The sequence below is a fragment of the Ctenocephalides felis genome, unplaced genomic scaffold, assembly GCF_003426905.1.
Source record: "Ctenocephalides felis isolate EL2017-DRISC unplaced genomic scaffold, ASM342690v1 CF-g0.4_SCAFFOLD_01886, whole genome shotgun sequence".
In the NCBI taxonomy this organism is placed as follows: Eukaryota; Metazoa; Arthropoda; class Insecta; order Siphonaptera; family Pulicidae; genus Ctenocephalides; species Ctenocephalides felis.
The window spans coordinates 129,696,107-129,768,195 of NW_020538040.1; the positions used below are offsets into that span (position 1 = coordinate 129,696,107).

Sequence of the window (72,089 nt, forward strand, 5' to 3'; positions counted from 1 at the left end):
TGAACACTTTGATAATCAGTTTAGTTCATTTAGTTTTAATGTAACCTTAAATTAAAGTATGAATTTTAACATTTTCTTTGTTTTTTTAGTCTCGCTATTTCTACAGCAATGTTTTTTAATTTAACTAATAAATTTGTTTTATGAGAATTAATTTTAAATCATTTGTTTTATTAACTAAATGTGTATCTATATTAACAATCTGTATGAAAACAATCTTATTCTATACTTTTTCAACTACAAATTATACAAATTACGTATGCATTCAGGAATTAAATTGTTCCATCAACCATATACTTTCTTGGCTAAGAATTTAATCTATACTTATAAAATTATAAGTGCAACAGCCTCAAATTTATTTAATAATATTATTTCATAATTAATTGTTTTACATATTCTTATGTGATTAACTTCTGAAAATACTCAGTTTCTCTGCAAGGCCGTCTATATTTATCTCTAAATCGTTTTTTGAAAAAGCTTTGCCAAACATTTTGACATCTATTAATTAATCATTTAATATTTTCAATGTTTTATTCGTGCTATAAGTAATATTATTTCAACATTTGCTTAACTAATTCGCATGTTTTTTCTGTTAAATTTATATTAAAAAACTAACAATTGAAATTGACATCACATTTTTATCCAAATTTAATCAACTTGTATTTATAGAAACTTCATTGCATATTTCTATGATTCTATACATTAGATGAATTGCTTGATTTAATTATAGAAAATTTTCTTTGCTAATTGTAAGTGAAACTTTCAAAGTAGTTTCATGTCTGGGTAATTGTGCTTAAATAATTTTTGTTAAATTTTCTGCCTTATTGTCTAAAAATCCATACTCATATGCAAAAGTAATAACTAAATAAAGTCTTGAATATAGATATTATCTCTGCATCATAAATATTTTTGAATTTCGCTTTTTAAAGGTGCAAATTATTTATAAACCTTTGAAGTATTTTATAATAATTTAAAATTTTTGTCAATTGATTTTTCTAATATTTTATACTAGAATTTTATAGTTCCTAATTTACTTATATTAACATTTTTATGTACCTATATAAAATCTGCTCGTTTTGCCAAAAATAGTCAAAAACTCAAAAACATGTTAGAGAAAATATATATAGTTTGATTGCTTTACATGAATTTTAACTTAAATATTCAATAAATTGTTCCTTTTTTGCTATATTGTAAAAGTAGCGATTTATTTCATTCATCTCCTAATCCTCATTGAGTTTCGAATTCATCTATTTGTTCTTTAACTTTTGATAGTCAGGATATCTAATATATTACTAAATTTTTTTAACGAATAGAGATACTTTTTTGACGTTATACATTCTCAACTATTTTTTATAAATACATTTTTAATTGTTTAAACCTGATTTAATTCTATTTGTAGTTGACCTTTATATTCGTTTTTTTATTTTCAACCAGTTGTATATAGAGATATTCTGGACATAAGAAATTTCTGCTGTTTTTACAATTCTTGCGGTTATAATAATGCATTTTGTGAAAAAGAAATATTTTTATTAAATTATTAATTTCTGGCACTACGGTTACTACAGCAATGCTGTAGTTTTACGATTATACATTGATGAATTTGTTTTTATATATCCATATTATAACAATACTTGTATCAAATTACTTTAATTCTAATGAAATTTTCTTGAATTTTCAAACGTTCACATTTATTAAACAAACAATAAAAATTGTTGCATTTTAATTCTTTACATCACATAAAATATCATGGATGCACGTGGTTCCTTCCACATTTCTCAAATAACCAAATACAAAATACTATTAACATCGAAAATTATATAGTGCAACAGCGTCAAAAACTTTTACTTATTAAACTTAGTATTTATAAATAAATAAAATATTTTATGTTAAACAAATAGAATTTTGGAGCCCTTTTTTCAATCACAATGTTTATTGCTCTGATACTTTTAATACCTGATATAGAGTACTTTTGATTTTAATCTAACTTTATGCAAATTGATATAATATATATATACATGTACAAATTGTTCATGTCTGAATATTTATCTGTTTAATATTTATGGACAATTATTTCACCAATAAGAACATTTTCTATATTTTTTCTGAACTCTGGGGTTTGCACTTTTATTCTATTTTATTATTGTATTTTGTTGATTTATCTTGCAATTCAAATTGTTTTCAACTACAAAATACTTTTTAGTGATTATATTCTAACTGTGTCAGCCTTATACTTTTTGGCTAGCGCTTTACTTTATACTTGTAATATTATAAGTGCACTTATAAATTCATTTTCATCTGTTGAAATATATCTTTTTTATTTGAAACTTGTTGTTGAAATTGTTGAGGAATTTTACGTATCTTTGCAAGTATTTCCGCAAGAGCGTCCTAATATTTTTATATTTTTATTTTATTATTATTAAATTTGATGTAATAATTTTATCTTATTTGATTACTTACATAATTAGTTCAAATTCGACTGGACTTTTGAAAATACTCAATTTCTTTGCAAGGCCCTCTAAATTTATGTAAAAATCGTATTAAGATACTTCTTTATCAAACATTTTAACATCTGTAAAGTAATCATATAAGATTTTTTTGGCTTTTTTATCACTTTTACTGAGTTACTCTAAAAAAGTCTTTTTAATGGAGTAGACAATCTTCTGAAAAATATACCTGAATGTCAAATTGGAATTTCTGTTAATATGATACAATTATTCCCTGATATAACTTATTTTTTATAAATTACATTGGATGCTTTTAGCAAATGCGGCTTTTGAATTTGGCCTATATTACAATTTTATCCAAATATAATCAATTTATATTTTTAGAAACTTTATTGCATAATTGGCTTGATTTATTTAAAAAAATTATCTTTTCTTGCTAAGTCAAACTTCCAGTGTTGTTCTAGCTCCAGCTGTTGGTAAATAATTAAATAATAATAATTTTTGTTAAATTTTGTGCTTGTTTTAGTATTATTGTCAATCCATAAATTTCTGCAAAAGTAGTAATCTAATCGCTAAAGGGAATTTTGAATATTCTCTCTGCATTATAAATATTATTGAATTTCTGCAAATTATCTATAAACCTTTGAAGTATTTTATAATCGTTTAAATTTTTGTCAACTGATTTTACTAATATTTTATACTACAATTTCATAGTTTCGAATTTACTCCTAAGATTGTGCATCATACAATTAATGGATAAAGGCGTTACTTTTTCTAAAATTTCTTAAACAATTAAGTTAGATTTTTGAATTGTTTTCTCTTTTGTTTTATTTATAAATATTTTCATAGATGTTTCTAATAAAAAATTAAGAGAATATCATTAAATTTATTTTAATTTGATTGTTTATTGATTAATTACATTTAACTTTATATTCATTTTGAGGACTAATTATTTTTATAATTAATTCAAATTTTACTTGATTATGTGTATTCATGTATTCCACTTCAATAATTATTGTGGGAGTTGTAATGATTATGATAATATATTAAATTAGAAACTCCCAACATAAAAAATATATCAAATTTATTGACTATAAAAATATTTCGATATCAAAAATATACATGACAAGTACAATTGTTTTTTTTACAAATCAAAACCAGCCTGCTTGATATCGCCACACACTCCCTGCCCAGTGTTGATCTCACAGTTTAAAAAAAAAATACAGGGAAACACGTTATAAAAATGTGGTGGGAAAGCAGATTATAGCAGACCAGTGTTGTAATACTGGTCAATTACAAATTTCCATGTTTCGTCAGCAGATCCACCGTATGTGGTGATTTGACCTGCCATCAACTCCATATTCTGCATAATGTTCTCGATCTAATGGGTATGGTTTCCATTTCTGCAAGCGTTGCATTCGTATCTGATGAGTTCCGATCAGAGAAAGAAGTTGGCTCTTTATCCAAATCAGGATCATTGGTTTCTTTGACATAAGAGTCCAGAATTGTGGAATCCCATAAATTATGTCAAATTTTGTTTTGATTCGTCGTTGTCACCGATAATGGGAGGTAGCATTATAAGACGATTTGTTGAGTTAACAGAGAAAGAGAGGTTGAATTGCATTCCAATGAAAAGTTCAGGCTCCAAATTATTTTTTCTGTCAGCAATAAACACTGAGGTCTGGGTATACCAAATGAGTAACCTCGGAAGTCTGATCCAGATAGTAAGTGCGTTAACTATGATGGATTGGACTGGACATACCTTATAGGTCGTCACTGAAGACCAGTGATTATGGTGCTGCGTCAAAATCAATTTTTCTTAAATCTTCGAAAAATAAAACTCCTTTATCTTCATCTCCATCGTCGTGAGTCACCAATGTGGGAGTTGTAATGATTATGATAATATATTAAATTAGAAACTCCCAACATAAAAAATATATCAAATTTATTGACTATAAAAATATTTCGATATCAAAAATATACATGACAAGTACAATTGTTTTTTTTACAAATCAAAACCAGCCTGCTTGATATCGCCACATTATGTTCATATTGTTGTGAACATAAAAAGCTTTCATCCTATTTGATTTTTTTTAAGTGATAAAAATACATATTAAGAATGTGGCACTTTCCATTTCAGTCTCATTGTTTTTTTAGACGTCATTTACATGTCTGCTCGTTTTTGCCAGTAATTTGATTGTTTTTTATCAATTTTGACTTAAATATTCAACAAATTGTTTCATTTCATAAATTAATTCTCATTGAGTTTTGCACTTATCTATTTATGTATTTTCTTTTAAAATTCTGGGCATCTAATATATTTCGAACACTTTTTATTAACGAATAGAGACACTTTTTGGCGAATATTTTGAATGCATATATTCTCAACTACGAGTATGTTTTATAAATACTTGCATATAGAAATAATCTGAACATAAAAAATTCTGCTGTTTTTACACATCTTGATCAACTTTTAACTTTATGTAAAATCGATATAATTCATATATACATGCACAAATTATTAGTGTCTGTTCACTTGTTTAATTTTTGATGGACAATTATTTCACCAATAACAACATTTTCTATTGGAACATTTTTCTATAAATATTTATATAGTGAGAACTATAAAATGAAAATTTTCAATTTCAATGCATATCTGTAATAAAATTTTCTTTTCTCGATTTTGTGACTCTAAATTTAAATTTGATCAAATATTAAGTGTTGATGAATTTGCACACTTATTTAATAGTATTAAATTGACTGTTTGTTTATCTATATTTTTAATTAATTTTATATTGTGACGAACTCAGAACGAATCTATGAAACCTATATTCTGTACATATTTCTAAATATAATTTTGAAAATTTTAAACCGATTACTTACTAAATTTGGCAGTCATTATTAAATATTGAACTCAATTATACTTAGAAAGTGGCCGCAAGGTTTAATAAATTACCGATCAATATATCTATGTAAGAAAATTCTCATTAAACCCAAGGTTCAGATTGGTTATAAGAAATAAATAAATAAATAAATTTTGTCGAATGGATCAACTTCTTGAATTCTTTCCATTATAAATCGAAACTTTTTGTTTTGAAACAGAATTACGTTTCGTGCCTATTTGTAACGATAAATATTAAATTTTATGATTTTACTCTACTAAAATACTTCAGGTAGTTGCATACATTAAATTTTCTAGTTTTTGTAAAACCCTGTAATTTGCTAATGAAATTAGCCAATAGCTTTCCCATATTGGCAATTGCAGAGTACCTGAAAGATAAATGATGCAAATTTATATTTTTCGATAAGGTGCAAATTATCATCAATACTGAATGGAACAAACTATTTTTATTTATATTTTTACTAATTATACTTCCATTTTATAAATAAATAATATATTCCATGTGAAACATAATGTTAAACAATATTATTGAATCTAGTACATATTTTAATTTAACCTTAGATTGGAGAATAAATTTCAATACTTTTGTTATACTTTTGTGATAATTAATTAACTAATAAATTCGTTTTATAATACCTAATTTTTATTCAATACAAATATTTATGCTTTATCAACAATCTATACGAAAATAATATGTATATAACAATATATGCTTTTCTACTATATAAAGTTATTTTCAAATTCAAAATACTTTATAATAATTAGTATTTGCATGTATTTATTCATAAATCAAATAATTAACTGTTGTATAAGCCTAATAATTTTTTGCTACGACTTTACTCTATACTTATAAAATTATAAATGCAACAGTCTCGAATTCATTTAATAATCTTATTATTTTATAATTAAGTGTCATACATATTCTTATGTGATAACTTACATGATTATTGCAAATCCGACTTAATTTTTAACAAATCTCAATTTCTTTGCTAGGCCCTCTAAATTTATATAAAAATCGTATTAGGACACTTCTTTATCAAACTTTTTGACATCTGTATACCAATCATACAATATTTTTTCGGCTTTTCATGATTTTCAATGTTACATTCATACTGTAATTTATAGTATCTCAGTACTTTAATACTTCATCTAATATTTTTTTACCTAACTAATTCGTAGTTATTTAAAAAAAGTCATTTTAATAGTGTAATCTATCTTCTGAAGTTATTTATACAATATATGTATTATTCCTCATTATAACTTATTTTTTATAATCAAATGCATTTAGCAAATGTTTTATGTATACATATAAATCCATTTATGGTTAAAATTGTAAATTTCAATTTTGACAAATTCATTAACCCTTAAGTTTAACTTTTTTTGTTGAATTTATAATGAACAAGTAACAATTGATTAATGTGCCTTTTGAAATAGGTCTATATTACATTTTTATTCAAATATAATCAATTTGTATTTATAGAAACTTTGTTGCATATTTCTCTGATCATTAGATGAAATGCTTGATTTATTTGAAAAAAGTCAAATATCCAAAGACGCTTCAGCTCTTGGTAAATAATTAAATGTTAAATTTTTTTGTTAAATTTTGTGCCTCGTGTCGGTATTTTTGTTAATCCATAAAAGGAATCTTAAAGATTCTGCATATATTCTCTCTGCACTATAAATATTATTGAATTTCTATTCAATAAATATTATTGAATTTTAATGACTTATTATATCCAAATTTTACTAGATTATATATTCAATTCATCTACTTTAGTAATATGCTCATATTGTGAACTTTGTGAAAATGAAAATCCTATTTGAGTTTTTCATTAACTAAATTTATTTAAATATATATTTTGAATGTGGCACTTTCCGTTTCAGTATCAGTCTCTGTTTAAATATCATTTCCATGTCTGCTCGTTTTTGCCAAAAATTTGATTATTCGTTTATGAATTTCGACGTAAATATTCAACAAATTGTTTTTTTTTTTTGCTATATTGTAATAGTAGGGATTTATTTTATTCATCTCTTAAATTATTCCTTATCGAGTTTTGCACTTATCTATTTGTTTGTGTATTACTTTTTGATATTCTAGACACCTAATAAATTTCGAACTTTTTATAAATACATTTTATAAACTTTCGTTTTTTAATATTTTACATTAATATATTTGGTTTTATATATCCATATTGTTATAATCAGAACAATAATATTGTACGAATAATGCCAGTATAATATATTTGTTTTAAACTACTTTAATTCTAATGAAATTTTCTGAAATTTTTGAACGTTTACATTTATTGAATAAACAATAAAAATTGTTGCATTTTAATTCTTTACAATTCTGCTCAAATAACCAAATACAAAATGCTGTAAACTTCGAAAATTATATAGTGCAACAGTGTTTAAATCTTTTACTTATTTTACTTATTTTTATAAATGAATTACATATTTCGTGTGAAACATTTAGAATTTTGGAGTGTTTTTTTTTAAACCACATTTTTCAATGCTCTGGTACTTGATTTTAATACTTTGTTAATCCTGAGCAACTTTAAATTTTATATAAAATCGAGAAAATTTAATTGTTCATGTCTGAATATTTATCTATTTAATCATTCTGAAATTCAAAAAACAAATCAATTTTCATGTATTCCCTCAAATTTGACATGAATATTTTAATGATATAGCGTTTTTCGATACGTATAAAATTTTCACAAATTACATTACCTGATTGCATATTATAATATTTTTGGGGCTTTTGTATTTTACTTCATTTTCTTTATTTTGATTATCAGTAACAAAAATTCAAATAAATTGTACAAATATTTGTAAGTAGTTTGAATATATTTTAGCTGTTTTTGTGACATTTTTATCATTTCATAACTTTGTAAAATTATTTTGAAAACTGTTTTGCGTAAAACAAAATTTCAAAAGTTGAAGTTGGATTCAGATACTGCTTGAAAAAATGTTTATAAATTCATTTTAGTTTTGGATTTGTTGTTGTATAATTCATAATAATTAAAGAATCTATATTTCTTGATGTGATCTAATATTAAATTGTGACAATTTTTTCTTTATATATATTTTTACTGACAACTGAATTTTTATTTATTGTAATTTCAATATAATTCTGACCTGAAGTGGTTTATCGTACATATTATCAAATGATAAAATAAATAACTTATAAATATGAATTTTCCAACAAATTTTAATATATGCCAAAATCTGTATATGGAACTCCATCAGTCATATTTGCAAATTAAGAAATTTTTTGTTATTTTTTATTTCAATTTCACTTGTATTACTACATATTAGAGTCGCTGTTTAATAATATGTACAAATATCAACGTTTTTGTGAAACATTAGGAAACTCGCCTAACATTTAATTTAAATTTTAAATTTAGAATTTTTTTTATTTGCTATATTCGCTATTATTAGAAATACAAATAAAATGTATAATTAAACCTACCTTCATAACCCGTATTTTGATATCTAATTCAATATATGTAAATAGTCAATGCTATGAAATAAAATTTTTAAATTTCAATGCATATCCGTAGGATCCTTTTCCCTTACCGATTTTGTGACTCTAAATTTAAATTTGATCAAATATTAAGTGATGGTGAATTTGCACACTTATTTAATAGCATTAAATTAACTGCTTGTTTATCTATAATTTTAATTAATTATATTGTGACGAACTCAGGGCGCATCTATGAAACCTAGATTTCGTACATATTTTTATATATAACTTTGAAAATTTTAAATCGATTATTATTGAAATGTATTTACTTACTATGGCCTTACTTACTAAATTTGGCAGTATGCCCCGTCTGACAACTCTGACGATTTCTTCATAATTTATGTCTTGTACATCAGATGGTAAAATAAATATGACAGTTGGCCACCAATATTTGTACCAGTGGTTGTAGAAATTTGTAAATCGACTCCTACTAATTTAAGCTGATCACCTGAAATATTGATATTCATATATATTGTCAATAATTGATATACATATATATATATATATATATTTATATATATATATATATATAATATATTTATATATATATGTACTATATATATACTATATATATATATATATATATATATATATACTATATATATATATATATATATACTATATATATATATATATATATATATATTATATATATATATATATATATATATATATATAATACCCAATGTATATTCAACTAATGAATAAGAAATGATATATCTTTAATTTTAAGTTTTTATATAAGTTTAATTTTTTCATATGTCGAGATAATGCTTTTTATATCTAAATTCAATTCATTTTTATTAATTCGAATTGATCAATTTACTTAACAGTTTCTTCTGAGTTATTGTTTGGATGTGAATCAATAATTTTTTTTATATGAATAGATATGATTATCATATCAGCAGATAAATTACTGATTTATTCGTGAGAACCTTCTAAGTTAATAATTTAACGAATTTTATTTGGACAGTGTGTTCTTTTGTATGTAGTTGTATTCTGATTTGCTTTTGATTTACCTTGCAATTATCTCAAAATTTAAGAAGTAAAAATTTCTTTCATTCACTAAAATCTGATAAGATTTTATGCAAATTATATTTTGCCAAATTTTTTATATGCGTATGAATAACTAAATGTAAAGTCAATTCAAACAAAATGTGAAAACCTAAACAACAAAATTGTTTGTTCAATTTAATATTTATATATATCACTTTTAAACTTCAGATATTCGTTAGTAAAAGTTTCTTTAAAAAAAAATGTTTGAATCTTTTGTGATATTATAACTATTCACATAAATTTATTGAAACTAATAATGGAATAGTTAATTTTATGATTTTAATATTAATAATTATTGTTGTATTATGCGATTATCAGTATTTGAATAAATTTTAATTTTGTTTAATATTTTATTATATATTATTAAATACCAATTTTAATAAACTTGAGCTATTTAGAATTTTGGTCCGACTATAGAATAAAGTATAAGTCGATAGTGCCATATTGCGATTTTGTATTTTTTTCGGCATTAATCGTATAAATCTGTGGTTCTGAAATTATGTATTTTTATACAAGCAAATATATCTTTTATGAAAGATGAAGAATTCTGAAGCAAAATTTTTTAATATAATTAATGAAAGTTTTAATAAACCTGAAGTTTTTATTACTTTTTTTTACAAAATATTGAACTCAATAATTCTTCAAATTACATAAATGAGATTATTTTTTATTCATAACTCTTATTCTAAAATTTTTACCTTACGAAATATTATAAATTATATTCAGTTTCTTTTCATATATAATTAGTGACTATTTTAAACCATATTATATTTGAATCTAATATATTTTATTTTGATTGATTTCATAAGTAATCTTCTCAATTTTTGCACTCAGTGCAAATCTGATGTGTCCACAATTTCTGCATAACACAAATCTTGATTTATTACAAAAACATATGCAATTCGGTTTATTATTTATCTTGGATAAATTATTGATATAATCACGAAAATTATCTTCACCAATTTAGTCGACTGGATCAACTTCCTAAATTCTTTTAATTATAAATCAAAAGATTTTGCTTTAAAACAGAATTGCGTTTACGTCGTGCCTATTTATAACGATAATAATAAATGTTATGATTTTACTCTATTAAAACACTTTAGATGGTTGCATAGGTCTCAAGTTTTTGTTCAAGTCTGTAAGCATATTACAGTATATCTTTGTATCTTTAGTATTGTCGCGAATGTCTCTCATCCATATTGGCATCGATTATGTCCATAATGTTCAACACTTCTTTGGATAAAATCCAATTATTTTCGTTTTTTAGAATGTATGCTATTTTTATAAATGCTATGTGTAGAAACTTGCTATTTTTTAATCAAAGTAGCCAATAGCAATGACAATCTTAATACGATTCAACAATATTTTTAATTCTTGACAATATTCATATTAGAATAGGTGCTTTTGTTTGTTTTATTATTTGCACCAAATAACCAATTACATAGCTCTCGAAAACTGTTACTTAATATACATCCATTTTATAAATGAATAATATATTTTATGTGAAATGTTTAATAATATTATTGAATGCTTTGTAAAGTTCGAAAACAGAATTGCTTCTGGTGCATACTTTGAACACATTGATAATCGAGATCTACTTTTAATTTTAATCTAACCTTAGATTGTAGTATGCATTTTAACATTTTCTTTGTTTTTTTAGTCTCACTATTTCTACAGCAATGTTTTTTAATTTAACTAATAAATTTGTTTTATGAGAATTAATTTTAAATCATTCCTTTTATTAACTAAATGTGTATCTATATTAACAATCTGTATGAAAACAATCTTATTCTATACTTTTTCAACTACAAATTATACAAATTACGTATGCATTCAGGAATTAAATTGTTCCATCAACCATATACTTTCTTGGCTACGAATTTAATCTATACTTATAAAATTATAAGTGCAACAGCCTCAAATTTATTTAATAATATTATTTCATAATTAATTGTTTTACATATTCTTATGTGATTAACTTCTGAAAATACTCAGTTTCTCTGCAAGGCCGTCTATATTTATCTCTAAATCGTTTTTTGAAAAATCTTTGCCAAACATTTTGACATCTATTAATTAATCATTTAATATTTTCAATGTTTTATTCGTGCTATAATTAATATTATTTCAATATTTGCTTAACTAATTCGCATGTTTTTTCTGTTAAATTTATATTAAAAAACTAACAATTGAAATTGACATCACATTTTTATCCAAATTTAATCAACTTGTATTTATAGAAACTTCATTGCATATTTCTATGATTCTATACATTAGATGAATTGCTTGATTTAATTATAGAAAATTTTCTTTGCTAATTGTAAGTGAAACTTTCAAAGTAGTTTCATGTCTGGGTAATTGTGCTTAAATAATTTTTGTTAAATTTTCTGCCTTATTGTCTAAAAATCCATACTCATATGCAAAAGTAATAACTAAATAAAGTCTTGAATATAGATATTATCTCTGCATCATAAATATTTTTGAATTTCGCTTTATAAAGGTGCAAATTATTTATAAACCTTTGAAGTATTTTATATTAATTTAAAATTTTTGTCAACTGATTTTTCTAATATTTTATACTACAGTTTTATAGTTCCTAATTTTTATGTACCTATATATAAATCTGCTCGTTTTGCCAAAAATCGACAAAAACTCAAAAACATGTTAGAGAAAATATATATAGTTTGATAGTTTTACAAGAATTTTAACTTAAATATTCAACAAATTGTTCCTTTTTTGCTATATTGTAAAAGTAGCGATTTATTTCATTCATCTCCTAATCCTCATTGAATTTCGAATTCATCTATTTGTTCTTTAACTTTTGATATTCTGGATATCTAATATATTACCAAATTTTTTTTAACGAATAGAGATACTTTTTTGATGTTATACATTCTCAACTATTTTTTATAAATACATTTTTAATTGTTTAAACTTGATTTAATTCTTTTTGTAGTTGACCTTTATATTCGGTTTTTTATTTTCAACCAGTTGTATATAAAGATATTCTGGACATAAGAAATTTCTGCTGTTTTTACAATTCTTGCGGTTATAATAATGCATTTTGTGAAAAAGAAATATTTTTATTAAATTATTAATTTCTGGCACTACGGTTACTACAGCAATGCTGTAGTTTTACGATTATACATTGATGAATTTGTTTTTATATATCCATATTATAACAATACTTGTATCAAATTACTTTAATTCTAATGAAATTTTCTTGAATTTTCAAACGTTCACATTTATTAAACAAACAATAAAAATTGTTGCATTTTAATTCTTTACATCACATAAAATATCATGGATGCACGTGGTTCCTTCCACATTTCTCAAATAACCAAATACAAAATACTATTAACATCGAAAATTATATAGTGCAACAGCGTCAAAAACTTTTACTTATTAAACTTAGTATTTATAAATAAATAAAATATTTTATGTGAAACAAATAGAATTTTGGAGTCCTTTTTTCAATCACAATATTTATTGCTCTGATACTTTTAATACCTGATATAGAGTACTTTTGATTTTAATCTAACTTTATGCAAAATTGATATAATTTATATATTCATGTACAAATTGTTCATGTCTGAATATTTATCTATTTAATTTTTATGGACAATTATTTCACCAATAAGAACATTTTCTATATTTTTTCTGAACTCTGGGGTTTGCACTTTTATTCTATTTTATTATTGTATTTTGTTGATTTATCTTGCAATTCAAATTGTTTTCAACTACAAAATACTTTTTAGTGATTATATTCTAACTGTGTCAGCCTTATACTTTTTGGCTAGCGCTTTACTTTATACTTGTAATATTATAAGTGCACTTATAAATTCATTTTCATCTGTTGAAATATATCTTTTTTATTTGAAACTTGTTGTTGAAATTGTTGAGGAATTTTACGTATCTTTGCAAGTATTTCCGCAAGAGCGTCCTAATATTTTTATATTTTTATTTTATTATTATTAAATTTGATGTTATAATTTTATCTTATTTGATTACTTACATAATTAGTTCAAATTCGACTGGACTTTTGAAAATACTCAATTTCTTTGCAAGGCCCTCTAAATTTATGTAAAAATCGTATTAAGATACTTCTTTATCAAACATTTTAACATCTGTAAAGTAATCATATAAGATTTTTTTGGCTTTTTTATCACTTTTACTAAGTTACTCTAAAAAAGTCTTTTTAATGGAGTAGACAATCTTCTGAAAAATATACCTGAATGTCAAATTGGAATTTCTGTTAATATTGATACAATTATTCCCTGATATAACTTATTTTTTATAAATTACATTGGATGCTTTTAGCAAATGCGGCTTTTGAATTTGGCCTATATTACATTTTTATCCAAATATAATCAATTTGTATTTTTAGAAACTTTATTGCATAATTGGCTTGATTTATTTAAAAAAATTATCTTTGCTTGCTAAGTCAAACTTCCAGTGTTGTTCTAGCTCCAGCTGTTGGTAAATAATTAAATAATAATAATTTTTGTTAAATTTTGTGCTTGTTTTAGTATTATTGTCAATCCATAAATTTCTGCAAAGGTAGTAATCTAATCGCTAAAGGGAATCTTGAATATTCTGCAGATATTCTCTCTGCATTATAAATATTATTGAATTTCTGCAAATTATCTATAAACCTTTGAAGTATTTTATAATCGTTTAAATTTTTGTCAACTGATTTTATTAATATTTTATACTACAACTTCATAGTTTCGTATTTACTCCTAAGATTGTGCATCATACAATTAATGGATAAAGGCGTTACTTTTTCTAAAATTTCTTAAACAATTAAGTTAGAATTTTGAATTGTTTTCTCTTTTGTTTTATTTATAAATATTTTCATAGATGTTTCTAATAAAAAATTAAGAGAATATCATTAAATTTATTTTAATTTGATTGTTTATTGATTAATTACATTTAACTTATTATATTCATTTTGAGGATTAATTATTTTTATAATTAATTCAAATTTTATTTGATTATGTGTATTCATGTATTCTACTTCAATAATTATGTTCATATTGTTAACTTTGTGAACATAAAAAGCTTTCATCCTATTTGATTTTTTTTAAGTGATAAAAATACATATTAAGAATGTGGCACTTTCCATTTCAGTCTCATTGTTTTTTTAGACGTCATTTACATGTCTGCTCGTTTTTGCCAGTAATTTGATTGTTTTTTATCAATTTTGACTTAAATATTCAACAAATTGTTTCATTTCATAAATTAATTCTCATTGAGTTTTGCACTTATCTATTTATGTATTTTCTTTTAAAATTCTGGGCATCTAATATATTTCGAACACTTTTTATTAACGAATAGAGACACTTGTTGGCGAATATTTTGAATGCATATATTCTCAACTACGAGTATGTTTTATAAATACTTGCATATAGAAATAATCTGAACATAAAAAATTCTCGTTTTTACACATCTTGATCAACTTTTAACTTTATGTAAAATCGATATAATTCATATATACATGCACAAATTATTAGTGTCTGTTCACTTGTTTAATTTTTGATGGACAATTATTTCACCAATAACAACATTTTCTATTGGAACATTTTTCTATAAATATTTATATAGTGAGAACTATAAAATGAAAATTTTCAATTTCAATGCATATCTGTAATAAAATTTTCTTTTCTCGATTTTGTGACTCTAAATTTAAATTTGATCAAATATTAAGTGTTGATGAATTTGCACACTTATTTAATAGTATTAAATTGACTGTGTGTTTATCTATATTTTTAATTAATTTTATATTGTGACAAACTCAGAACGAATCTATGAAATCTATATTCTGTACATATTTCTAAATATAATTTTGAAAATTTTAAACCGATTACTTACTAAATTTGGCAGTCATTATTAAATATTGAACTCAATTATACTTAGAAAGTGGCCGCAAGGTTTAATAAATTAACGATCAATATATTTATGTAAGAAAATTCTCATTAAACCCAAGGTTCAGATTGATCATAAGAAATAAATAAATAAATAAATTTTGTCGAATGGATCAACTTCTTGAATTCCTTCCATTATAAATCGAAACTTTTTGTTCTGAAACAGAATTACGTTTCGTGCCTATTTATAACGATAAATATTTTTTTTTTATTATTTTATTGGCTTTATAAACTGGTACATTAGCCATATACTAAATTACATTATATCTACACTATCTCTTACATATATATCATTGTTTTATGTATATTGCATTTTATTATTGTACTCTACTAAAATACCTCAGATAGCTGCATACATCAAATTTTCTAGTTTTTGTAGAACTTTGTGATTTGCTAATGAAATTAGCCAATAGCTTTCCCATATTGGCAATTGCAGAGTACCTGAAAGATAAATGATGCAAATTTATATTGTTCAATAAGGTGCAAATTATCATCAATAGATATACTGAATGGAACAAACTATTTTTATTTATATTTTTACTAATTATACTTTCATTTTCTAAATAAATAATATATTCTATGTTAAACATAATGTTAAACAATATTATTGAATCTAGTATGATAATAATGATCTACTTTTTAATTATTAACTATTTTAATTATTTTAATTTAACCTTAGATTGAAGAATGAATTTCAATACTTTTGTTATACTTTTGTGATAATTAATTAACTAATAAATTCGTTTTGTAATACCTAAAATTTATTCAATACAAATATTTGTGTTTAATTAACAATTTATATGAAAATAATACTATATAAACTTTTTTTCAAATTCAAAATACTTTATAGTATCTCAGTACTTTAATACTTTATCTAATATTTTTTTACCTAACTAATTCGTAGTTATTTCAAAAAAGTCATTTTAATAGTGCAATCTATCTTCTGAAGATATTTATACAATATACGTATTATTCCTCATTATAACTTATTTTTTATAATCAAATGCATTTAGCAAATGTTTTATGTATACATATAAATCCATTTATGGTTAAAATTGTAAATTTCAATTTTGATGAATTCATTAACCTTTAAGTTTAACATTATTTTTGTTGAATTTATAATGAACAAGTAACAATTGATTAATATATTTTTTAAAATAGGTCTATATTACATTTATATTTAAATATACTCAATTTGTATTTATAGAAACTTTATTGCATATTTCTTTGATCATTAGATGAATTGCTTGATTTATTTGAAAAAAGTCAAATATCCAAAGTCGCTTCAGCTCTTAGTAAATAATTAAATATTAAAATTTTTTGTTAAATTTTGTGCCTCGTGTTTGTATTTTTGTTAATCCATAAATGAAATCTCAAAGATTCTGCATATATTCTCTCTCCATAAATATTATTGAATTTCTGCATTTAATGACTTATTATATATATAATTAATCCAAATTTTACTAGATTATATATTCAATTCATCTACTTTAGTAACATGTTCATTATATCAACTTTGTGAAAATGAAAATCCTATTTGAGTTTTTCATTGATTAAATTTAATTAAATAAATATTATGAATATGGCACTTTCCGTTTCAGTATCAGTCTCTGTTTAAATATCATTTCTATGTCTGCTCGTTTTTGCTAAAAATTTGATTGTTCGTTTATGAATTTCGACGTAAATATTCAACAAATTGTTCCTTTTTTGCTATATTGTAAAAGTAGCGATTTATTTTATTCATCTCTTAAATTATTTCTCATCGAGTTTTGCACTTATCTATTTGTTTGTGTATTACTTTTTGATGTTATAGGCAATTAATAAATTTCGAACTTTTTATAAATTCATTTTTAATTGTATAAACTCTCGTTTTTTAATATTTTCAACTACTTGAATATAGTGATAATATGAACATAAAAAAATTTTGCTCTTTTTGCACTTCTTGCGGTTGTAATAATGCATTTTGTAAACAAAACATCTTTTTAATAAATTTTAATTTTTTGGTACTACAGTCTCTATAGCAACGCTGTAGTTTTACGATTTTGAAATTGTTGCATTTTAATTCTTCACAGTTCTTCTCAATTAACCAAATACAAAATACTATAAACTTCGAAAATTATATAGTGCAACAGTGTCAAAATCTTTTACTTATTTTACTTATTTTTATAAATGAATTATATATTTCGTGTGAAAAATTTAGAATTTTGGAGTGTTTTTTTAACTGTAACTTTAATGGTAAAATTGATCAAATATTACGTGTTGATGAATTTGGAAACTTACTTATTGATAGTATTAAATTGTTAAACTATATGCTTGTTAACTTCCCGTAGGGTAAGTTATCGTAATGGGCCGAAAATCGGAATTGAAATTTTTTACATTTCTCGACGTTTTGAAGGTTTCTGAACGTTTTGGCATACCTCAGAAAAAATGGATGTGTGTGTGTATGTATGTGTGGATACAAATTTCCAGTCACGTTTTAGGGCGCACGGATCAACCGATTTGAATGGTTCAAAAAACATCCGATTCCTATTGATAGGGAAAAGAGCTGATTAGTTTTTGGCAAAGGCAGGTCCAGCCGTTTCGGAGATACGGAGCAAAGAGTGCAGAAAATAGAAATCGTATTTTTGAGAGAACGGAGTATCCGATTTGAATGATCTAAAAAACATTCAATTATTAATGATTGGGAGAAGTGTTTATTAGTTTTTGGCAAAAGCGGGCCCAGCCATTTTGAAGATACGGAGCTAAATATGTAAAAAATGGCAGTTTTTGATAGAACTAAGCGTCCGATTTAAATGATTCAAAGAACTTTCTGCTTGTCTTAACAAAATAATCGATTTTGGAAAAAAAATTGTCCCAATTTTTTTTTTTAGTTTTTTGTATATCGAAAATATTTATTTTTGATTCTGACTATAGTTCTACTATACTTTACAGATAATTTCAACTCTGCAATTCAGTTTATATAATATTTATAAATATTATACAATGTTACAATATTTATAATAATCTATTTGAAAACATTCAGTAATCCTCGAACATTTCGTTACAGTACGGGAAGTTCCAGCAATTTGCCTTAAGGCACGATGCCACCCACCCCACTAGTTTATCATTAATTTTATATAATATAACTTTGAAAATTATCATCTGTTTTTTTATTGAAATGTATTTACTTACCGTGGCCTTACTTTTGGCAGTCTGCCTCTTCTGACGATTTGATGATTTTTGTCGATTTTCTCATGATGGTAAAATAATCACTCCTACTAAAACAAGCTGATCACCTGAAGATGATATTTATATATTTTCATTTATTTAATTCACTTGGAAATGAGGCCTTTTTCTGCAATTGTTGGATGCTGCTGTCTTTTATGCGTTTTATTCATTCTACACACATTGCTTGAAATAACAAGAATACTATCAATATATTATAAATATTTTAATTTGATTTAATTATAATACTAGTTAACAATCAGCAGTTGATAATAAATCCTTTTCTATTTGTAATTTTGTAATTTTGTAATAAATTCTTGATTTTTACATCTGGGCCACCTTTTACGCTAAAAAACTGTCATGAAATAATGCCTGCAAAGAAGGTTAATAAAAATTATATGATCATGCAACATTTTTTTTATGTTTTTCCATTAGGTTATTTTTCAATAAATTAATGTTAGACATCTTTTTCCATATCCAAAATATATCATGTAACATTTTGTACCAGAATTGACTATCGCTGAAAAATATTCCTGAAATTTTATTTATGTCTATATACTATATGATGCTTTAGGCATTTTACATTATATTATATATAAATAATTTCATTCAACGTACTATATGTTATCGATTGTTTTGTCTTGGAACTGAGATGGATTAATTTTTAATACCAATGCTATAAAACTAAATTGAATTATTAACTAGTTAATTTTTTTATATAAATTTATTCATACACACATCTATAAATAACTATATCATCTTTTGTCGCATATGTTGCAAATATAATAGTCCTGTGATAATATTTTATTCTATTTCTATTTTGCCAATTTTTTTATATATATCGTTTCAAAATCGTTTGTTCACTTCAAATATAATATATTTAATCATTTCAATATTAAACATAAAATACTCGATTTAGTGATATAAAATAATAAAAAGTTCTTAAAGCTGATTGAAACCATTTTCATACCAGTAAAAGTCTTTTGAGTTTGATAGTTTGTCTGAATCATTTGATTTATTTTAAACATTTAAATATATTTGTTGAAACTAATAAAGGTCATTGAAATCAATGATTTTATTAGTAACACTTTTTGTTCTATTGTGCAAATATTACCATCTAAATAAGTTTATGAAAATATATTGCATAATATATTTTTCAAAACTTACATATTTATCCCTGCTAGTATTTTGATATTAATATTTAATTGCATTTTATTTAATATGTCATTCGAGATGCTATATTAAACATAAATATTTTAAGAATTCATTTAATTACATATTATTAATTAAATGTTTTATTAAACTTGACCTATAATTATCAGTCTTTCATATAATTATCAAATTGTACTGCCCTGTTGTGATTTTTAATTATTTTTGGCATTAATCAAATTAAATACAAGTAATAATATTTTTTTCAATGAATGATAAAGAATTTTTCGGGCCATAATTTTCAACATATTTAATGAAAGCTTTAGGAAATTTGATAATAGAATTGCCTTTTTTTATGGAATATGGTACCCAATTTTACTTTGCAGTTATATATTTCAACAAAATTGTCTCATGAAATATGAGAAAAATATATTCAAATTCTTTTTATATTTCAATTAATGATGTCATTTTCAAAATGAACATCAACAACAATTACTAAAAAAAAGTTCCTAAAGATATGAGAGTTTCAATATTTTGTTTTTTTCAACAATGAATACTAAATCTTATGATTTTACTCTACTATAAAGCAGTTTAGATAGTTGCGTACTTCAAATACATTTGTACAACTTTATTATTTTGCTATTTTTTAATGCTATGTGTAGAATTTTATAATTTTCCAATGAAATTAACCAAAAGCTTTCCCATATTGGCAATTGGGCAATCTTCAAATATAAATGATGTAAATTAATAATAATATAGTTTGTGATGAGGTGCAAATCATTCTCAATTGACATACTGAATCTAGCAAACTGTTTTTATATATATTTAATGGGAATGCCATTTTGTTAAACAAAAAAAATTTCAATTTCATCATTCAATTAATAATATGATTTGTCTTATTGAACAGCACTGCTGTAAATGATTTTTGTGACTAATTTATGAACAATTAAAATACAAATTTGTTAATAACTAGATATATTTTGAGTAAAACATAATGTTAAACAATATTACTGAATCGGGTGCATACTTTGAATACTTTGATAATCATGATCTACTTTCAATTTTAATCTAACCTTAGTTTGTTGTGTACAGAAAGATGGAATCTCCTACCCATTAACCAATATAGTTCACGTAACTTTTCCTCAAGCTGTTGCCTTTTCTTTTTCATGTGAATTTTCCAATTCAGTTAGCGGTCCAGATGCATGCCCAGATACTTTACGTGTTCGACCTGAGGGACTTCTATTTCATTCACAGTTACAGATGGACATGTCTCGTGTTTGAGTGTAAAAATGATGTGGGATGATATCTGGCTATTGATCTCTACCCTCCACAGTTTGTACCATTTTTCTAATGATGTTAAGTGACGTTGAAGTTGCTCTGAAGCAGTTGTGGGATGTTCATGTTTTGAAAGAATGCAAATATCGTCAACAAATGAGGCTATGTTTGTGTCAAGTGAGGTGGGAATGTCAGCTGTAAAAATTAAAAACAAAATTGGACCGAGAACACTGCCTTGAGCAACGCTTGATTTTATTATTTTAATGGGTGAGTTCATGTTCAGAATGTTTATGCAGAAACTTCGGTTTGATAAGTATGATTTTATTAATAGAAATAGGTCATTGGGTAAAGTATTTTTTTATCTTATTAAGAAGTCCTGTATGACAAACTTTGTCAAATGCTTGTGTGGTGTCTAAGAACAAAGCTGGAACGGAACCTATCTGTAATGATTTACTGCAAGCAACCATCATTTTTTTAGAATTTCCTCAAAGTAATATTACAATTGCATTAGTCTACTGCCCGTCTAAACACAAGATACTAAAACGAGACTTTGAAACATTTTTCAACGGTCTTGGAAATAAATACATAGTAGCAGGGGACTATAATGCCAAGCATACTCACTGGGGTTTAAGACTATGCAATCCCGGAGGGGACGAAAACTCTACAACTTAATTAACTCCAACAACTCAACACCAATATCGACAGGAGAACCTACCTACTGGCCAAGCGGCATGCATAAAAAAACAGATTTACTAGATTTCTTTATTTGCAAAGGTATTCCAGAAAGAAACTTGAAAGCCTACTCAAGCTCGGACTTGCCTTCAGATCACTCTCCGGTAATTGTATCTTTTAGCAATACTGAACCAATCTGTAACCTCAACCTTCACCTTACAAACAAGTATACCAATTGAAGCAAATTTGGAGATATTCTGGACATTAATTTGGAATGCAACTTACCACTAAAATATGAAAGAGATATTGATTTTGCAGTGAACTTTATTAATGACTCACTCTATATCGCTGCACAAAACTCCACTCCATCAATCGAAAGCAACTTTTCTTTTAATTGTCCAACTTCCATCAAACGGCAAATCGCGATAAAAAGAAGACTAAGGAAAATCTGGCAAACCACACGATCACCGGTAGATAAATCCAATCTTAACAGAGCCTGCAAAGAGTTGAAACTCATGCTCCGGAACTTTAGCAACCAAGTTTTTAAAGAGAAATTAAAACACTTAACTTCTACCAAAGAAACTAAGTACTCACTTTGGAAAGCCGCAAAGAAATTTAAACAACCAGTCGCTCAAACGGCACCAATTAAAAAAGCCAACAACTCCTGGGCTATAAGTCATGAACAATAATAATACAATTCCTTGTCATCAGTTTGGTTTTAGAAAGATGCATTGAACGATTGAACAAGCCCATAGATTGGTGCATAAGATTAACAAAACTCTACAAGAAAAGAAATATTTTTAAAAACTCAATTGCATATTTTTATGATCATTAGAGGGATTGGCTAGATTTATTTGTAGAAAATTATATAATAGAGAAATAATAATAATTTTGATTGTACAACATATTTGTTTCAAATTACTTTAATTTTAATGGAATTTTCTTGAATTTTTGAACGTTCACATTTATTAAATAAACAATAAAAATTATTGTATTTTAATTTTTCACATCACATAAAATATCGTGAATGCACGTGGTTCGTTCCACGTTTCTCAAATAACCAAATACAAAATACTATAAACTTCGAAAATTATGTAGTGCAACAGCCTCAAAACCTTTTACTTATTACACTTACTATTTATAAATAAATAAAATGTTTTATGTGAAACATATAGAATTTTGGAGTTCTTTTTTCAGTCACAATATTTAATGGTACTCAATTCTAATACCTGATATAGGGCACTTTTGATTTTAATCTAACTCTATGCAAAATTGATATAATTTATATATACATGTACATGTCTGATTATTTCACCAATAAGAACATTTTCTATATATTTTTTTGGACTCTGGTTTGCACTTTAATGCTAGTATTTTTCATACATCTTGAAATTCAGATTGCCAATCAATTTTCATGTATTCCCTCAAATTTGACTTGAAAATTTTAATGATATAACGTTTTTCGATACGTATAAAATTTTCAAAATTTACGTTACCTGATTGCATATTGTAATAGACCATTTTTGGTGCTTTTGTATTTTTACATATATGTTTTTTATTTTACCAGTCGCAAAAAATCAAATGAATTGTTGTACAACTAAGTAATTTGAATATATTTATGCTGTTTTTGTGATATTTTTATCATTTCATAACTTTGTAAAATTATTTTGAAAACTGTTTTACGCAAAACAAAATTTCAAAAGTTGAAGTTGGATTCAGACCTTGGTTGAAAAAATATTTATAAAAGTTCATTTTAGTTTTAGATTTGTTGTATAATTCATAATAGTTAAAGAATGTATATTTCTTGATTTGATCTAATATTCAATTGTGACAATTGTTTCTTTATATATATTTTTACTGTTGACTATATATATATATATATATTTTCAAATTGTATTAAGAAGATTTTTGATTATTATTATCTCAATTTCACTTGAACTATCCCATATTTGAGTCGCTGTTTTTTACTATGTACAAATGTCAACGTTTTTGTGAAATATTAGGAAGCTCACCTAACATTCAATTTAAATTTTAAATTTAGAAATCTTATTTTATTTGCTATATTCACTATTACTAAAAATACAAATAATATGTATAATTAATCCTACCTTTATAATCCGTATTTATTTAAATATCGAATTTGATATACATATTTAATATTTATATAGTGAAATCTATGAAATGAAATTTTTCAATTTTTTCCTTACCGATTTTGTAAGGCTAATGGTAAATTTGATCAAATATTAAGTGTTGATGAATTTGCACACTTATTTAATAATATCAAATTAACTGCTTGTTTATCTATAATCTTAATTAATTTTATATTGTGACGAACTCAGGGCGCATCTATGAAACCTAAATTTCGTACATATTTCTATATATAATTTTGAAAATTCTAAACCGATTATTATTGAAATGTATTTACTTCTACTATGGCTTTACTTACTAAATTTAGCAGTCTGCTCCTTCTGACAACTCTGTTGATTTCTGCATAATTTATGTCTTGTACATCAGATGGTAAAATAAATATGACAGTTGGCCACCAATATTTGTACCAGTGGTTGTAGGAATTAGAAAATCGGCTCCCACTAATTTAAGCTGATCACCTGAAAATTGATATTTATATATTCTCAACAATTAAACATATTTTTGTATTTGTTAGATCCTGCTGCCATTTATGCATTTCATTCAAATTTCCACAAATATTTAGCCCTTGTATAGTTTTTCAGTATATTTACTTGACTTTTACAGTACGAAATAATGCATTTTTATTACCATTAGTATGATTGTTAAAAATATTGTAATTCAATTCATATTGATTAGTTTAATTCAAATTGATCAATTTACTTAACAGTTTCTTCTGAGTTATTGTCTGGATGTAAATCTTTTTTATATGATTAGATATGATTTTCTGATCAGCAGATAAATTACTGATAATTAATTAATTGATATCAAATTGTACTAAATTCAGAACTTTTGAATTAATTATTTAACAAATTTTAATTGTACTGATTTGCTGTTGATTTACTCTGCAATTATTTCACAATTTAAGAAGTAAAAATTTCTTGCATTCACTAAAATCTGATAATATTTTATACAATTTATATTTTGCCAAGTTTTTGTATTGCGTATTAATAACTAAATGTAAAATCATTTCAAACAAAATTTGAAAACGTAAAGAACAAAATCGTTTGTATACTTTAAATATATTTAAAGTGACATGAAATAATAGAAAGTTTTTAAAGCTGCTTGAGAAGATTTTCTTACTAGTAAAGTTTTTCTTGAAAAAAAAAATTGTTTGAATCATTTCTATTATTATAACTATTCGCATATATTTACTGAAACTAATAACCATAAATTAAATTTATGATTTTAATATTAATAATTTTTGCTGTATTTTGCGAATATCAGTTTTCGAATAAATTGTATTTTTGCTTAATATGATATTATATATTATTAAAAATATCTCAATTTGGAATTTTAGTCTGACTATAAAGTAAAGTATAAGTCGATATAATTATCAAATTGTAGTGCCATATTTTGATTTTGAATTTTTTACGGCATTAATCGAAGTACAAATCTGTTGTTTTGAAATTATGTATTTTTATAAGCAAATGGTATATCTTTTATAAAAGATGAAAAATTTTGCAGCAATATTTATCAATATAATCAATGAATGTTTTATTAAACCTGAAATTTCGATTACATTTTTTAACAAAATATTAAACTCAATTATACTTCGAAGTCATAAATGAGAATATTTTTTATACATAACTCCTATTCTAAAATATTTACATCATAAAATATTATAAATTATATTCAGATTATTTCTATATACAAAGTAGTGTATATTTTAATCCAACATTATATTTTATTATTATTGATTTCATAAGTATTTTTCTTAATATTCCAACATATTAATGAACATAAATTAATTGACTTTATATCTTAAGCAGATTTGATGTGTCTACAATTTCTACTTATAAAACAAATCTTGATTTATTATAATAACATATGCAATTCAGTTTTTTATTTATCTTGGCTGAATTATTAGTATAATCACAACCGCGTCCAATTGGATGGATTTCTCTAGTACAAGTCACAAAATTATCCTCACCAATTTCGTCGAATGGATCAACTTCTTGAATTCTTTCCATTATACATTGAAACAGAAATATGTTTACGTCGTGTATATTTAAAACGATAAATACTAAATACTAAATCTTACGATTTTATTTTATTAAAACACTTTAGATAGTTGCATACATACACAATAGAGTCGTTTTTGTTGTTTTGTATAATATAGTACATCTTTGTATTGTGTTCTTTGGATAAAATCCAATTATCTTAGATTTGCACAATTTTGCTATTTTTATAAATGCTATGTGTAGAATTTTGTAATTTGTTAATGAAATTAGCCAATAGCTTTCCCATATTGGCAGTGGCGGATCCAGCTTCGGCGTCAGGGAGGGGTCATAATTAAAAAGTTTTTATAGTCCTCAATGAGTATGTAATAAATTTTATATATATATATATATATATATATATATATATATATATAAGATAGAGCGGAGCTTAGAGATTTGCTGATAAAAAGGTTCACCACCGATATCTCAAAAACAAGTAAAGTTAAGGATTTCATAACAACAATATTTGAAAGTAGAGGGGAAAATGTACAACCAGCCATCACCAAGAGCATTTTTACAAGAGATAAATTAATTAGATAAATTAAATAAATATTTATTCCAACACTGCTGGTGAATATTTTGAACACAATATCAATTCAAAGTTATATACAGAGCTATCGCTTTAAAAAATGTATCTATAAAATAGCAATTATTTCGTTAAATCCCTTTAAAATTAAAAATAGTGAATTGAGTCGTCCGATTTTACCCCGCCTATAAAACACATTTTTACAGTAATGAATTAGCTAGAAGTTGTACTAAAACATAGTCAGATGGTTTTTTGTTTGATGTGTCTTATTGGTTGTTATGTTTTTCACTTAGTTTACACAATATAATTGCACAAAGTTAAATTGGACCCGCCTTACCTTATATATGTGTATTTTTTTTAAAAATAATCTGCGTCTTTGACTTGAGTCAAAATTTGACCTTTCCTCGACGTTTTCTCGTCTGAACCGATGTTAAAATTTAAAAACTATAAACTGGATAAGCGCTTGGGTTGATTAGTATTTTTAAACAATTGGTTGATCCGTTTCTTTACTATTGGCAGAAAAGTGCAAAAATTATCGTCCATGTTTTTGTCAAAAATGCTTAACCGTTTTTGCTTGAACTATTCGATTGATATCATTTGGAAATAAATGGTTTCTGGCGAAAATTTAAGTGAAACATTGCATGGCGATAGAGTTTCTGCTCTAAATAAACGTACTAAACTATATTAAGGCCTGCAACAAGTGGTTTACTTATGATAAATAAAGTTTGGATTATTTGGCCGCGCTTTTAAAAAATGTATTCGGCTTTGTATTTCGTATATGTTCGTGTCAATGTGTAATATTCAAACCATTTTTTTTAAATAACTACTATATTTGAAAAAAAAATAGTTTGCATTAGTTTCTCACTTCAAAATGGTTTACAGCGATTAGATATAATTTTCTAAATCAGTCATTATTAACTTCCCGTAGGGTAGGTATAGTAACTTTTCTTTTTCTTTTCGTTTTTCTTTTAATTTTTAACAGCGATCAGTACTTATGAGTTCTATGAGCTGTTGTGATCAATTATCTTACAATTATTATAGATGGCAACCCAAACAGTTGTCCCATCTCTATGTGCTGAATTTTTTTATTATTACAATTGTTGTAATAGTGATGACTTCCAAGTGGCATGTTGCCACTACAGCTATGCCCACGAAAGGCCATTTTTACTTGAAATCATATTTGAAATCTATGATTTCAAGTGAAAATTTGGTATCAAGCGTGCAGAAAATATAAAATGAATTTTTTTTATAAATTGAAAAATGAAGGTTTCTGAGCACTTTCGCATACCTCAGAAAACATGGATGTGTGTGTGTGTTTTCGGGCGCAAAGGCAGGTCCAGCCGTTACGGAGCAAAGAGTGCAGAAAATAAAAATCGAGTTTTTGAGAGAACGGAGTATCCGATTTAAATGATCTTAAAAACATTGAGTTTGTTTCAGCAATTTTGAAGATACTGAAATAAATGTGCAAAAACTGGCAGTTTTTGGGAGAACTGCGCGATCGATTTAAATGATTCAAAGAACTTTTTGCTTGTTTTGACAAAATAATTGCTTTTCAAAAAAAAAAGTTGTTTCAAATCTTTATTTCAAAATTTAATTTTTTTTTGTATATCGAAAATAATTCAGATTTTAATTTTATGTCTGACTAAAGTTTAAAACTTATATACTTCAAATAAATAGTTTTAACTTCGCAATTCAGTTTATATAATTCTTATAAATATTAGACATTGTTACGATATTTAAAATAATCTATTTGAAAACATTTAATATTCGTTACGGTACGGGAAGTTCCAGCAATTTGCCTTAAGGCACGATGCCATACACCACTAGTTTATATATTGATTAAGTCGTCTATTTACAGATGTTAGAATTACTGAAAGTTCATGCGTAAGGGCCACTCACAATAAGTTTTATTTTTTGATTTTTGAATGAAATTTTTTCCTAAACTGTAATAAAACTAATATTTGCAATACGATTAGAAAATTCTTAAATTTTAGGGTTTTTGACTCCGCCATTCGTCTACAATCAGTTAAATATTCAAGTTATAAAATGTGTTTGGTAACAAAATACATAAATAAAATCATTATGAAGTAATTTTGTTGTTGAATTAGTGTTCTATCTAAGTCCTAAAACAGGCTCATGACCCCCGTGACCCCCCCTCCCTGGATCCGCCACTGCATATTGGTAATTGTTGAGTACCTGAAAGATAAATGATGCAAATTTTCTAAATAAATAATATATTCTATGTGAAACATAATGTTAAACAATATTATTGAATATAGTACCTACTTTGAATACTTTGATAATAATGATCTACTTTTTAATTATTAACTATTTTAATTATTTTAATTTAACCTTAGTTTGAAGAATGAATTTCAATGCTTTTGTTATATTTTTGTGATAATTAATTAACTAATAAATTCGTTTTATAATACCTAATTTTTATTCAATACAAATATTTGTGTTTTATCAACAATCTATATGAAAATAATATGTAAATAATAATATATGCTTTTTTACTATAAAAACTTTTCTCAAATTCAAAATACTTTCTGATATTTTGACTTTATTGTTATTTAATACTGATATTTTTATGATAATTAATTAACTAATAAATTCGTTTTATAATACCTAATTTTTGTTCAATACAAATATTTGTGTTTTATCAACAATCTATATGAAAATAATATGTAAATAATAATATATGCTTTTCTACTATAAAAACTTTTTTTCAAATTCAAAATACTTTATAGTAATTAGTATTTGAATGTATTTATTCATAAATCAAATAATTAATTGTTGCCTAAGCCTAGTAATTTCATTGCTACGACTTTACTCTATACTTATAAAATTATAAGTGTAACAGTCTCGAATTCAATTAATAATCTAATTATTTTATAATTAGGTGTCATATATATTTTTATGTGATAACTTACATGATTATCACAAATCCAACTTAATTTTTAACAAATCTCAATTTCTTTGCAATCCCCTCTACATTTATGTAGAAATCTTTTTTGGATTGATCATATAATGTTTTTTCTGCTTTTTTATCATTTTTAATAATATAGTCATACTGTAATTTATATTACCTTAATATCTTGATACATTACTTAATATTTTTACCTTGCGTCCCGGATTTTTATAGATGTAATACTTGTCCTTGTTTCGGATTGTCTAGAATTTTTTATAAGGTTTAATAAAATATTTATTTACCTAACTAATTCGTAGTTATTTTATATATAATAATCAGAATTTTATAAAATTTTGATTTGTTATAATGAATACATATAAATCTATTTATGGTTTAAATCTCTCAAGTTTAACTTTTTTTTGTTGAATTCATAATGAACAAGTAACAATTGATTAATACGTTTTTTGAAATAGGTCTATATTAAAGTTTTATCCAAATATAATCAAAGTGTATTTATAGAAACTTTATTGCATATTTCTTTGATCATTAGATGAATTGCTTGATTTATATGAAAAAAGTCAAATATCCAAAGTCGCTTCAGCTTTTGGTAAATAATTAAATATTAAATTTTGTGCCTCGTGTTGGTATCTTTGTTAATCCATAAATGGAATCTTAAAGGTTCTGCATATATTCTCTCTGCATTATAAATATTATTGAATTTCTGCAAATTATCTATAAATCTTTGAAATAAATTACATTTAACGTCTTGTATTTATTTTAATGACTTATTATTTTTATAATTAATCCAAATTTCACCAGATCATGTATTCAATTTATCTACTTTAATAATATGTTCAAATTGTGAACTTTGTGAAAATGAAAATCCTATTTGATTTTTTCATTAAAGGATAAAAATATATATTAAGAATGTGGCACTTTCCGGTTTAGTATCAATTTTTTTTAAATATCATTTCCATGTCTGCTCGTTTTTGCCAAAAATTTGATTGTTTGTTGATGAATTTCGACTTAAATATTCAACAAATTGTTCCTTTTTTGCTAGATTGAATAAGTAGCGATTTATTTTATTTATCTCTTAATTTATTTCTCATCGAGTTTTGCACTTATCTATTTGTTTGTGTATTACTTTTTAATATTCTTGGCACCTAATAAATTTCGAATTTTTTATAAATACAGTTTTAATTGTATAAACTTTCGTTTTTAAATATTTTCAACTACTTGCATATAGAGATAATCTGAACATAAAAAAATTCTACTGTTTTTGCACTTTTTGCGGTTGTAATAATGCATTTTGTGAACAAAAATTTTTTTTAATAGATTATTAATTTTTGGTACTACAGTTTCTACAGCATTGCTGTATTGCTGCAATTTTACATTATATTTGTTTTAATATATCCATATTATCATAACAATATTATAGTACGAATAATGCCAGTATGATATATTTGTTTCAAATTACATTAATTCTAATGAAATTTTCTTGAATTCTTGAACGTTTTCATTTATTAAATAAACAATAAAAATTGTTGCATTTTAATTCTTCACGTCACATAAACATGGTTTCTTTTTCGTTTCCCAAATAACCAAATACAAAATACTATAAACTTCTGAAATTATATGGTGCCACAGTGTCGAAATACTGTTACATATTATACTTACTATTTATAAATGAATTGTATATTTTATGTGAAACATATATAATTCGGGAGTCCTTTTTATAAATAACAGCATTGAATGTTAAAATCCGAAACCAGAATTGCCTCTGGTACATAATTCTAATACTTTGTTAATCCTGATCAACTTTAAATTTTATGTAAAATCGATAAAATTTACATATACATGCACAAATTGTCCCTGTTTGAATATTTATCTATATAATCTTTGATTGACAATTATTTTACAAATAAAAACATTTTCTATATTTTTTCTGAACTTCGGTTTGCACTTCTATTCTAGTATTTTGTTGATTCATATTACAATTCAATAAGCAAATCAATTTTTTTCTCTCAAATTTGACTTGAAAATTTTAATGATATAACGTTTTTCGATACGTTTAAAATTTTAAAAAATTACGTTTCCTATTGTATATACAATAGATATAAATTATAATAACTAATTTGAATATATTTGTGCTGTTTTTAAAATATTTTTAAATGCTTTGTCATATATGTATTTTATGTATCATTTAATTATTTTTATAAAATAAAATTATTTGAAAACTATTTTGCGCAAAACAAAGTTTTAACATTTGAAAATAGGATTAAAGTCCTAGTTGAAAAAATGTATAATATGAAGATTTAGAAATGTATATTTTTGAACGAGGCTATTTGAAAGCCGTTACTGTAGATTTAATATAATATTTAATTGTGACAATTGTTTCTTCAAATATATTTTCTTTTAGATATTTGCCGATTATTTGAATGTGAAATAAAGTTGTTTTATATATACTACCAAATGAAACTACACTTTCTAATCTAAATTTTTCAACAATTTTTCTTTTATTTATATCAATAATATCTTAACATATTTTATTTCCATATATATCTCTATCAGTTATATTTATAAATTGTATTGAAATTTGAGTTTTCGCACATTTGGTAAAAAATCATTTTTAGAAGATTTATGATTAATGATTTTGATTAAACATTAGGAAGCTCTATATTGCCGCTATATTTACTCTTACAAGAAATACAAATAATTTGTTCAACTAATCCTACTTTCACTTTATCTCATATTTAAATTTAATATACATATTTAAATCGTTATTAATAATATTAAATTGTTAAACTATATGCTTGTTCATCATTAATTTTATATAATATAACTTTGAAAGTTATCACCTGTTTTTTATTGAAATATATTTACTTTTGGCAGTCTGCCCCTTCTGCCGAATTCATCATGATTTTTGTCGATTTCCTCATGATGGTAAAATAATCACTCCTACTAAAACAAGCTGATCACCTGAAGATGATATTTATATATTTTCATTTATTTAATTCACTTGGAAATGAGGCCTTCTTCTGCAATTATTGGATGCTGCTGTCTTTTATGCGTTTTATTCATTCTACACACATTGCTTGAAATAACAAGAATACTGTCAATATATTATAAATATTTTAATTTGATTTAATTATAATACTAGTTAACAATCAGCAGTTGATAATAAATCCTTTTCTATTTGTAATTTTGGGCCATAAATTAAAATAAATATTGGAAGATCATTGTGCCTCTAGCTACTCTAATAAATACTTGATTTTTACTTCTGGGCCACATTTTACGCTAAAAAACTGCCATGAAATAATGCGTGCAAAGAATATTATTAAAAATTATATGATTATGTAACATTTTTCTCATCTTTTTCTACTGGGGTATTTTTCAATAAATTAATGTTGAACATCTAGATGTCCGGATATGGAAGAAGCTTCTTCCATATCCGAAATATATCATGTAACATTTCGCCCCAGAATTGACTATCACAGAAAAATATGCCTGAAATTTTATTTATATCTATAGGAGAAAGTCCCCGAGTGCCGGACACCTAAGGTTATTTATAAATAAATCAAAAAATATTTTACGAAATGTTTATTAAATTATGATAACAAAGTTATAAATCAAACTTAATTAACAAAAGCGCAATCTTTGCAAAACAATAATTAACACTATCAATCAAACTTTGGTATCAAAAAATATGATTTTAGACAGTGGCACCTAGTACCGGACATTTCAAAATAACCTGCATTGATCACATATATAGCCATCTCCACACTCTGAAATGTCTGCACTTATTTTTTATAATAAAATGCTTTTAACAAATGTTTTATCAATACAAATAAATCTATTTATGGTTGAAATTTTAAATTCCAATTTTGACAAATTCATTAACTGTTAAATTTAACATATTTTTTTTTGTTGAATCCATAATGAACATGTAACAATTGAATAATATGCCCTTTGAATTTAGCTTAAATCACATTTTTATCCAAACTTAATCAATTTATATTTTTAAAAAAATTATTGCATATTTTTATGATCATTAGATGAATTGTCTTTATTTATTTGTAGAAAATTATATAATAGAAAAATAATTATAATTTTTATTGTACAATATATTTGTTTCAAATTACTAATGAAATCTTGAACGTTTACATTTATTAAATAAACAATAAAAATTGCAGCATTTTAATTCTTCACATCAGATAAAATATCATTGATTCACATGGTTCCTTCTTCGTTTCTCAAATACCCAAATGCAAAATACTATAAACTTCGAAAAAAAGATAGTGCAACAGCGTCGAAAACTTTTACTTATTAAACTTAGTATTTATAAACAAATAAAATATTTTATGTGAAACATATAGAATGTTGAAGTCCTTTTTTCAATCACAATATTTATTGCTCTGGTACCTTAATAATACCTGATATAGAGTACTTTTGATTTTAATATTACTTTATGCAAATTGATATAATTTATATATACATGTACAAATTGTTTATGTCTGAATATTTATCTATTTAATTTTTATGGACTATTATTTCACCTATAAGAACATTTTCTATATTTTTTCTAAACTCTGGGGTTTGCACTTTTATTCTATTTTATTATTGTATTTTGTTGATTTATTTTGCAATTCAAAAAGCAAATCAATTTTCATGTATTCCTTCAAATTTGACTTGAAAATTTTAATGATATAACGTTTTTCAGCATGTATAAAATTTTCAAAAATTACGTTACATCATTGCATATTATAATAGACCAGATTTTTATTAACTATAACTTGCATTTTAATTATTTGTTTTGTACTTCTCAATAGTTTTTGAAATATTGCCAACTACTTGCATATAGAAAAAATCTGAATGTAAAAACTTTTCTCTCTGCATCTTTTTTAGCATATCGGTTGCCATAATGCATTTCGTTTTGCAACAAAATATCTTTTTATTAAAATAATACTTTGATTTGGCTGGTTTTTGGTCTCACTATCTTATTTTACAGCAATACTTTTCACGATTCTGCATTTGTAATAATTAATTAACTAATAAATTTGTTTTATGAGACTTGATTTTAATTTTAGTTTTATTAAACACATATATTTATGTATTTATTTTAACAATCTATATGAAAATAATATGTGGTTAATGCTCTTATATATACTTATACTTATACTCCCTTTTTCAACTACAAAATACTTTTTAGTGATTATATTCTAACTGTATCAGCCTTATACTTTTTGGCTACGGATATACTTGATACTTATAATTTATCAAATATTTACACATCTGTAATCTAATTGTATAATTTTTTTCGGCTTTTTTTTATCATTTTACTTAGTTATTCTAGAAAAGTCATTTTAATGGAGTAGACTATCTTCTGAAAAAATACCGAAATGTCAAATTGGAAGTATTCTGTAATATCGATACAATTATTCCCTATTATCATTTCCATGTCAGCTTGTTTTTGCCAGAAATTTGAGTATTTTTTTATGAATTTCGATTTGGAATATTCAACAAATAGTTCCTTTTTTGCTACATTGTAAAAGTAACGATTTATTTTATTCATCTCTTAAATTAATTCTCAATGAGTTTTGAATTTATCTATTTGTTCATTAACTTTTGACATTCTGAACTATATCTAATATATTTCGAACTATTTTTCAACGAATAGAGACACCTTTTAGGTGTTCTTTGCCACTTTTATAAATACATTTTTGATAAACATTCCTTGCAATATTTTTACTACTTGCATAGAGTTACTGTTTTTCCACTTCTTGCGGTTATAATTATGCATTTTGTGAAAAAAATCTTTTTAATTATTAATTTTTGGTACTACAGTTTCTACAGCAATGCAGTTTTACGATTAATATATCCATATTATCATTTTTATAACAATAATATTGTACAACATATTTGTTTCAAACTACTTTAATTTTAATGAAATTTTCTTGAATTTTTGAACGTTCACATTTATTGAATAAACAATAAAAATTGTTGCATTTTAATTCTTTGCAATTATTCTCATATAACCAAATACAAAATACTATAAACTTTTAAAATTATATAGTTCAACAGCGTCAAAAACATTTACTTATTATATTTACTATTTATAAATAAATATTTTATTGAAAACATATAAAATGTTGAAGTCCTTTTTTTAATCACAATATTTATTGCTCTGGTACTTCTAATATCAAGTATAGGATACTTTTGATTTTAATCTAACCTTATGCAAAATTGATATAATTTTCATATATACATGTATATGGAAAAATTGTTCATGTCTGAATATTCATTTATTTAATTTTTGATGGACACTTATTTTATGAGTAAGAACATTTTCTATATTTTTTCTGAACTTTGGTTTGCAATTCTATTCTAGTATTTTGTTGATTCATTTTACAACTCAAGAGGCAAATCAATTTTTATGTATTCCCTAAAAATTGATTTGAAAATTTTAATGATATATAAATAATTATATAATTCTTTTATTATATCAATATAAACTAACTTATGAATATAAATTTTTCAACAAATTTTTATATATTCCAAAATCTGTATATGAAACTTTATCAGTTATACTTGCAAAATGTATTTAGAAGATTTTCGATTATTATTATATCAATTTCACTTGAATTATCCCATATTTAATTTGCTGTTTATTAATATATACAAATATACTTATCAACGTTTTTGATGAAACATTAGGAAACTCACCTCTAACATTTATTTTAAATTATTTGTTCTATTTTCTATAACTAAAAATACAAATAATTTGTATAACCAAACATACCTTTACTTCATCCCGTATTTATATATCCAATTTAATATACATATTTATATAGCGAAAGTAATAAAATTTTCTCTTTCCGATTTTGTGACTCTAAATTTAAATTTAATCAAATACTAAGCGTTGAATTTGCACACTTATTTAATAGTATTAATTTAACTGTTTGTTTATCTATAATTTTATTTAATTTTATATTGTGACGAACTTAGAACGCATCTATGAAACCTATATTTCGTACATATTTCTACATATAATTTTGAAAATGTTAAACCGATTACTTACTGTAGTCTGTCCCTTTCGACTACTCTGTCGAATATCTTATTATTTTTGTCCTGGACGTACTTGACCGCCAATATTTGTACCAGTGGTTGTAGGAATTAGAAAATCGACTCCTACTAATTTAAGCTGATCACCTGAAAGTTGATATTCATATATATTGTCAATAATTGAATATATTTTTGTATTTGTTTTACAATATTTTTATAATTCATTTGGAAATGATGTCGTCTTTTTCTGTATTTGTTAAATCCTGCTACTATTTATGCATTTCATTCAAATAAATATTCAGCACACTCTAAAATCTTTTTATATGCATGAATATGATTTTCTTATCTGCATTTTTATACATATTGTGTTTTCATAACCAAGCACAATTTCAATTTGGTATGAAATATTCTTATTCCAAAATATTATATTCGTTTTCTCTAAATTCTAATTTTTACATTGAAATTTTTCCAAAAACTTCAAAATTTTAAAAATAAACGTGTATTTTAATTGGAAATTGTTCACTATAAATTTATTTTTCGCTTGCATTTGCATATTATTATATTGGCACTATAAAATTACTGATTTATGGTATTTTATGTTATTCTATGTTAATTATTTAACGGATTTCATTTGGACATTGTGTACTTTTGTATGCAGTTGTATCTTGATTTACTTCACAATAATTTCACAAATTAAGAAGTAAAATTTTTTTGCATTTACATCCCAATTTTTATTTTGTATCGGATCGTGTATAACAGCCTTATATAAATCAAAATACATTCGTTTCGCACTGATCACGAGACGTACTAGTAAGTTTTTACGGAAAACAAGTCTAGCCATTTCGGAGTAACGGAGCAAAGGGTACACACAATGGCCATGCTTTTAAGAGATCTCGATCATCCGATTATAATGATTCAAACAATATTTTAAGTGTTGACGGTGTGGTTGTATTTCGAGGAAGGCAGGAACCGCTGGGCCAACGGTTTTGAAAGTTTGAAAATCGAATTTTCGATTGTTTCAAATTTTCGAAAAAATTTAAAAAATTTCAAAGTTGACAAAAAAATCAATTACTTTCAGAATTTAAAAAAAATTCAAGATTTTCAAAAGTTTCCAACTTTTCAAAAAAAAATTGAAATTATCAAACATTTCAAAAAAGTACTTTATTTCAAATTTTTTGAACAACTATTTTTTTTTATTTGAATAATTCAGTCGTTTTCAATATAAAAAAATCGATTAAATTTGATCATAATTTTTTATGAAATAAGAGTACTCGAATGCTTTCATTTTCTATCGGCACAATGCCATGCATAACTCTGCTTTTGCATTACAATTATAAAAAAAGCCCAACATTATTCACCAGATTCTAAGATTACAAATTCGAAGTTTGTCGTTAAATATTATTATAAACTTTCAACTTTCAACATTCATAGTTTATTTATGTATTTATAATTTTTGAGTGCATAAAAACGTTCTGGGGAAACTGGGATTCGAACCCAGGAGTTCCCGCATGCAAAGCGGACACTCTACCCCTGAGTTACACCCCCTTCGAAATAAAATATAATTTTCCGATTTGGATGAAATATGCAGTTTATTTATATAGCTATAATTTTTAAGATATTTTAACGCGTATAAAAAATATGTGGAGGAGCTGGGATTTGAACCCAGGACTTCCCGCATGCGAAGCGGACACTCTACCCCTGAGTTACACCCCCTTCGAAATGAAACATAATTCTCGGATTTGGATGAAATATACAGTTTATTTATATAACTATAATTTTTTTAATATTTTAACGCGTATAAAAAAGACTTGGATGAGCTGGGATTTGAACCCCAGGACCCCGCATGCGAAGCGGACACTCCCCTGAGTTACACCCCCTTCGAAATAAAATTTAAATTTCGGATTTGGATGAAATATACATTATTTTATATAACTATAATTTTTAAGATATTTTAACGCGTATAAAAAAGATTCGGAGGAGCTGGGATTTGAACCCAGGACTACCCGCATGCGAAGCGGACACTCTACCCCTGAGTTACACCCCCTTCGAAATAAAATTTAAATTTCGGATTTGGATGAAATATACATTATTTTATATAACTATAATTTTTAAGATATTTTAACGCGTATAAAAAAGGTTCGGAGGAGCTGGGATTTGAACCCAGGACTTCCCGCATGCGAAGCGGGCACTCTGCTCCTGAGTTACATCCCCTTCGAAATGAAACATAATTCTCGGATTTGGATGCAATATACATTTTTTTTAATATAACTATAATTTTTAAGATATTTTAACGCGTATAAAAAAGATTTGGAGGAGCTGGGATTTGAACCCAGGACTTCCCGCATGCAAAGCGGACACTCTACCGCTGAGTTGCACCCCCTTCGAAATGAAACATAATTCTCGGATTTGGATGAAATATACAGTTTATTTATATAACTATAATTTTTTAAATATTTTAACGCGTATAAAAAAGACTTGGAGGAGCTGGGATTTGAACCCAGGACTTCCCGCATGCGAAGCGGACACTCTACCCTGAGTTACACCCCCTTCGAAATACAATTAACAATTCGCGGATTTGGATGAAATATACATTATTTTATATAACTATGAGTTACATCCCTTCGAAATGAAACATAATTCTCGGATTTGGATGCAATATACATTTTTTTTAATATAACTATAATTTTAAGATATTTTAACGCGTATAAAAAAAATTTGGAGGAGCTGGGATTTGAACCCAGGACTTCCCGCATGCAAAGCGGACACTCTACCGCTGAGTTGACACCCCTTCGAAATGAAACATAATTCTCGGATTTGGATGAAATATACAGTTTATTTATATAACTATAATTTTTTAAATATTTTAACGCGTATAAAAAAGACTTGGAGGAGCTGGGATTTGAACCCAGGACTTCCCGCATGCGAAGCGGACACTCTACCCCTGAGTTACACCCCCTTCGAAATAAAATTAAAATTTCGGATTTGGATGAAATATACATTATTTTATATAACTATAATTTTTAAGATATTTTAACGCGTATAAAAAAGATTCGGAGGAGCTGGGATTTGAACCCAGGACTTCCCGCATGCGAAGCGGGCACTCTGCTCCTGAGTTACACCCCCTTCGAAATGAAACATAATTCTCGGATTTGGATGAAATATACAGTTTATTTATCTTCTCTTAATGCCAGCATTTGAAGGAGCTGGGATTTGAACCCAGGATTTCCCGCATGCGAAGCGGACACTCTACTCCTGAGTTACACCCCCTTCGGAGTAAAACATTGTTTTAGCATTTAAATGTGCAAATCATGTCGAAAAATGAATGCAATGTTATTGCGATATTAATGTTTGAGCGTGTACATAATATTGTTTATGGAAAAAAGACCATCTAGCACACACAAAACAATATTTCGTAATATTAAAACTTAAACTAAAAAAGAAATTAAAATTTCTTCTAAGAATAATAAAATGTCACAAACTTCCAATTGATTGTCAAGATAATGATTGCCCTGCCAGCAATAGAAAAACCAAAAGCTTTATAAATTCTGTGATCTAGATGAAGTCATCTCTTCCACCAAACGAAATTTTAAAGTAACGTGGGCGGGAGAAGCAGGGACGTGTACGGCTACTACTACCATTTCCAGAGACTCGGCTAAGATGGTTGCCTTATTGCCACAGATTATCACATACCCATCCAAGTGCACTGCAAAGATAAAAGAAAAAGACGAGAAGGAAAAAGACCACGCAGACACTAAAATGGTAGAAGAGGACACTGAAGTGCCAAATGCAATCCTCCAGGCGGAAGGTTATCAACTCGATTGTGGTAGATTTCCTATACAACAGAGTATACAAATTGACAAGCATTATTTTCTTTAAGTTCAATAAACATAATTCGTATCATGTCAAATAACGAAATACCCTTTATTTGTTTAGATAATTTTTCATGTTAATATTTGCATTAAGATAACATAAGTTTCATAGCTAGTTGTAAGTAGCATTTTGCTTTACGGCAAGTCGCGTGAACTTCCCGACATGTGTAAATACTCGACATCGATAAAATGTTCAACTGTTTATTTTGAAAACTAGTGGTGTATGGTATCGTGTTTTGGAAAATTGCTGGAACTTCCCGTATCAAAAATTGTTTTTTTTAAGTATTTTTTTTAAACTTTGAAAAAATGATTTTTGAGAATATAAAGATTTTTTTATATTCTGAAATATTTTGGAAATTTAGATTTCTTTCAAAGCAATAAGCGTCGTGTCGCAGTCTAATGAACAAAGAATGTTACGGAACCCATATAAATGTTAACAAAATTTATACATATTATTAAAATCTCTATAAAATATCTGATAATTTAATGTGCGTGTGTCTAATGATAATTTTTGATCGCCAAATAGCATTTTTGGCTTTTCTCATCCGATCTCCAAAACCGCTAAACCTGTTTTCCCAAAAATTTAATCAGTCTTTTATTTAATCAAATTCAAGTAAAACGTTTTTTGAATTATTAAAATCGGACACTCCGTTCCTTAAAAACTTATTTACCGTTTTTAGAACTTTTTACCCCGTATCTTTGAAACATCTTGCTTGCCAATCAAAAGGAATCGAATGTTTTTCAATCATTCAAATTGGTTGAACCGTGTTTCCGAAATGGTCGACAAAAATTTGTATCCGAACACGCATAAATCTATTTTTTCTAAAGTATGCCAAAATGTTCAGAAACCTCTGCAACTTCAAGATATATAAAAAATTTCATCCTCGATTTTTGTGCGTTTACTATAACTTATCCTACGGGAAGTTAATAAAGACTTCACTTTCATTAAATAAAGTTTGCAGTTGGTCTTTGAAATATACTTATAATATTTGTATACAGGGCCGGATTTAGAAATTTGGCGCCCAAAAATTTCGAAATATGAAAAAAAAGTTTTTTTAAATTCAATTTTTATCATTTTTCAAAAAATTTTAATGATTTTTATAAAATGCAATTTTCAGTACGGAAAGTTTCAGTAAGTTGCCGTAAGGCACAATGCCATGCGTCACTAATTTAATTTTTTTCGGCGCTATGAGCTTGGAAGTGCACAAATTCGTCATCTTAAGAGGGCTCGAGATCTGAAGAACGTATTTTTCTTAAACTTTCAACTCACTTACGAATCTTTATATTAGCCAAATTGCCAAATTTTGCATTGTATTTGCATGAAGTTTTGTTAATTATATTTCTTGAAATTAAAAATGTTATTAAAAAAAGAGTTAATTATATGGTAAAGAATTTTCTTCTCACTATCCAAATTTTGCCGCCCCTGAAAATTTGCAGCCCTGGGCAGTAGCCCCGACTGCCCCTACTGTAAATCCAGCACTGTATATATAGGTATATATACATGTATAATAGAACACTTGAATAAATTGAAAATATATTTTGATTTTAAAATTTAATTGCATCTTTAGTATATATAATTTCATACCAAGTATGTACACAAATTTTTCATGTAGCCATTTTTTATTTTTTTATAAATCACAATATGTCTACATAGAAAGACATTGAGTAATTATTTTGACAAATAACATAGAATTTCAAAAGGAAAACCCAGAGGTTCACTTTATATTAATGTACTAAATTATGACTTAATTAAAATTAGGTATATGTATTCATATAATCACTATAATCATTCCAAAAGATATTCAAAATCTTTTAAGACTTAATTTATTTGATTATTTTCTTCAAAAATCCAAATGTAAATAAACAATGACAGGTTATCTGTGATTTTGCCAACACTAGCGCTATCAATTGCCTAATACCCAAAACTATTTATTGATAAGATAACAACCAAAGATAAATGATTTTTGGATTTTATCATTGATAACAATCTATGATAAAAATATAAGATTTGAATTTGAATATGTAGGTAACGACATAGAGTATAACGGGTAACGATTTATATTGTTTTGGCGCCTTTTTGCCCCCATAAAAGCTGGCACAAAAACCATGTTAAGTCATTTTGTGTTGGGACCTCGTGGTGATACTACAGTGAATGGTAAGTCATTTATAATAATTAATATTATTCTAAAACTTTTTTCAAGTAATTTCTAAAAAAAATGTCATATATTCAGTTTCTTGAATATATGATTTATGCATGGTGTTTGCTTGCGTTTTGATTTATTTAATTTTATTTAGTGAATTATACTGTTCATTATTTATATAAATCGGTATATGTTATTTTTTATATTTCAAAATAATTTTTGCCAACGAGTTGCTGTTTGAAATAACTCTTCGGCCAAAATTATATTAAAATATAGAAAATGATGTAAATCCAATAATATAAATAAAAACGGTTTTCAATTTTTTTTTAATTATAATTCCATAAAAATAAATCAAATCAAAGCGCAAGTACATACATATGTAAATATATGTATGTACACATGTATCTAATGTATATTTTATATTATATAAATATAAATAATTCCAACTGTAGAATTTAGGTATGATTTTATGACAATTTAATATAATTTATTTGAATATACATTTTGATTTAAATATTGAATTATTAAATGACAAATAGAAATAAGAACATATACAGTATATGTATAAATTTTATTGAGTCTTATAACATAATAATTGTACAATTGTACAAAATCATTTTAATTGAATATGGCTAATATATTTGACTACAAAGTCAATAATAATGAAAAAAAGATCAGAATTAGAAAACTATTACAACATTAAAATTTATATGTTGGAATTATTTGCAATTGACTTGTTATAATTATTTAATGTAGTTGTTTAATTAATTTTTAATGTAGTTCGTTTCTTTTCAGATTTTATACAGTGTCAACAGTGTTATGTGCAGTGAATAATAGCGTCGGAGGCTTATTGTGCATTAAACTTTTTTTCATATTAACTGTAACTTAGTTTATTTGATATAGTGTTAAGAATAATTTTTCATTTACCATTTTGCGTTATTTCGAGTACATGGTTCACACTTTTTTTTTAATTTTCAAAAAACGACCGAACGTATTATGATGAAAATTGCGCGTTTGAAGCTACGTTCCTGCCGCCTACCCCCCACGGCAGGTCCAAGTAGTCGGGTTTCACATTTAAATTTAATTTATTAATTGATTAATTTTTATTTTATATCTCTGAGTGTATGGACCCCTGCGTTGTTTTTCCCAGAAGCACCGCAACCCCATGCACTTAATTTAACAATTAATATTATTTGTGCTATTATTTTTACAATTATTATTAAATTTAATTTTTTGTTGTTTTGCTAAGTGGCCCATGGAAAGAAGTAACTTTTTTATAGATTTATAACATTCAGTTTTAAAAAGTTAATTTGATTACTTTTCGTGCCGTAATGTAATGAACTCAATTTCATGAATTAACTTTACTTTTACTGGTCGCACAATGAGTCTCCTGGTGAAAGAATGCTGAATTTATAAGTAGTTGAACTTGGCAATATTCAAGAGATGGTAAGAAACTCTGAGCTATGTACAAATCTTTTTAATCTTGATAGAATTACCTAAAATTTTAATTTTAGGTTGAACACAGAAGTTACCATAGGAATAGATCCTGAAAACACCATTACTAAAACGGAAGAATGTTTACCAGAACGTTAGTGATTACCAGTGTACAAGAGTAGGATGGACCACTTTGCAACCAGGAGCGCACACGACCAGAATAACGTTTGTTTTATTCAGATAAGTTTGTTATTTACTACGATGGATCACTTTACTAAGTAGGATAGACTACTTTACCACCAGGAGCGCACACGACCAGGAGAACGTTATATTATGATAAGTAAATTACTTGCTAAGATAGATCATAAGATATTAGTTTTTTTGCGATCATTTTCTATATTATTTTGTTATATTAAGATATCTATCTTACGTGCTAAGATAGATCAGAAGATATTAGTTTTTTGCGATCATTTTCTATATTATTTTGTTAGATTAAGATATCTCTTATTTACTAAGATAGATCAGAAGATATTAGTTTTTTGCGATCATTTTCTATATTATTTCATCGGGGCCCCATTTACGTTATTCATGCTTTATATTTGATTCGTGGACGGATTTATATACATATTATAAATAAGATATATCTCGTGCAAAATCGTGTTATATACAGTGCCAGTGTTGTGTACAGTGATATATCATAATATATACAGTGCAAATTGATATTTACAATTCAAGATCAAGATATAGTTCAAGATCAAGATACATACAGTGAAACATCAAGATCAAGATCCATGCGAGATGAAGATACATACAAGATTAGAACCAACCAGAAAATTGCCTACAAAATTGGAGGACGTACACATGGATATATTATTAAGTTAAAATTAGGCTAGAATACATTAGGATAGTAGTTTACTATTTTTTATTTTAAAAATGGGTGGGGAAGACGGCAAGGACCTTCCAATTCGCATATATTTCGCGTTTTTCCGCAATTATTTAATATTAATTCATACAATACTTCTTAATACACAAATTTATGAACTTTATAAGTGCACTCCTCTATAAGCTTCATAGTGCTGGGAACCTATGAAGTTAAAGTATTTACATGGTGGATCTTAGGGGGGTACATTATGTAAATACTTTTTTTTCTTTTTTCTTTGTTTTTCCTTTTTTTTTCTTCTCTTAATTACAAAATTGCCATAGTACATTACAATTTTACCTTTAATTTCTAACAGGTTCTTGCATCGTCTACGGTTTTTTTTCTAAAGAAGATCTTCATATACATTTAATCATCTCGTGGGGTATTTTTCATATTATATTCGTATCATTTAAGTTAGGCTTAGTAAATTAGCTTAGTTCATTAATTTAAGTTATTTTGTAAGTGGACTAGGGCTGTACTCAATTTGTACGGCGACACCACAATAAAAAAAACGCGCCTGGCAACTATACCTCCTGGGTGGTGTGGAAAATAGTTGCATCTTAGCTATAAGTATAATAATTATCAATTTAATTATTTCATTAATTATATTTAATTAATATATAAATGTGTAATGAAAAATGTAAAATACGCTGATGTTAAATGTTCAAACATTCAATATAATAAAACTTTAAAAATAATCTTTGTTTTTCAATCTGAAAACCTCCAATTTTTTTCAGGTGAAATTAATATTTAATAAATAATTTTTTTTTTTTAAATTTTATTACGTTTTGAACAAGTGTGGTTTGGATAATAATATTATCATATTATTATGGGTTATAATATTATGTCCAATTGTATTTTTTTCCCTCATTTTTTTTTATTTTGAATTTTTATTTTACTAATATAGAACTAACCTGATTTTTAGTACTTGTAACATGTTACTATTAGTAATAGGAATATTATAATTGGACATAATATTATAATCCATAATAATATGATAATATTATTGATTTTGCAATATTTTGTTATAAAATATTGGTTCGATACCATAAAAATATCAGCGTTTCAATGCTGCATATTTTCATCACATAATTATTGAATCGTTACTGATGATTTAATTATTTAAATGCTAATTTAAATTGAAACTTATTCAAAAGTTAGTTTAATAATTTGCTTGTTTTCTTGTGCTGAGATTAGTCCTAAAAAAAGTATTTGCCATATAACCGGTATTATTATTTTTGGCATTTTGGCTCGTATTTTCGAAATAGTTGGACCTGTCTTGGCCAATAACTAATCAGCCCGTCTCGCTATCAATTGAAATCGAATTATTCAAATAAAATTTAATTTTAATAAGTTTAATAGATGAAACTTAATAATTTTCAAAAAATTTCGAAATATAAAAAAAAAGTATTTTAAATTCAATTTTAATCAATTTTTCAAAAAATTGTAAAGCTTCTTATAAAATGTAATTTTCAGTACGAAAAGTTTCAGTAATTTGCCGTAAGACACATAATTAATTTTTTTCGGCGCTATGAGTTTGGAAGTGCACAAATTCGTCATCTTAAGAGGGCTCGAGATCTGAAGAACATATTTTTCTTAAACTTTCAGCTCACCTACGAATCTTTATATTATCCAAATTGCCAAGTTTTGCATTGCATTTGCATAATGGTTTGTTAATTATATTTCTTGAAATTAAAAATGTTATTAAAAAAATGAGTTAATTATATGGTATAGAATTTTTTTCTCACTATCCAAATTTTGCCGCCCCCGAAAATTTGCCGCCCTGGGCAGTAGCCCCGACTGCCCCTACTGTAAATCCAGCACTGTTTGTTTATGTACAAATTGAAGTAATTTAAAACACTTTACATTTCCATCCTTTGTGTGTTTTGAAAATACATAGAATCTAAAAAGAATATTAAATTAAAAAAATCTAATTATTTTATAAATCCTTGTTTCTTTTTATACAATCTTAGATTACGCTACTTCTACACAAAAATTTTTAGTACGACATTAATTACTACTAAAATAAATTTTTTGACCTCATTTTTATAAAAAATATGAAATAAAACTGATTAGAAAACATAAGAAACTTCTAGTTGTGAGAAAATGATAAAATCTTTATAAATACAATATTATGAATAAATTATGGTCATAAAATTTGAGTGTGTAAAGCGTATGTTTACTTGTTGGGATTATGGATTCAAATGAAATATGTATATATATATATATATATATATATATATATATATTATTTAGGGGCTCGCTCGTTGGTAAGCGGGAAAAACGACTGGATCTAAATCAGAGGTCCCGGGTTTGATTCCACTTCGAGCAGCCTGTTGTCAAACAGTAGTAGCAACAATTTTCACTTGGAAATATAAATAGCAATATGTTTTCAAGGAAAAATAGCCCTAACCCGGCATTACTGCACCAATAAAAATACTCACCCTATTACATAAACTGTAGTAATAATATGACATACAGAGATGTGACAAATGTTTTGGTTTGCCATCTGACGAACTGACTAGTTTTAAGTCAAATGTAACACAACAAATTATAGGACTATTAAGTTCTGATTGCTATACAAAATTTCAAAATAATAATAATATTTGGATCCAAAATGTTACTACCGCGTGTAGAACTTTACTTATTTCCAAACATGCGATTTTGTAGCTGTGAAAAATAGCATTTTTAAGTAAATACGTTCTTAAGATTTAAGAAAAAAAAGTTTAAAGCCTTTTCAATTGAGAAAGGTTATTCGCAAATTATTTTTTTCAAAAAAGCTAAAAAATTGCATAAATAATTTACTATGATTTTTAGCTAAAACAATTTCGCAACAGTAAGACTTATTTGTTAACGGGGGTCCATTAATTACGTGAGGTTTTTAGGGTGAGGGAGGATTTGACAAAAAATCACGTGAGGAAGAGAGGAGACTAGTTAGATATTACGTGTATTTATTTTACATATATATTTTTTTAATTAATAATTTTACGTTTTTTTCGTAAAATCGAAAAATTTTACGTAACTAAAAATACATGTAATGTTTGGTTGGGAAGGGGGTGTAATTTTAAATATCACCAAGAGGGAGGTCCAAAAATCCCTAAAAAAAACGGTCACGTGATTAATGGATGTCCCCTAATGTGTGTTATTTTAGGTGACAGTTTTAAAAATAGACATTCAATGAGTTGTTGTATTGTAAGTAATAATGCAAGTTATTACAACTTTTCACATATGAATTTTAAACACAATTTGACATAACTTAAAACATTTGTTATGTGTGGACCACCACTTTGGCCACCCTGTTATAAGTATTTTGAATCAATTCATACATACAATACTGAATTTTGTTAAGTTTCTCAACCTGCGAATGAAAACACAAAATTCACGCCAATAAGCTAAAAAAAATGCGGTGCTTCAGTTAACAGTCAGTTGTCGAACTGAGGACATAGAAATTACGTAATACTTTATACTTTAGAAGTGTATGGTCTAGGATTAGAATTGTGTGCTTCAGGTTTAAAAGTGTGTTTTTCATGTGATTAATAATGCTATAATAAGTGCTAGTGCTAGTGCTAGTAAACGTACTTATTTTGTAACAGTTTATCAGTGCTACTTTTCGTTTTTAAGCTTTTGATACAAGTATTAACAAATACTAATGCGTGTCTTAATTTACGTGAACATTCAATCAGCTATTGTACCTGTTATGGCAATTATAAATTAGGTAAGTTTATTAAAAAAATAATCATGAAATTGTATAATAACTCCATTTATCAGTCCATCAGTGACGACATTTTAAGAAAAAAATAAATACACATAGTGAAATTTGTTGGTTTGCTTAATGGTACTTTGCCTCAGTGGCGTACCTAGGAGGGGCGGTCCGCCCCGGGCGGCACTTACTTTGGGACGGCATTTTATAATTTACTTATAGTTGTAATAAGCAAATTATTCATTTCATATTTATTAACTTCCCGTAGGGTAAGTTACAGTAATGGTCCGAAAATTGAAAATGAACATTTTTGCATTACTTCACGTTTTCAAGGTTTCTGAACAATTTGGAATACCTCAGAAAAATGCACGTGTGTGTGTGTTTTGAATCGATTGAATGGTTCAAAAAACATTTTGTTTTTGGCAAAGGCAGGTCCAGCCGTTACGGAGATACGAAGCAAAGAATGCAGAAAATAGAAATCGAGTTTTTGAGAAAACGGAGCATCCGATTTGATTGATCCAAAAAACATTCAATATGTAATGATGAGAAGTGGTGGTTAGTTTTTGGCAAAGGCAGGTCCAATCGCTCTGGAGATACAGAGCAAAATGTGCAAACGATATCTGTTTTTGAGAGAACTAATCATCCGATTTGAATGATTCAAAAAAACTTCCTACGCGTGTTGACGAAGAATTGCTTTTGAAAAAAAAAAATTAAAAATTTTTTTTAATTAAAAAATTTTTTTAATATCGAAAATAACTCGGATTTTAATTTGAATTCTGGCTAAAGTTCTAATGCTCACTTATATACTTGAAATAACTAATTTAAACTGTAATTCAGTTTATATATTCTTTATAAATATTAGACAATGTCCTTTATTTTGATTGATTGAGTTTTGTTTATTTACTTTTCTCTAAACATATATAAGTTACAGAATTTATAATAATCTATTTGAAAACATTTAATTTTTCTCGAATATATATATATCATTACGGTAATTGAAGTCCTAAGACAAATTGCTGGAACTTCCCACTTCCAGCTATTTGTCTTAGGACTTGAATTCTTGAATTATAAATTATTATTAAGATTGTTATTATTGCCAATATTTGATTTAAATAAATTATGATTACCTATATGATTTTGAATATTATTTCTCGGTGTATATAAATGTATATTAGTGTAAATTTTGAATTCTAAATGAAGAACAGGATAATAATTTTATTTTATTGTATTCATTCAAATTCGTTGAATTCGTAAAAGCATCTTTTCGATTTTGTTCGGCGATTTTTCCTATTTTCTTTTGTATATCAGCTTATAAATGTCATTTCTTTTGAAAAGCTTATATGATTACTTTGAAGTGATATATGAATATTTTTTTAAATCATCAATTTTTCTTTTGAAAATCAGGGCCGGCAGAAGGCGGTCTGCTAAGTCTGCAAAGTCTTAGGGCATTATAAAAATATGTTGACGAGTGCATATAAATATGTCTAAACTAGTGGGGCGCATGGCATCGTGCCTTAAGGCAAAATGCTGGAATTACCGTACCGTAATTAAAAATTCGAGGAATGAAAATAATCAATAATTGTTTTAAATAATTTCAAATAGATAATTTATTACATACTGTAAACTTATAAGTGCTTTTTAAATTGGGCGACGAGCGTATTTTATGAACATCTTTATGTGTACGTTCACAAGAGTCCATTTTTTTTATTTGATTTTTTGAATAATTTAGAAATTTTTTGAAAATTTAGAAAATTTTTCAGAAGTTTGAAATTTTTGGAATTTAAAAAAAAACTTTTTTTTAAAATACTTCGAGAATTTGGAAATTTTTGAAAATATTAGATTATTTTTAAATTACCGAAATATTCTCAAATTTTTGTTAAAATTTTTTTTTTAATTTTTCAAAATTTAGTTTTTTTTTTGAAACTGATGAAAAATTTCAAACATTTGAATGTTTTAAAACTTTTAATTTTTTTTAAATTTTCAAAATCACTAAATTTTCTGTAAATGCATTTTTTGCACACCGACTACTCGAGCAAAATGTTTTTTGAATTAATCTAATCGGATGATCCGTTCTCTCAAAAACCGCATAACCGTTTTTACACCCTTTGCGCTCCATACCTCCGAAACGGCAATATTGCCTTTTGCAAAAACGCCTCGCGATCGAGTACGCCGTCCGTTTAGGCATTATATGGCGGAAAGATTGAGGTTTGGGTGAAATAAACATCCCGCGATCGCTAGTGGCCGCTGGACAAATGAGTGAGGCTCACGGGCATTTTCTATATTTTGAGACCAAAAAGTGAAAAAGTAATTCATCACGAGTTTTCGTCTGGTTTAGTCAAATGTTATTTATTTTTAATCAGGTAAATGGCATTCTTCCATATAATTATAGTACTTTTGATATGCACAGAGATTCTGGGTATAATTCTCACGTTTTTTTTTTATAAACTCACTTTTATTTCGAAATTCCGAGTTGGGGTTAGTTGAGCATAGTTGCTAAACTTGTTCTGATTCTAAGACAATTAACATTAACTTCTAGAAATTAATTATTATTTCTAAGATTTAAGCTGAGTCTATGAATAATAATGATTTTAAACAAAAATACTGAATATAATGGTAAAATAATTCCAAAGATACGATATTGTTTTGTTGATTCTACTTTTCGTTAATTATTCAAAGCAAATTACTATAATTTTTTTTTTCTCTGTCAATAAAGACTATAAATATAGAACTGGTTATTAAAAACTTATTTTATTTCATCACTAATCGACCTTGAACCTATGATTTCATTAAACTTTCTTAGTGCTCAACTTGCCCCACCTATGGGGTACATTGAGCATACTTGACTTTTTGCATTTAAACAGCTGTAGCTTATTTTTTACTTATCACTAAAAATAGTATTAACACTTTTGTTAAGCGATAAATAGCAAATCCATTAAGCCGTATAGCAATTTATTTAGACTTTTCATTGAGGAGCTACATCCGTTTAAGTAAAAAATTGCTCAACTAGCCCCGCCCTACCCTAGTATTATGTTATATTACTTAAGAAGTATATTATTTCTTATATATATGAGAAAGATTTTATGGTGGAGAAAAACTAGGCTTTCTCCGTTTTTGCGAAGTAATTGACTTCTTTTCTCCTCGTAGACCATTCCAGCTTCGAAGAAAAGGCGTTCTGAATAAACACTACTTCCTGGAGCCGATAAATATTTGACTGCAATTTTGATTAAATATGGAAAATCCGATTTTCTTGCTTGCCACCAATTATATGGATTTTCATGACGGAGTATATTGGCAGAACTCAAATACATATTTATTTCCGTTAAAACTTCATTTTTATTCTGTGATGGATTTTTAGGGGCTGCACTTTTTTCTGAATGATTGGTATAAATTTGACTTTGCTCTTCAGTTCTCATCTTCTTTCTTACAGGGGATGAACTCACACTATCTTCGCTCATTATTTCTTCATAGCTCATTTGTATGCTATCTATTAATACATACTGTTTGACTTTTTTTTTGCATCTGATTAGTAAAAAAGTTTATTTTGAATCGTGAATCGAGAAAAGCTAGCAAATGGTTTTTACTCATTGCAATCTCTTCAAATAGTTCTTGTATCCCTTGATGTATGACTAGTATTGCCTGACCAAATGGAGATGTTATCTCTTTTGATGTGCTCATTTTATTATTATAATGCCGTATTAAGGTTGCAACATACGGAATAATATCAGAAATGCAAGCGTATCCAGAACTCACAAGTTTTGTTATCTCTTCAAACGGTTTCAATAATTTTAAAATATGCTCTTAAAGCTCCCATTGTATCGCAGTTAAATTGGCAATGTCACGGTCCGCGAGATACACAGAAATTGCTCGTTTTTGTTGCATTAATCTTTCAAGCATATAATAAGTAGAGTTCCAACGCGTGCTAACGTCGTGAACTAATTTGTATTGAGGAAGATCCAAATCTTTTTGAATAGAATGTAGTTCTTCTTGTGCAGCACCAGAATGATTAAAATAAGCTACGATTCTTTTACATGTAGCTATCATTTGAGTCACATCTAACTGTAGCGCTTTTAGACAATTTGTGACTATTAATTGAATAGTATGAATGAAACAACGCGCTGAAGTCAACTCTGCATCGTTGACAGCTTTTATCATGATTCGTCCATTATCATGAACAACAACATGAATTTTTTGACGAATTTCCCAAAAATTTGCAGTTTCTTGTAAACTCATTGCTATGTTACTCGCTGTTTGTTTTTCCTCAAAATGCTTAATACTCAATACAGCAGATTTAATATTAAACTCTCGATCAATGAAATGTGCCGTAAAACTTAAAAAACTATTATGATTATGCAAGCACGTCCACCTGTCGGAAGTCACGGAAATATAATCTGCCTCTGTAAGTAATTTTCTTATTTTCGCAACCACTTTCTGATATATCTCTGGAATAACATTCTGGGAAAAATAAAGATGACTCGATATATTATACCGAAGCAAAGCTCTGTTAATCAGTCTTCTAAAACCAGCCCTTTCTACGATATTTACTGCCTCGTTATCAAGTTCATCCGTTATCAAGATCTCCGAAACCGCTAGATCTGCCTTCATGAAAATTTGATCAATTCTTCATCTTGTCAATACAAGTGAAATGTTTTTTGAATTATCCAAATCGGACGCTCCGTTCTCTTAGAAACTGAGTTACCATTTTCGGCACTTTTTGCCCCGTATCTTCGGAACGGCTAGACCTGCCTTTGCCAAAAACTAATCAGCACGTCTCCTTATCAATACAAATCAAATGTTTTTTGAATTATTCAAATCGGTGTTCCCGAAAACGTCGACGAAAATTTGTATCCGCACACACATACATACACGCACACACACACACATACATAATTTTTTCTAACGTATGCCAAAATATTCAGAAACCTCTGAAACGTAAAGATATATAAAAATTTTCATTTTCGATTTTTTTGCGATTACTATAACATGCCATACGGAAAGTTAAAAAATCGATAATATACTTTTCTAGTCAAATATAATATTCAGGCACAATGTGAAAAAAGTATTTCTGAGCACGCGACCCTTTGGCCCGGGGGCCCGTAGCGTTTTGCCACCCATGCCACCATAAAGTTACGCCACCTAACATAACGATGATTTGTCTCCAAAAGTGTGCGTTGGATACGGTTGTGAAAAATTTTGTGAGAACGGTTGTGACATGTTTTTTACGTTATTTTTGGTTAAAAGAATATGTGAAGAAGCATCTAACTGAACTAAGACAAGATACCAAAGAGAAAGGAAAAGGAAAAAGCAATACAAGAAAAGAAAGATTCTGTCTGGTTTGGGAAAGCTTTACTGGAAGTAGGGGTGGCATAAAATAGTTTAAGTGCCAAGGAATATGCGGTTACTGGATTCACCGTTACACTTGTCATCATTATAATGATGGTTCTAACTAGGGAATGCAATACCGGCATATCACCCAAATTTTCGGCGGTATTAATACCGGTATTTACCTCAAAATTACCGGTATTTTTGGTATTTTTATATAAGCGGTAATTGATACATATTTAAAGTGACCATACGTCCCGGATTGGCCGGGACAGTCCCGATTTTCCGCCTTGCGTCCTGGTTTTAGGTGTTTTGTCCCGGATTGTCCCGGATTTTTAAAAATGTTTTGATTGCCAATATTTTTTTCAAATATATTTTAACTAGAAAATTTGAACCGAAAAAATGTGCATATAAGTTCTAGCTTACCAACACTACCCCTCCCCCTCCCCCTCGCTCTCGCACACATTCTAATCCGTACCGGATTTCATGCAAAAAATATGGTCACCTTATACACTCGAGTTTAAATTTTTCGGAAAAAAATATCTTTGATTCCTTAATCGCATAAACAGATATATCTTTAAGTGGTTCTAAAGTATAAACAAATGTCAATATCTCGTCTCGTCATTAAAGTGAATATTTATTGCTTTCCGAAGGGCTTCATATCGTGTTACAATAAATAAAATCGGACTGATTGATATTGATATTTATTTCATCTTATGTAAAAATGTAACGGTTTTTTTAAAGTGATATCTGCGCCAAAATATTTTATATCATAAATACTCACAATCAACAAAATAAAAATTACCACTGTGTAATCTTTATTTTTTTCTGACTGTATTCATATTAATCATAATAATTACTAAATATTTTTGCATTTTTTTATATTTATAAAATATTATTTTACGTAAAACGTATTACAGTTTGAAAATAATATAGGACCACTATATTGTTTTAAATAAAAATACTCAACAGTTACAGTATGTTATTATTTATTTTGATAAAGTCGGATTCTAAATTAATATTTAAAACATACTGTTTTAAATTCTTCAAAATATTGAAAATTATGTTCATTTAACACATCGGATTCAGGCAATACAATTTATTACAACCATGTAATATGATATTTAATAAGTTTTTGTTCTTTCTTACTCATACGTTTAATTTTAATATACTCGATACTGACGATGGGTTAATTAAATTGGATATAATTTTGTTAAATTATTATTAAAAAATTAAACTTATTGTTTTTTTTATTGTTAGTTACATTTGTACAAGTAACTATCAATTTTGTATATTTTTGTTTAATATAATATATTTTGCCGGTATTACTGGTTTTTAATGAAAACACACCGAAATACCATCATTGAAATTTTTTATCAGTATTGCATTCCATTATTCTGACTAGATCTCTGTATGTTGATAAATAGTTAATGTAATATAATATCTTGACTCATTAGTTTATATCTGATAATTAACTGATAATTATATTATCATTAGTTAACATTTTTGACTAATTTTAAAGAAGAAATTTATAATAACACTAGTCGTGATGGTAACTTCTTAAATATGAGAAATAAAGTGATCGCAAAGCTGAGTTTATTTTTTGTTAACTTTGTTTAACAAAATATGTCTTATTGTTATATTATATTCATACGCTTTGTTTAATTGTTTTTGTTTTGTTGTGTTGTGTTGTACATTTTTATTATTAATGATAATAAAAGTTGTTATAAACCATTGTGGTTTTTATAGATAGCTATTGTTTTTAAACCTATTTTTATACAACAACCGTTTCTCGAGTGGGGAAGGTTATGACACTAGCCATTTCTTGTATGATTTTTTTATGGCTTTCATCTTATTTCAAGACAATATTTGAGTATTTTTACGTGGACAAATGTTCAAATTACATTTGATTTACAAAATTATTGCTGATCAAATAAAACGTGGCACAACCGTACCCAGTTTTCTCTACTCATGGGCTGACACTAATTTTTGAAAAAAAAATACATTTATTGTATTTTAGTACTTTCATCAGTACGGAAGTAATTTTAAGTAAAAGTATCAAATAATAAGACGTCAATAAACAAGCCAGGGACTTGCAGTTTAGTATGTTCTTAATTAATTTTAGCCTGATTTCCTTTAGTTAATAACTGCATTTTAAGAATTAGTATAATTTTTAACTTCCCGTAGGGCAAGTTATAGTAATCGCAAAAAAATCGAAAATGAAAATTTTTATATATCTTTACGTTTCAGAGGTTTCTGAACATTTTGGCATACCTTAGAAAAAATGGATGTATGTGTGTGTGTGTGTGTGTGTGTATGTGTGTGTATGTATGTATGTATGTATGTTGTGTATGTATGTATGTGTGTGTATGTATGTGCGGATACAAATTTTCGTCGACGATTTCGGGAACACGGATCAACCGATTTGAATAATTCAAAAAACATTCGATCCGTATTGATAAGGAGACGTGCTGATTAGTTTTTGGCAAAGGCAGGTCAAGCCGTTCAGAAGATACGGGGCAAAAAGTTCCGAAAACGGTAACTCAGTTTTTAAGAGAACGGAGCGTTCGATTTTAATAATTCAAAAAACATTTTATTTGTATTGACAAGATGAAGAATCGATACAACTTTCAAGAAAGTAGGTCCAGCGGTTTCGGAGATATAAAGGAAAAAGTAAAAAAATGAGCCATTTGGCGGTCAAAAATGATCATTAGACATATGCACAACAAATTATCAGACATTTTATAGAGATTTTAACAATAAGTATACATTTTGTTAACATTCCTATTGGTTCCGTACCAATGCTTATGCGTTAGACAGCGACGCGGCGCTTACGCGCTTTATATTTTGTCCCTATGTAGTTAAAGCAGTACGATTGCTTTGAAAAAAAAACTAATTTTTTGTCCAATTTATAGTTTCTCAAAAATCTTATTTTTTCAAAGTAATTTTTTTTCAAAAATGTTAATCGTTTTAAAAAAAAATAATAATTTTTGGTACGGGAAGTTCCAGCAATTTGCTTATTTATTTATTTATTTATTTATTTATTTATTTATTCATAAGCAAGCCGTAATCAATAATAATAGATATTATTTCAGGCTCTTGTCAAGCTTATTCATAGTCAATATTAAAAGGATAGTAATTTTATAATAATCAGAGTAGCTGCACGAATTTCGCTTCTGAAAAAAAGAGCTGAAAAAAAGCATTCGAACATGAAATACAATGTTCATCATCAAGTTCATCATATTAAAGTCTATTTGACCACCAGTCAAGCTCAAAATTCTTGCACAAGGTTGAAAGTTATACTCATTTAAAACCGTAAAAAATTTAAATTAATAAAATAGCAATAAAAAAAATGAAAAAAAAATAATGGTTGTACAGGCGATCAAATGGTCAGACTACATAGATACAAGATAAGGATTATGCAAGAAAATAGTTATTGAAATCAAATTGAGAAAATTCAGTAATGTCATAAAAAGCTATGTCTTTAAAAAGTTTAACTAGGGAAGCATGAAATTTTTTGCTGTCTAAGTTTCGGATATTGAGTGGAAGTTTATTCATAAGCTGAATACGTAGACCGTCGATCGTATTGAAAGAGCTGGCTAATTTATATGTACGCGCCTTAATAGGTTTGTGTCTAGTGTTGTAATTTGAGGACGAAGCCATATCAAAAAGTTTCGAATTGTTTTTGATGAAAGTTAATGTTACCAGCAGAAAAATGCATGGGACAGTTAGAATATTGTATTTTTTAAATATGGGTCTGCAGGAGGCTCTACTGGGCAAGGAAAAAATTATTCGAATAGCTCTTTTCTGAAGCTTAAATATTTTAATTAGTTCGGATGAAAACCCCCAGAATTGAATGCCGTATAAAACGTGAGAATAAAAGTTGCTATAATAAACTGAAAGTAAGCAATTTAAACCAAGTTTGGGTTTTAGGTTGCGCAACATGAAACATGTTCTAGATAAAGTTGGTGATAGAGAGATAGAGATATGATCAGACCACTTTAAATTATTATTAATATGGATACCAAGAAACTTTGATACTTGCGAAAAATTATGTGTTGAATTATTGATGGTTAAAGAAGTATTATTATTGGATAAACGATTTTTTGTACAAAAAGATATGATTTGGGTCTTATCATTATTGAGAACTAGATTATTTTCACAAAACCATTTCGTTATTTCTGACATAACCACGCTTAATTTATGTTGTAATTCATTAAGAGATTTGGCCTTGATGATAACGCTGGTATCATCCGCAAAAAGAATAAAATCACAAAGATTTGTACAATGAGGTAAATCATTAATATATATGAGAAATAAGAGATTCCCTAAAATTGATCCTTGGGGCACGCCCAATGTACTTGTCAATTTATCCGAAATTATTTGCTCGTGATCGTTAATTAAGTAAACGCTTTGTGTTCGATTAGACAGGTAAGATTTAAATAGTTTGAGCGAACGTCCGCGAATACCACAATTTTCTAATTTGTCAAGAAGTCTTTGATGAGAAATACTATTAAAAGCTTTGGACAGATCGCAAAATATTGCAGTACAATATGTGGCTTCTTCGAAGGAGTCAATGATGTTATGAACTAAATTATAAATTGAGTGGGAAGTAGAATGGTTCTTTCGAAAACCATTCTGATTCTTGAACAAAATATTATATTTATTGAGAAAAGACGTTAACCTAGTATGCAAGATTTTTTCAATTATTTTATCGAAATCGTCTTTATTATTTTTCTTATGAAGTGGAAAAATCTTTGCCTTAAGGCACGATGCCCTAATTGCCTTAAGACAGAATTCCACTTACAGCTAGTTATAATTTCGGTTTCCTAAGAAGTTTACGATTTCAAGAAAAAATCTTACTTTCTAATTTTATGTTTTCTCGACGTTTCAAGCATTTTTGAGAAAAAGTATGTATGTGGCTCGATTTGTGACCTTTTGTCGACGTTTGTTGGTTAGTTTTTTGGGACGATCTCCAAGCCGTTTCTTTGGAAAAAGCAGAAAATTGTAACTTTTTTTAAATTTTATAAAAATTGAACGTAGTTTAAAAATTTAAAAACCATTCGAAAAGTATTATTAGGGAATCATACCGATTAGAAAAATTGGTTGGATAGTGTCGAAACCTAAAACAAGATATTACAAAATCCAGTTTTATTAATAATAAAATTACCAACATAAATCATTTGACTAGTTTATTATACAGATTTCATTTTTGAGCATGAATTCATGAACTATGATACTAACAACTAATACTATAGTATTTCAAACAAATATTTCATTCCTTACATCTAAAAGTAATACTATATATTATGTACATTAAGCTATTTTCAGCTAATTTATTATTTAACGGAAAATAAGATATATCATCTTCAGAAATGAATATCTATGGGTATCATTGAACTGATAACGAAAATTAATTTTGTTAATATTCTTTGTATTATTTTTGATGCTGTTTATCTTTAGCTTGGGAGGTGTGAATATTTTGAACTAATGGCGTGAATATTTTGAATATTTTGAATATTCAGATATCTAAAGATTTAAATATTATAATTATTAATTTGTGAATATCTTATATTATCAAAATATCTCAATATATGATAAACTGATACTGAATATATAATGAACTGATATTACTATGGTTTGAATTAAAGTACTAATTTTGATTTTTTAAGTTTTGCTCATAGACCTTCTATTACATGGACTGCTAGTCGATCGCAAAATTAGCGCTTAGACATGGAAGGGAATGTGACGTCACTTGCTGAGCGAACATTGCCGACAATCGCGAAACTCTCCCGATTGTTAATTGTTATATGTCATATGTTTCATTTCAATAAATATAATGGCAATTGTGATGGCTGATAATTTTGTAAGAAATGATGTTTATAATCGATTCCATCTGTTAAAATCGGTTTATATAACATATACCGTAACATATGCATATGGCATTTAATCAATCGAGAGAGTCCGCGATTGTCGTCGGCAATGTTCGTTCGGACATGTGAATTCTATGTTTGAGCACTATATACAGCGGAAAACATATAAGGACTAGCAGTCCATGTAGTGTTATGTCTATGATTTTGCTTCATAAAGTCTTGAATATTTATATTAACTGTAACTAATATAAATAATACATGTTTATTAAAGTAGAAGTAGTACAAGTCCATTAAAATATTTTTTTTAAATTATTGATGTGCGTTACACCACTGGATTTGGCTAATGTACGCTCAGCGTATATATTTTATCTAACATTAAGATTAAGTCTTATAATTTCTACTTTTTAAAAATAAATTAACAACATTGTAGCTTCTGTTGAAAAAAAGATTTTTCAAATGGCACATTTAATTATGCTATAATATTCAGGGTTGTATGACAGAAGTTGGTATCTCTAATGAACTTATTTAATTATTTACACTCTACAAAACAGATTTAGATGAAGTTATCAGGAGTAAGACTATCAAATTTAACGTCGACATAATAATACAAAATTTGACTCTATATTCTTTGAATTTGAAATTACTTGTAAAAATCTGTAAATTTATATGGTTTGTTTTTGCTATCTTTGAGCAGTCTAAAATCGCATAATCTTAATACGTATCGTAAATGTATTAGAACATATTATTTTTTGGTTTCTATTTTGAAGTATAAAGTCTTCTATCTATCCTGATTATCGGACTTTAGTTGATTCATTAAAAATTACTTTATATTTATTTTTATATGGCCTTGGGTTATGACCCGGTATTAGTCCATGAGTTCGGTCTTTTTAATTCTATATCTGTCGTAAGTTTTCAAATTTTTAGAAATGTTCAAATCGATACTCTAATAGGTCATATCTTTAAAGAATTTTAAAAGTAATTCCCTCGATCAGATCTAGAAATAACACAGTATACTATACTCCTTTTTGTGTAACACAGTAGTTATCAAATTCTAAGCATTAGTTATCTTACAACATAGCTAATAATATTTACATGTGCTAATTAAAAACTACTTGAATTTTTTGATTCATCAGAATTTGTTGGAAGTAGTTCACTTTCTTTATTATATATCGCACCAATATTATGACAAGGATGATCATTATTCGAAACGGGATGTGCAACCAAGGTGCAGTTGCAAGGTTCGTCGACTACAATTCTGCAGGGCGGCTGAATAAACCTTAAAGGCTTGTCATCAGAAGCAGTCTTGGTAATTTTTGTGGGTTTCTTTAATAGCTCTTCTATGGAATAAGGATTTCGCTTCAACATCTTTTTGGCATCATCTTTCGTATCTTCTTCAAGTTCTTCTCTCTCTGGTTCACTAGTTTTTCCTAATGAGTCTTCATCACTGTGGTTGCTCGGGCTACGACTACTGTTCGTCTGCATGGTATTGGAACTCGTTGGTTGAGAATTTGGGAAACTAAATAATTGGGAGGTTAAATAAGGTGTATGCTGTTGCAGATTCAATTGGTGTAACGCTGGTGGTCTATAAGGAACTACTAACCCAGGCCAGGTTCTTGTAAAATCGTTTTGGATTGGGGTGAAGGGGCCAATGTTACGAGGGGTGTTTGTGGCGATTGCTGGTAGAGTAATAAAGGTGAATTCTTGTTCGGGATAGAAGAATCTTGGCGTTTCATACCAACATCTGTTGATAAAATAGATTAAATCGAATTATAAATATATTATGAAAAAAAAAGAATTAAAATCATATACTCATCATATATATTGAACAAAGCATATAAGATGAATGACCTCTTAATTTTATCCCATTTTCAAAGAAAGTATATCATTTTTAATATCTGGTTGAACTTTAGTGATGACCACTTCTACAACAACATTTTTTTGTCAATAGTTACCTTGTCCACTAGGTGAAGACAACAGCACTAAATCGTGATCACTCCAAGAACCACTGTTTCTCAGAATTCGGTTAACCGAACTGACAGAAGGAATTGAATGAGGATCACAAACCCTTTGTGCCAGAAGCTGATCCCGAATTTCCCAGGCAAACATGCTGGGATTATCCTGCTTGAATCGGACGATTTTCTTTACCACAGTTGGTGTTGCGACTTGCTGGAATTAGAAAAAAAGTTAGTACTTTTTGGTAAAGACGTAAGAAAAAAAAAAAAAAGTTTTTATAAAATTGTGAGTTTTTTGAAAATAGTTTGTACTAAAGTAGTGAATCTGCTAGAATCCATCAAGATGTCTATAATGAAGTCAATTCTAGATGGAATATGAATAACTTTAATTCTGGTGGAAATGGCGCTCATTAAACCATATGATTTAAAAGAAAAAAAACTTCGTATATGCTTCTTATTTGCATGATAGCTCATTCATTTTACACGCAAAAAACTTGTAACAGCACTCATTTTAAAGCTAATGTTGAGTACTATAAAACCCAATTTCACCGAAATGCATAAAATGTAAAACCTCGACACTAGATGGCTTTAAATACAACAATTAAATCTTGAACGAAATAAAAAACGACTTTGCTCTTTCAAATCTTGCTTAATATTTTTCCTAGAACACTTTATGTAATACCGATTTATTAAGATTTTTATTGATATTATTTTGTTCATTACATGATTTTCGTTAAAACGTATATTTTAGCAGATATTTGCAAAAAAACGAAGAAAAACGCCAAAAATATATGAATCTTCAGTGGCCAGTAACTTGAAAAGTATTAGTTTTTCTGAAAAACTATATAATACATTTTTTTCTTATAATTAGTTTTTCTATCGATTTCCGACGTTATTTTGAAAAAATGTAATTACACAATTTAGAAGGGGTGTCAGCCCCCCGGGGGGTGATGGCGCAACCCGAATTGTTTTCACTTTTGAACTTGAGGGTAAGATGATCCTAATTCCAAAATTTCATTCAATTCGGAGCACAGTAAAAAAATTCAGAGGTTATACCCTTTTTTCCTCTCCGTTTACTGCACTAAGAGTAGTTATAATAATCGGCCAAATATCGAAAATGAAAATTTTTGCTTAACTTCACGCTTTGAGGTTTCTGAACATTTTGGCATACCTCAGAAAAAATGAAAGTGTGTGTGTGTTTTGTGGGTCCGCATTTTTTCGTCCACGTTTTCGGGCGCACGGATTAACTGATTTGAATGGTTCAAAAAACATTCGATTCCTATTGATAGGGAGATGTGCTGATTAATCTTTGGCAAAGACAGGTCCAGCCGTTTTGAAGATACGACGCAAAGATTACAGAAAATGGAAATCGGTTTTTTGAGAGAATAGGGCATCCGATCTAAATGATCCAAAAAATATTCAATTCGTAATGATAGGGAGAAGTAGTGATTACTTTTTGCTAAAGGCAGGTCCAGTCGTTTCGAAGATAAGAGCTATTTGTACAGTTTTTGAGAGAACTAAGCATATAAATGGCAGTTTTTGAGAGAACTAAGCATCCGATTTGAATTATTTAAAAAACTTTCTGCTTGTATTAGTAAAACAGTTGCTTTTGAAAAAAAAATATTTTAATTTTTTTCAAGTTAACACATTTATTGTGGGTACATAAAACAATTACTACTGACAATATTTTTCTTGTTTGTTTTGTATCAAAGCCAAAAACACTTTGTTTCGTATTGTTATATTAAAGCTGTACAATTTGGATTAAGAATCCGTAATTACTTTATCCTTCTATAATACACAAAAAATTAAATTTAAAATAAATTATTCTTTAATAATTTCGGTTGAAAAGTAACACGCCAATTTTTAGATAGGATCATTTTTTTATATATATCTGATATAACCACACGTTATTATTAACGACACGCTTCAGCAATGTACCCCTAAATTAAAGTTTCGTTTTTATTTTTTTCTTTATCATAGACCTTTTGAAAATATTTATAGATAGATGTGAAATAATTTTTGCAAAGCTGTATATATTAATATGTTCGAATATTATATATATAATATAAATTAAATAAAAATTGTAATTGTTGATAAAATTGTTGATATATTTTAACTCATAGTAGCTCTCATTCTGTCGAACTGTTAATCAGTTACTTCATCAGAATATCAAATGACAATGTTTTATAGAAAATCGGTATACATTAAAATCACAGTTGAAAATATATTATTCATTTTTTATATCGTTCATATATTGTGTGAAAATCAAATAGCTCACTAATTTCTTAATTAGTCTTGAGCAATTCAGTGAACATTCCAATTAATTTTGATCATTAAAGTATATTTATAGCACGTTTTGCTTTTGAGAAATTGCGCTATGTTTATGTATTTTTTTATTTTAATTTATTCAATTTATTCTTAAACTTATTTAAAGTTTTTATTTTTGCCAAAAAAAATCCGAATTTCACGATATTTCATGCCAAATCTCGACACAATTTTACATTTGGCTGAACCGTTTTTAAAAATTTAAAAGCCACTCAAAGTGCTTGTGTTGATTTGTATTTGCAATCGATCGAACAAACTTTTTCTTTATACTACTAGCAAAAATGCAAAAAAATATTCACGTTTTCGATAAAAATCTTGAACATATTTCGAAAATGTTTTATAGAAAATCGGTATACATTAAATCACAGTTGAAAATATATTATTCATTTTTTATATCGTTCATATATTGTGTGAAAATCAAATAGCTCACTAATTTCTTAATTAGTCTTGAGCAATTCAGTGAACATTCCAATTAATTTTGATCATTAAAGTATATTTATAGCACGTTTTGCTTTTGAGAAATTGCGCTATGTTTATGTATTTTTTTATTTTAATTTATTCAATTTATTCTTAAACTTATTTAAAGTTTTTATTTTTGCCAAAAAAAATCCGAATTTCACGATATTTCATGCCAAATCTCGACACAATTTTACATTTGGCTGAACCGTTTTTAAAAATTTAAAAGCCACTCAAAGTGCTTGTGTTGATTTGTATTTGCAATCGATCGAACAAACTTTTTCTTTATACTTAGCAGAAAAATGCAAAAAAATATTCACGTTTTCGATAAAAATCTTGAACATATTTCGAAAATTTAAAAACCGTTTCGAAACTGTTGGAAATCGTGCTGATTTCGGTAAAAGTTGGTTTCGGGTAGCATGAAAATAGGTTAAAAACAATAGCTATAAACACCAAAATAGTTTATAACCATCTAAGTTTATACCGACCTTTGTTGTCAGGAATATGTAATACAACACAGCATAATCATTTAAACTTATGAATATGATATAACAATATTGTAATTTAATTACATAATAACAAAAAAAAGAGTGCGCGTAAGGTTCACATGCAATTACAGTAAAACTTATTTGCTCTTGTACAAGATGGCATTTAAGTACAAATAAACACATCATATAATAATTTTGAATAATGTTTATTAGTAATATGATAACACTCGTGATGGACATTTTTATGAGTATCAACTATTATACAGATTTATATAATGATAAATTATAAATTATATATTTATAATAGCATTAAAAATATGTATAATATTTGAAACCAATAATGTAATTAAAGTCATACTTCAAATACGACATGATCAGTTTGTCATTGTAATTAGCATTTAGAAATGAACCGTCATTAGAGAAATGAAGTAATTGCTGATTAATAAATTCTATAATATTCGTTCACACAGTTGATTATGTTAAACAACGCCTAAACAAATATTGTTTTTGCAACTTCACTCAACATATAATAATTGTGTTTGAAGAACTTCATGTAATTAAAGTTAACATACATTCATTGACTGATGGTTTTTTTTTTACTATTTCGCAAGCGATATAATATTATTCTTTGATCAGCTGTAATATCTGTTTTGCCTAAAAAATATTTTCCATTTCAATAACTTCAAAGATTTATAGAAACTACGAATAATATAGAAATATTTTCTAATCAATAAACTTATGTTTAGTATGGCACAATGTTTAATTTGTTTTATTATTTTCAAGGAACAGGGTAAAACATTCTTCTGATTCAGGCATTTTCATTAAATCAAGTTTTAACTTGATTTAATGTAATGTAACTTTAAAATGTTTATTTATCTATGCCGATTTCCTTGTTGATATCGATACGCATACAACGACAAATCTCTATTCACATACACGACGACTAATCACAATCGACCCGTATAGAAATGATCTCATCGAGAGCGAATGATGAACAGTTCGCCGTAACGGACTTCCGTTGCATTTGTACGGATTTACATCCTAGTCGCGCCTAAAGAAGTTTTACTTCTAAAACTTACATTTGGCTCTTTATAGGGCAATTCCATTTACAAATCAGATATATGGTGACTCAATGCAATAATGAAAACTTGTTCGAACAAACATACTTCACCATTATCTCTTTGAACCCTATCTCAAAGTCAGTATATTTTAGCTGTTATGACGACTGTCACTATCGTAACTTGGCACAATCGTACCCCCTACTTTAATTTAATAGACAAATAAACAATTGCATTCCTATTATCACGTGTATTGATATTTTATCGTGTCCTACCCCCACCGTACCTTAGTTTTGCTTCCACCGATGGATCCCGGCCTGATAGACCCAGTCTCGTAGAACCTGGTCAGTATCTTCGATACGCACCCGTGCGACACGAGCAGTTGCCGCGAGATGTCGCACGGCCTGACGCCCATCAGCGCCAGCTCGACGATCCTTCGTCGCACGCAATCGGGTAACGGGCGCCCGTTGACGAACACGCCTCCCAGCTGGTTTATGCCTGCCTGGCCTGTAGTGAAAAAATTGAAATTCTTAAATTAGACGTAAATTCACGATTGTGTTTTCAGTTTTATCGCGAGCGATTATTATCTAGCGGCTCGGAGTCCCTTTTACAGTTAATTTTGTGATCCCAAGATTGTCGTACGTGATAAGGGCTTTGATGAAGATACCTGATTATGTTAGACGCCTGGCAATTATTATATGTAATATGTGTTCTTGAATTTTTTATTTGCAGGCAACTAGTCGATATAAAAAACTATAAATAATTTGAATGTTTATTTAGTACGTTTCGACACTGTAGAAAATTAACAAGTTCAAACAAGAAAAAAACAGAGAATTGCACACATTATTTTAAAAGAAAACACAATTTTGAGTAAGTTACAATAAGTAGAAAAAAAATTGAGTAGGGAAGTCTAATTTGATTTTGAGCAATTATATTGTGCAAACCAAACCGATTATATCACAACAAATAACACATATCAAACAAACAGCTATCTGACTATGTTCAGTAAATCTTCCAGCTAATTCATTATTGTAGAAATATGTTTCTGGCTATTTTTTTTTAATTTATCTGTTTTTTTTACCTCATAGGCGGTGAGTTAAAAAGGGATAGCCAGGGCTCAAAAAGAACTTCAGATCCACCATTTTATTTTATTTTTAAAAATATTTTATAGAATATTAGTTACATTTTTCAATCAATGTGATGCAGTTTAATTATTGAGTAGAACAACAATATAAAACTAGTGGGGTGCATATCATCGTGTCTTAAGGCCACTGCTGGAACTTTCCGAAACGTAATTAAAAATCTTGGTTTGAAATCCAAAGAAATTTACACTAAATGTGTACACATTATTAAAATTGCTGTAAAATATCTGATAATTTGATGTATATATGTCCAATAAACATTTTCGACCGTCAAATGACGTTTTTTTTAACTTATTTTTATTGAGAGTCTATAACCACTAAACCTGCCTTCCCAAAAATTTAATCAGTTCTTCATCTTGTCAATACAAGTATAATGTTTTTTGAATGTTCTCTCAAAAACTGAATCACCGTTTTTGGCACTTTTTGCTCCGTAACTTCGAAACGGCTGGACCTGTTTTCGCCAAAAACTAACCAGCACATCTTCTTATAAATGGGAATCGAATGTTTTTTGAATCATTCAAATCGGTTTACCCGTGCGCCCGAAATCGTGGACAAAAAAAAGTATCCAAACATACACATACGCACATACATCCATTTTTTTTTAAGGTATGTCAAAATGTTCAAAAACCTTTGAAACGTAAAGATATGCAAAAATTTTGATTTTCGATTTTTTTGCGATTACAATAACTTACCCTACGAGAAGTTAATAATTTAAATATTTAATTAGTACGTTTCGACACTGTAGCAAATGAACAAAATCAAACTAGAAAAAACATACAATTGCACACATTATTTTATAAGAAAACAAAAATTTTATTAAATTAAAATATGTAAAAAAGAAATTGAATAGGGTAGTCCAATTTGATTTTGAGCATTCATATTGTGAAAACCAAACCGATTCTATCACAACAAATAACACATATCAAACAAACAACTATCTGACTATGTTTAGTAAAACTCCCATCATTGTAGAAATATTCTTTGGCTATTTTTTAAAAATTTATCTGTTTTGTGACCCCATAGGCGGTGGGATAAAAATTGACAACCAGGGTTCAAAAAGATCCCCACACCTACCAGTTTGTTCTATTTTAAAAAAATATTTTATTGAATAATAGCTACATTTTTCAATCAATGCGATGCAGTTTAAATATTAGGTAGAAAAACAATATAAAACTAGTGGGGTGCATGGCATCGTGCATTAAGGCAACTGCTAAAACTTTCCAAAACGTATTTAAAAATCTTGGTACGGAACCCGAAGAAATTTACACTAAATGTGTACACATTATTAAATTCGCTGTAAAATATCTGATAATTTGATGTACATAAGTCTAATAAATATTTTTGACCGCCAAATGACATTTTTTCAACTTATTTTTCTTTAGAGTCCATAACCGCTGGACTTTCCTTCTCAAAAAAAATTTAAATTATTAAAATCGGACGCTCCGTTCTCTTAAAAACTGAGTTACCGTTTTGGGCATTTTTTGCCCTGTATCTTCGGAACGGCTAGACCTGCCTTCGCCAAAAACTATAACGTCTCATTATCAACACGAATCGAATGTTTTTTTAATTATTCAAATCGGTTTATCCGTATTCTCGAAATCGTCGACGGAAATTTGTATCCGCATACATACCATACACCCACGCCATTTTTTCTAAAGTATGCCAACATGTTCAGAAACCTTTGAAAAGTGAAGATCTATACAAATTTTCATTTTCGATTTTTTTGCGATTACTATAACTTGCCCTACGGTAAGTTAAAAATTAGTATAATTATAAAATATATGTATTAGGGGTGAATAACTCTTGGCATAAATAAATTAATTTAGTAGAAAAATTTTGATTTTCTATAATCTCGGAACAATTTTAATGGGAATAAGCTGAGAAACATTTATCTTTAATTAGTAATCAAGTGGTATAAAAATTATTGAATTACAAAAATAAGTATTATAATTACAGATAGGGAGTTGTGGCAAAAAGGTAAAAATTTAGAGTTATACGGTTTTTAAATTTTGCATTAAAAAAATAAAGGGAAGGAAACTGGTCTAAACACTTAAAAAAATGTTTGTGTGCAACCATAATATATATTAAAGCATTTTTTAAAGAGAAATTTAGGCTTCTCTATCAGCTTAAGAAAATCTTTATCGAAATCAGTGGAAAACTGTTCACAAAGGATGATAATTTATCAGTTGTTTTGCGGATAGAAAATGATTGAATTACTAAAATGACTATTACAAAATAGAGGGTATTTGAAAATCTAGGAAGGTGTGTAAATTTTTAATTACGTTTTATGAAAAGGGAAAATAAAGAAAATTGGTTCACATCACTTAAAAAAAAGTTTTCTGGTGTTAAATTTAGGATTTTTCATAAGCTCGAAAAAATCTGAACTAAAATTCAGTGAAATCTTGGGGATGATCAACCCACTCGAAAGTAGGAAAAATAGATGTTAGCCCATTCTCAGTCAGTCAGAACGCGTAGTTCTATTGCTTCAGTAAAAAACAATGCGATATGTAGCTTTGGTGATACAAATTCGAAACATTTATGCTAGCTAAAACAATGGTATTGAAAAAAAAACTTCGAGATGCCATCCGCAATCCGCAACACTTATTAGATTTTGCAGCAAATTTTCTGGCCAGTCGATCCTTCATGTCTACATTGTAATATGAAGTATTTATTGATAAATACTTATTAATGCTTTATAGAGTAAGAAAATTAAATATAGTAAAAATTACCGATGAATATCATTCCATATTATTATATTATCTTACCTTCTAATTAGTTGTATTTTTTTATTTTTCAACTTACATCATACTTTAGTTAGAAACAACTATTCATTAATAACAATATAACGGCCAGGTTTGTAACACTTTTGACAATTCTCTATAAAAATTACAAAATCATAGCAAATTAGACTGTTTTTAAACGTTGGTTCTAAATTCTACTAATGAGGTTCACATATAAAAATGTAATAAATGCATTTATGTGTTTCTTTTTTAGATAAACTCCAATCGTTTCGTAACACTCTCTTTGAATCCTAACACTCACTTTCTATTGCGCATAATTTATATGGTTCATAATACGATTGTCAACTATAATTGATAATTATCTTTGAAAATGCAATAGGTAGGGTAGATAGTATGATTGTTCGAACAAGTTCCCATTATTGCTTTCAGTCAGTGCCTTACATTAACATGATATGTAGACCGCATTGCTTTTAAAGTGTCAAAAATTAGTTTTCGTGTTCGAATTCATTCATAACTATTGATTGTATACAGATAAATTACTCTTTTGTTAAATTGCTGTAAGTTAAACATTATTAGTTTATTTACCAGCAATTAGTTTTTGCTTAGATAATTGAGCTCAGTCATAATGATTTAATTTCAAAAGTGTGCATTGGGTACGGTTGTGACAATTTTTGGGATACGGTTGTGACATGTATTTCTTGTCCTTTTCGAGTGAAGATTAAACAGATCAAGAAAATCTAACTTAACTAATTGTAAGACAAAATACGAAAGAGAAAAGTGAAGAAAATTTTTTGTAAACTTTGTTTAAAAAATTATGTTTTGTTATAATTGTTATATCTAATTCATAAGATTTTTCAAAATGTTTATGTTGTCTTGTGTTACATATTGTTATTAACGACAGTACAAGTCGTTTATAAATCATTTTGATGTTTTTAACTTCCCGTAGGGCAAGTTATAGTAATCGCAAAAAAATCGAAAATGAAAATTTTTATATATCTTTACGTTTTAGAGGTTTCTGAACATTTTGGCATACCTTAGAAAAAATGGATGTATGTGTGTGTGTGTGTGTGTGTGTGTGTATGTGTGTGTGTATGTATGTATGTATGTGTGTGTATGTATGTGCGGATACAAATTTTCGTCGACGATTTCGGGAACACGGATCAACCGATTTGAATAATTCAAAAAACATTCGATCCGTATTGATAAGGAGACGTGCTGATTAGTTTTTGGCAAAGGCAGGTCAAGCCGTTCCAAAGATACGGGGCAAAAAGTTCCGAAAACGGTAAATCAGTTTTTAAGAGAACGGAGCGTCCGATTTTAATAATTCAAAAAACATTTTATTTGTATTGACAAGATGAAGAATCGATACAACTTTCATGAAGGTAGGTCCAGTGGTTTCGGAGATATAGAGGAAAAAGTAAAAAAATGAGCCATTTAGCGGTCAAAAATGATCATTAGACATATGCACATCAAATTATCAGACATTTTATAGAGATTTTAACAATAAGTATACATTTTGTTAACATTCCTATCGGTTCCGTACCAATGCTTATGCGTTAGACAGCGACGCGGCGCTTACGCGCTTTATATTTTGTCCCTATGTAGTTAAAGCAGTACGATTGCTTTGAAAAAAAAGTTCAGATCTTCCACAATATGTCATTTTTTTTTTCAAAAAAAAACTAATTTTTTGTCCAATTTATAGTTTCTCAAAAATCTTATTTTTTCAAAGTAATTTTTTTTCAAAAATGTTAATCGTTTTAAAAAAAAATAATAATTTTTGGTACGGGAAGTTCCAGCAATTTGCCTTAAGGCACGATGCCCTAATTGCCTTAAGACA

General features: G+C 27.1%; 1 protein-coding gene and 5 non-coding genes across 6 annotated transcripts; all 6 read right to left on the bottom strand.

Annotated features, from left to right (window-relative positions):
* Positions 1–38,308: 38,308 nt before the first annotated feature.
* On the bottom strand, positions 38,309–38,380 carry Trnaa-ugc. The gene has a single exon. It is a non-coding gene; the product is annotated as a tRNA-Ala (tRNA).
* Positions 38,381–38,476: 96 nt separating this feature from the next.
* Trnaa-cgc lies at positions 38,477–38,548 on the bottom strand. The gene has a single exon. It is a non-coding gene; the product is annotated as a tRNA-Ala (tRNA).
* A 259-nt stretch (positions 38,549–38,807) lies between these two features.
* Trnaa-cgc lies at positions 38,808–38,879 on the bottom strand. The gene has a single exon. It is a non-coding gene; the product is annotated as a tRNA-Ala (tRNA).
* A 264-nt stretch (positions 38,880–39,143) lies between these two features.
* On the bottom strand, positions 39,144–39,215 carry Trnaa-ugc. Its single transcript has one exon. It is a non-coding gene; the product is annotated as a tRNA-Ala (tRNA).
* Positions 39,216–39,719: 504 nt separating this feature from the next.
* Trnaa-cgc lies at positions 39,720–39,791 on the bottom strand. Its single transcript has one exon. It is a non-coding gene; the product is annotated as a tRNA-Ala (tRNA).
* Positions 39,792–61,685: 21,894 nt separating this feature from the next.
* LOC113375898 (paired box pox-neuro protein) lies at positions 61,686–69,158 on the bottom strand. The gene is made up of 4 exons (XM_026615842.1): positions 69,143–69,158; positions 66,656–66,876; positions 62,043–62,256; positions 61,686–61,831 (listed from the first exon to the last, which is right to left on the bottom strand). Exons 1-4 carry the CDS (start codon positions 69,156–69,158, stop codon positions 61,686–61,688), a joined length of 597 nt encoding a protein of 198 aa, XP_026471627.1.
* Between the last annotated feature and the right edge of the window lie 2,931 nt (positions 69,159–72,089).

What these genes read in the sequence shown, in the direction of transcription:
- LOC113375898 (XM_026615842.1), bottom strand. An exon ending in TCGGTGGAAGCAAAACTAAG is followed by an intron (nt 62,257 to 66,655) that starts GTACGGTGGGGG and finishes TTCTAATTCCAG; the next exon opens with CAAGTCGCAACACCAACTGT. An exon ending in GTCTTCACCTAGTGGACAAG is followed by an intron (nt 61,832 to 62,042) that starts GTAACTATTGAC and finishes TTTTATCAACAG; the next exon opens with ATGTTGGTATGAAACGCCAA.